This window comes from Pyxicephalus adspersus, chromosome 1 (genome assembly GCF_032062135.1).
Source record: "Pyxicephalus adspersus chromosome 1, UCB_Pads_2.0, whole genome shotgun sequence".
Lineage (NCBI taxonomy): Eukaryota > Metazoa > Chordata > Amphibia > Anura > Pyxicephalidae > Pyxicephalus > Pyxicephalus adspersus.
Window position 1 is genome coordinate 55,650,027 of NC_092858.1, and position 72,089 is coordinate 55,722,115.

At 37.3% G+C, this 72,089-nt stretch overlaps 6 protein-coding genes across 7 annotated transcripts in view; 1 reads left to right on the forward strand and 5 right to left on the reverse strand.

Moving 5' to 3' along the window:
- The window catches only part of KCTD12 (potassium channel tetramerization domain containing 12), a 4,219-nt gene extending 1,057 nt beyond the window's left edge, over positions 1-3,162 (reverse strand). Inside the window, exon 1 of the mRNA XM_072410765.1 lies at positions 1-3,162. This exon is cut by the window's left edge and continues 1,057 nt beyond it. Coding sequence (XP_072266866.1) covers positions 2,002-2,961 — 960 coding nt within the window. The 5' untranslated portion in view covers positions 2,962-3,162 and the 3' untranslated portion in view covers positions 1-2,001.
- A 9,050-nt stretch (positions 3,163-12,212) lies between these two features.
- Positions 12,213-22,805, reverse strand: ACOD1 (aconitate decarboxylase 1). Its single transcript, XM_072410781.1, has 5 exons — positions 22,626-22,805; positions 21,304-21,465; positions 20,114-20,203; positions 17,478-17,683; positions 12,213-16,201 (listed from the first exon to the last, which is right to left on the reverse strand). The coding sequence occupies exons 1-5, from the start codon at positions 22,788-22,790 to the stop codon at positions 15,241-15,243; spliced, it is 1,584 nt and encodes a 527-aa protein (XP_072266882.1). The 5' UTR covers positions 22,791-22,805; the 3' UTR covers positions 12,213-15,240.
- Positions 22,806-31,525: 8,720 nt separating this feature from the next.
- CLN5 (CLN5 intracellular trafficking protein) lies at positions 31,526-35,198 on the forward strand. Its single transcript, XM_072410797.1, has 4 exons — positions 31,526-31,700; positions 31,925-32,099; positions 32,732-32,957; positions 34,085-35,198. Exons 1-4 carry the CDS (start codon positions 31,615-31,617, stop codon positions 34,576-34,578), a joined length of 981 nt encoding a protein of 326 aa, XP_072266898.1. The 5' UTR covers positions 31,526-31,614; the 3' UTR covers positions 34,579-35,198.
- Positions 35,199-35,559: 361 nt separating this feature from the next.
- Positions 35,560-40,633, reverse strand: LHFPL5 (LHFPL tetraspan subfamily member 5). The gene is made up of 4 exons (XM_072410811.1): positions 40,209-40,633; positions 38,391-38,833; positions 37,790-38,026; positions 35,560-36,714 (listed from the first exon to the last, which is right to left on the reverse strand). The coding sequence occupies exons 2-4, from the start codon at positions 38,800-38,802 to the stop codon at positions 36,698-36,700; spliced, it is 666 nt and encodes a 221-aa protein (XP_072266912.1). The 5' UTR covers positions 38,803-38,833; positions 40,209-40,633; the 3' UTR covers positions 35,560-36,697.
- Positions 40,634-48,096: 7,463 nt separating this feature from the next.
- FBXL3 (F-box and leucine rich repeat protein 3) lies at positions 48,097-54,886 on the reverse strand. 2 transcript variants are annotated; one of them, XM_072410830.1, is made up of 6 exons: positions 54,620-54,886; positions 53,561-53,733; positions 52,641-53,007; positions 51,743-51,865; positions 50,628-50,799; positions 48,097-49,194 (listed from the first exon to the last, which is right to left on the reverse strand). In XM_072410830.1, the coding sequence occupies exons 3-6, from the start codon at positions 53,004-53,006 to the stop codon at positions 48,551-48,553; spliced, it is 1,305 nt and encodes a 434-aa protein (XP_072266931.1). In that variant the 5' UTR covers position 53,007; positions 53,561-53,733; positions 54,620-54,886; the 3' UTR covers positions 48,097-48,550. The 2 variants fall into 2 exon arrangements, with proteins under 2 accessions (XP_072266931.1, XP_072266922.1); XM_072410821.1 differs by lacking the exon at positions 53,561-53,733.
- Positions 54,887-68,498: 13,612 nt separating this feature from the next.
- MYCBP2 (MYC binding protein 2) overlaps positions 68,499-72,089 on the reverse strand; it is a 138,813-nt gene continuing 135,222 nt past the window's right edge. The window contains exons 79-81 of the mRNA XM_072400450.1: positions 71,087-71,194; positions 70,705-70,870; positions 68,499-69,476 (exon numbers count right to left, since the gene is read on the reverse strand). Of these exons, the coding sequence (XP_072256551.1) occupies positions 69,361-69,476; positions 70,705-70,870; positions 71,087-71,194 (390 nt within the window). The 3' untranslated portion in view covers positions 68,499-69,360. The remainder of the gene's footprint in view (positions 69,477-70,704; positions 70,871-71,086; positions 71,195-72,089) is intronic.

A 72,089-nucleotide genomic window follows, 5' to 3' on the forward strand; every position in this document is an offset into this window, starting at 1 on the left:
AAATGTGTTACATATACAAATGTCATCATTGAGATCATGTGACTGGTCTAACCATAGATAGTATGCATGAAAAAAAATGACAAATGTCTACTGCTCAGCAGTTCTTTCCATAAATAAAGGGATAAGCTTTGAATTGTTTACATCATGAATTTTATCTTATTGCAAGAAAGAAAAAAACACATAAATTATTCAATCAATGCAATGGCAATCTTTGGTAAAGCCATGGTTGTCTGATCTGATTAGGTGAGAAATGATATTTCATAGATTCATACTTGTCTGTGTGCTGTAGAATATTAATGACTGATTAGTGTATTATGTGCTTCTGCAGACACAGGAGAGCCTATCAAGGCAAGTTCAATGCATATCAAAAGCTGCTGCAGTAATAGAATTATAAATCATTTTTACTCCACTGGCTTTGTGTGTAGAGTACATGTGTGCATGTGTCCTGTGACACTAAGCAGTGTTTTCACCTAGATGCACCTGAATGCACAAACATTGATTAGGCTTGTGCATGTGCCTATTGACACTTTTGCCCCCTATGAAAAATTAATCTTATAATCCATTCAAAGAGAAATGCAGGTCACAGATGTTAACTGTAGATTACAACTCACTAAATAAAAGAGACGTAGCAGAAGTGCATACCCTCCCTTCTGTATAGTGGGAATGTATTTTACATAATTGTTTTTTATACCATATACTGCTGTCTATAATAACATTTAGATCTCATATACACAGAATGAACAAAAGCATTCCCAATGAATTGAAATGATAAATATGGCACACATTTCAAAAGGCAACTAACATATTGTATGCACATGTACATTGTTTACTTACAGAGGCCAAAAACTACTCTGTAAATAAGTCCTTTCATTTTTTTTTAATTAACTTCTGAAATTGATTAATTACAGAGCTTGTGTGTTGTTAAAATCTTTTCAGAATATTTCAAAACCATTGCCAGAAAATGTACACAGAAATAGAAACAGAAGCATTAAAACTCTATACCCTTTAAATATACAATTGCTAGCAAAGAAAGTTTCAGGAGATACTGGTATCCAGTATCTCCCAAAAAAATTAGTATAAATGATAATCATTGTGCACAGGGCAATATCTTGCAATTACTGATTTATTGATTTATTTATCGGTAGGTTATACTGCTATTGCTCATTGTTTTAGCCTAATAAATAAGCCTTAAGATGTTAGATTTAACAATTATGTCAAATCATTTCATACCATGTAGCACATTTTCAGTGTTTTCATATAACTGAAAACAATTAAAAAAATTCTATTGGTGTGTTAATTTCCATTCATTTTAATGGCAGTGATTTTATGCGTAAAAAGAAAACAAATAATGCTAGAGATCACAGAATGGCCACAAACAAGTCTAGGAGTTTTCAGCATGAAGAAGAAATTACACAGTAGATTGGATATCATTAACATTCTATGGGTCAAATGTTTTACTTACACTATTTGCTATGGAGTAAAGCCAATTTAAAAGGAGAAGGCCTTCAAACAAGCTTGTTCTTCCCAGCCTGCTGCTAAAAACTAGGAAGCAACTGTTAGACATTTTATCCTTCCTCGCATTGCTAAAACTGGGAGATCTTACATTGTCTTGATAGATTTTATAAGAAGAAGGAAAACATCCAAATCAAAAGGAAAAATAAAACCAAAAATGTTAAGTGTGTGTGTATGTGCATCTGCACCCCTTTCTGGTTTAAGATCACTGGTGCTGTATAACATTACAAAGCAATTTAATTGCTCCATAATATTTTGTAACACATAAGGGAGATCATACAGAATATTACCACTTTGTTGTTTATAAATACTCTGCTGTCCAGGAAATGAATTCTTTTTGACTTACAAAGAAAAAGTATGAATATGGTTATACCAATCTCACATGCATGTGTGCTTGAAAACAGCATGATGTTTTATAGAATACAGATCAGGAGGAATACTTTCTATGGCAGCTTGTGTTTCCTGTGCATCTCATACTGCTTAGAAGGTTCAGTCTCTGCAGAAGACATATTCGGTGTAGCTGGTCCACACTTTGTCCTCACTCTGATCATTGCTGGCAAAAGCACATGTCCCTGTGGAACTGCATGCCACCATATGGAACCCAGCTTCAGATAACTTATCAAAAGCCTGCTCCAGAAAGTTAAATTTAAGGTAGTACCTGGATGTGTACCTCTCAGGGGGTCTATCAGGATCCCGGCTTTCATTTAGGGTTTCCCCAAACACTTCTTTAGCCAGAGAGGTTTTGCCACAGACAGTGATACGTGCAACTCTTCTGAACTTGGCATCAGCCTGAGCCTCCCTTCCTATAGTGTAAGAACCTCTATAGCCAACTGTGATATATCCAGATCTTCTGCCTTCAAGTGACTGGGAAGGAGTGAGGCGAGGGACTGAGGCAGGGCTGCAGGAGGACGATGCATTGAAGCGATATGGATCTAATGTAGGTGAGGGTACCCCAGGTGCAGGAGAGGATGAAATTGGGATGTCCAAGTCAGCATCTTGACCTGCTGCTGGTGTAAGAAGCAAAGGTGGCTCCTCACCTCCTATGGAACTGTCCTTACTGATTCGCAGAGGGTTCAAGCGCTTCACTAATTCAGGCAACTGGAAGTGCTCAGCTTCTCTTTGTAGCCGACTTCTTTCTGGAAAGTAATCTGGCAGAACAAGCTGCAGGTCTCTCAGGTAATCCAAGACATAACGGAACAAGAAGCCATCGCGGTCAAGGAAGAAGCGACCTTTGCTGTCCCTAGCCAGCTCTCCTGGTTTTTGTTGGGAGAACATACGCCAGAGAACGGATTCGGGCACTGCCACCAGAGTTGTGTGCCGGGTCACGTAAACTTGTCCACCGACATTGAGTTCTATTATTTCGGGGAACAAAGCATCGGTGGGCAATGACACTGTACAGCTGCCTCCACCTCCATTGGGTAATCCACGTGCAGTATCTGGCAATGCCATGGCAGCTGATAAGCCTGTTATCTCACTCCTGTCCAAAATGGTCTCAATAGGCGATGAAATGCCAAGCAGAAGTCTACCAACTTGTGTACATCAGCTCTTCATTCGTTTGAGAGAAGTGTCTCTGCAGGTTTTTGCAGCAAAGAGCAGACTGGCTTGTTTTCTTGCTCTTCTTTCCCTGTGTCTGATTGAGGGAGCTGGCAGGATCTGTGTTTTTATGTAGAATTGCACACTGGAGGCGTGGGAGGGAGTAGGGAGGGAGTTACAGCAAGCACAGCACAGCTGATCACATACATAGCAAGGGGATGTGTACAATTCACTATTTGCCTTTTGTGCAGATGTTACCCTGATGTTTTCAGAGCAGGAGACGTGTACAATTCTATTCCCTTACCCTTCCCTAATTTTTGTTTCTCAAAGCCAAGAAAGTAAAAATAACTTGAAGTTTCAGGTATGCACATTGTGTCTTCTGACTCAGAATGTGAAGCTTCCCACTCTCAGCTGTTCCTGCAATGCTTAGATTACAGATATGTCAATGCACAATGTTATTTACTCAGCACAAATGCTGACATGTCACAAACTGCATCTATTCAATGCATTACCACTAAAATATAGGCCTACTCATGCATAAATAAATTGGACTGATCTGTACCCTAAATAATAGTAAATTTCAATTAGTATGTACACAGAGTGTTGCTGAATATATTTAATAATATATATTACAATGAAAAAGAGAAACAATTTAACAAAATACACAGAAACTGTAAACATAATAAAGGCTATTTACCATGCTGCAATATGTTATGCACATTTGTCTACATTACTGTGAAAGAAACGAAAAACACTTTTCATTCTATGTCAAATATAAATATAAATGACAGTAGCTTGGACTGCAAAGCATCACTTAACGGGGTCTTAAACTAAAAAAAAACAACAACAAAAGAACACCAGGACATGCAAAACCAAAAAAATCTAAATGTGACACCAGAGTTGAAGATGGCAGCAGATGCAGAAGTGAGAGGTTCCTGGACTGCTTATTATTACAGGGTGCTTATCCACCCCAACAAAGTCGGTTCTGATTAGGTGGACCTTTCAGTATTTTTAAAAGTCTATGTATGTTCATTCATAATATGTTATGATATACAGTATCATTTTTTAAACAGTGTATCTATTTTTCAAATGCCTTAGCCTAGACTGAGAAGATAGCATCAGTTTGCTGCAAATAGGAAAAAGCTTTTTCTCCCTATGCTTTTCCCCAATGATCAGATTTTGTACCTTTGTAGCCAAGCACATAGTGAAAGTCTGCAGCTGACCTGTGTATGACATTTGTGTACACAGCCAATGACTGCACAGACACAACAATTTACATCACTGATATGTGATATTTGTTAACCAACATCTCATTCCACAAAGTAAATGCGAGTACGTTTCTTTTCCTTCCTAGGTGCCTTGATTTCAGTTTTAAAATCTGCCAGGAAAAGTATTTTGATCTCCATTGTGGTAATACATACAAAAACATTACATGCCATGCATATAAGAATTAAACCCATTCTTTTAAAATAAAAAAATATTTTCCACGTCCTTGCCTGAAGTGTAATTAGTTGAACACATTTATTTTGGCTCTTTTTGTCTCTAGATCTGACTCTAAGATTCATTGCAGAAGTAGCATTATAAATTGTCCATAATACAACCCCAGCCTGGTGATTGGACAATATTGAACAGTGGCACTCGGATGAGACATACCTTTGCACATTGGCACATTAGTACCTAATGCTATATAAGCCACGTTTGATACTACAATTTCCACTGCTCACACTATGTTTACTATTAGCATATGTCCACTTTAGAAGAACTTTTGGATTCTTTTGTTGGCCCTCCACCTACAGAAGGCTGATTACAAGATAGATTACATTAAATATAAATGTTTAATGTATGTTATTACTGTACTAACATGAGACATAACTTTGCACATTGGCACATTAGTACCTAATGCTATATAAGCCATGTATGCTACTACAATTTCCACTGCTCACATTATGTTCACTATTAGCATATGTCCACTTTGGAAGAGCTTTTGGTTCCTGTTGTTGGCCCTCCACCTACAGAAGGCTGATTACAAGATAGATTACATAAAATATAAATGTTGTTTAATGTAGCTACTAGAAGGTTTGCCTTCTTGTGTTTTGCTGTTTGAATCATGAGTATGATTCTCCCTAGATCTCTGTCTGTGTGTAGCTTTGATGTTCTTGTTATATGTAGATTCATTTTTCACCGCAGGTGATAACCATGTGATAAGTTATTTAGCTTCCTACATTAGCCCTACCAAGCAGGCTTTATGTTATATGTAGAGACAGAATGATCAAGGGTAAAAATAATAATCAAACAGATGTAAAACTTTTTGAGCTAAAGACATATTTAAATGGATGTGACTTACTGTAAGTTATTCTCTATTGTGTAAAGGCCTCTTTAACAGACATAAGCTCCACTGGGGCAGGAACCCGAAAAGGAATGCATTGCACCACCATGTTAAAACAAGACCTTCATAAAAGACTAAAATTAGTAAAGAATTTGGAGCTCCAATGTACTGCATTTTTTGTCAAGCACAAAAAAAGCAAGTGGGGTATTTAATATATCAGTAAAGAAAATACTATGTCAGCTCAGACTGATAACAAAGTTTGAATTCACTGAACTTCATTTATCTATCTGTGCACTTAACCCAGTAAACAATCCCAACTTCTTTATTAAAGGAAAATGAGTATGCTACATGTCTGTAGACCTAAGATGAATTTAGAAGGTTCATTGGCCACAAGAAAAAACATCTGGCAACTAAAGAATTGAGAGTTATTGTTTGGATTAAAAGGAGAAGGTTGGGTCCAAAGACAATATATTGTATATGTGTGTTATTATTTATTTAGAAGGCATTAGAAAATGTTGATTCCCTATATTTAAATAAAGATAAAAACATATTGAGAATCTTTGTAGGAAAGACATGTTTTGACCATCTTTAACAAAAACCTTACTATTCTGTGCTTAGATACTACATACTTTGAGTGGGATAAAAAAATAAGATATTCAAAAGTTTCTGACATATGTAGAAGCTGAATGGTCATTTTTATTCTCTCCAGCTGTGATATGAATGTTAGTGCCTGTCAGGAAAAAAAGTATATTTTTTCCATACTTTTTATGAACTGTTTTAAAAGCAGTGTCTGTCACTTTTACTAACTAACTTTACTTATAACACATGGTGTGTATGAGATGTACAACAGCCTCCTTTTAAAGGGCACCTGGACAACTTATCAAACCCTGCCATTGGCTCAATGCTGCTTTTCTGAGCTACCTGTCATACATTTAAAAAAAACGTAGCTTAGACCTACATGTTAGCGGGTTATTAGTTTGTAAGCCTAGTGTGCAAAGTTGGTATCTTGCCACAGAACAGCATCTGAATTATTCAAAGCTGAACTCCAGCATTTCTTTTCCACACTTGTAGATAGTCCTCTACATCTGTTAACTATCTACACAGTGGAATCAAAAAGCAATTCAGTGAGCCATGGACAAACAGAGTTGACAGAATTTTAAGTTTATTAGTAATCCTTTACTTTAAAAAGTCAGAAATTTTCTTTTTCCACATGTGCCTTAATGTAAAAGTCTTTATGACCAAGGCCAATATATTCAGAGTAGGGGAAATGCTGATTGTTATGAATAGTGTTGTCTACTTTGGGTAGACTTTAACCCTTTACAAATTTTAACACTTTCAAACAATTAATTTATGATCCAGATAAAAAGGTTTTTTTTTAATTTTTTAATATTTATAACTGCTCTGAAAGTCCCACTAGGCTGCTTAAGACTGTACATGCTGCAATGAAAATTCTAAAGAATAAAATGGCTTCAAAAATGAAAGATGAAAACATTTAAAACAACAAAGAACAGGAAATCGTTTTCGATCCAGTGGGTTTGGTTTTAATTGACAGGATTTACAGGCTTACATATGGGATAAAAATGACAAAGGAATGCTGTGCTTTAAAGATCTCTTTACATTGCAGCAGAAGGGACTTGAAAAAGACATCTCCTTCACCATCAACACCCACCACACCATGGGTTACTCTCCTTCCTCTCCCTTGATTCCCTCATCTTTCCCCTCCATCAAATTCATATCCCACACAGATTGAAATACTCCCAAAAAAAGGGGGTCTTATTATACTGTCAAACCAAGCACATGGAGCCAAAGGTTGCAGGTAAACATTATCGGTTTCACTGGCTCCCTAAAGGCTAAATGCTTGGGTTTCAATTTCTGAAGTTGACCAAATGAAGCAGTTACCTAATTGATGGCATTGTAATGCCCTATCTAGTTTGTATTTTTCCTTAAGATAATATACTGGCCAGGACACTGCGACTTGGCAACAGGGAATGTAAACCTGCATTGGCTTAAGGGTCCGGCTTTTATGTCCAATAAGGCCATATCTTTTCAACAGCTTTCCAAGCAGCTGGTCTAGTGGCTCTGTGGGTAAAGGCACCGCATGAGCAAATGTTAAGCCGTAAGTTGGAATCCCACCTGTGTCTTGGGAGCAGGGTTTCGTCCACTAGCTTTTGGAAACTGGGAAGACAAGATGTTGGAGAAGGGAAGAAAATGACAATGTGGAGTAACTTACTTTTGTATGTTTTTTTGCCTCTCTATAAAAAATCTTTTTTTTTTAACACCTGAGGTTTGTTGAATTCTGTTTAAAATCCACAGAACCCAATTTTTACATTCATAACACCAGGGTTACTTCTGGAAACAAAATTAGAGATAATATAGTAAAGTCAGTAAGTATATGTTTTTTTGTTTTTTTTTTAAAGATTTCTTATTCCGTATTGGTGTGTGTATGTGTGTTTTTTACTTTAAGCTTTGTGGAAATTGATTAGGGGTCCTAATTTACCATAAACTTATTCTGGGTGGGGAAAGATATCCGGTCACACCAAAAAAAGATGTATTACAGATGCCACCATATCCTACCAGCAATATTACCTCCATCTCCTTTTTGAAATATACACAAGTGAGGAACGGCCCCATAATATTGGGACAAGAGTACTGTGCAAGGGAGGAAGACTTCCCTGCTGCCCACCTGCGAAGTACCTCCCTACCATCTTTGTACAAAGACATGTGGCCCTTTATAGTTCAGGAGGGAACTGGCTGCCCTTACTTTTACTTTTCTGGCCGCCCAGGCTGCATGACTTGAAAAGCGACTGGTCTGGTTACTATATTAAAGGGAACTCCAAACCATGTTTTTTTTTGTTATCATTTAAAAGTGACAGGTGATAGTATAAATTTACTGAAAAAAATGCTATTGACTATTTTCAGTGGACAGCAGTACAATGCAATCTTTACATTGTTCAGATTCCTGACGTTACATATTTTTTAGGACAAGCTAATTGTTCTTGCTATAAAAAAAATCCTATAGACATTTTGTCAGAAAAGTCATAGACAATGCTATGCATAGCTATAGAGATAATTAGCTGGCATCAGTGAAGGTAGATGCTTTTTTGCTCATAAAAGACCAAGGGCATCATCTAGTGGCCGAAAGTGAAGTTTTCTTCTTTTAAAAAGTAAAAGTTCTGTTAGTTTATTGTCTATTTGTTTTAAGTAAATAATCTCAACAACTCAGCAATTTACTGTTTTTTTAGTACTATGTATAAACATATCACTAATATTACAAAAACTGCACCATGAACACATATTTTATAGAGGTTATCTAAAATATCCAATCTTACTATTTTTCTACTAGCAAATTTTTTATAAAGTTTCTGGGATTTAGTTGTCTTTGCTCTTCTTGTCCTTTTTTTTACCTAAAGCTAATGTTGTTAAACTTCATGATTTTTACACAAGGGTAGTGGAATTTGGCTGCTAAGCATTAATACCATTGACTTCTACCATTATGTTCAAGGCACATTGCATCCATTGCAACAATAAAGAGTCAAGAGTGCTGTTCGCTGCCATGCTGCTAAGAACTGCTTTCTGCTGGCAGGTTGTAATGCATAATTGCCACAACACCAGAGCCAGTCAAATGGTGGATCAATTATTCAGCTGTCTATGCAACTCCAGTATATTTGTGTATGTTTAAATTTTAGCTATTGAGGTCTGTAAACAAAAATCTTATGTTAACACCTAGAATGGACATTTGAAAAAAGGAGAAGAAAGCTTTATCTTCTGGCTTGGTTAAATACTACTTCATATTAAAGAGTTCACGTTTACCCAACTAAAAAGACAAAAAAACAGCTTCTGCAGCTGTATTTGTACAATGACTATGCAGCAAAAAACGTTTTTAGTCTTAGGCATCTACTGTATAATATTGTGATAGACAACCTTTTGCAATAACTTGTACCGAAACATTTCATATGTTTTGTAAATCATTTGCTTACAAGTGACTGAGCTCAGGTTAGAGTTAACCTCTCTTTGTAGTTCTCTCCATTGGCTTCCATTTCACCTTAGAATCAAATTTAAGCTCCTGTGCTTTGCCTTCAAATCCCTACACATTTACTGTCCCACTTACATTTCTGACATGGTTAAAAAATACTCCCCCTGCCGCTCTCTCCGCTCCTCCAATGACCTACTACTGACTTCCTCACTCATAACCTCATCACACGCACGGTTACAAGACTTCTCTAGAGCTGCTCCAACTCTCTGGAATGGTACTAGATTGTAAGCTCTTCGGGGCAGGGTCCTCTCCTCCTGTATCACTGTCTGTATTAGTCTTGTCATTTGCAATCCCTATTTATTGTACAGCGCTGCGTAATATGTTGGCGCTATATAAATCCTGTTTATTAATAATAATAATAATAATAATAACCTAATTACACATCATTGCTGACTATACAAATTTTACTGGCATGCTATGCAATCTTCTATTTGGACTGAGACCCACAGGAGCATTGACAGCAGTGGCAGATGCTTTAGATTTGCCTCTGGCCCCAACACTAGAATGTACCTAGGCACATTTGGATATGATGGTCACATGACCACAACCTAAACAATATTTTTTTTTATTTTTTAGCATTAGGGGCAAACAGGTCAGTGGTATATGCAGTAGGAGTGCCTTTACGACACCTACATGTTTTTACCTTCAAGGTGCAATGGGTATTATGTCTAATTACAGCTTATTTCTCCATAAGGTATTGTAATATTAAGATGTTGAAAAGTCTCATTTAAAATCAAATAATGCTTTATTTTAATTCACTAAATGATTCCAAAGTGATCTATGCTATTTCCCAGGCTATTTTCCGATTGTGTTGGCAACAGAATAAATCTACGTTATTTTTTTTGTAAAATTAATGGAACATTGCAATAAAGGAAAAAGTCTCAGGGGATATTTGACGTTAGGGGTGTATATATATATATTTTTTTTTTTTTTTGCAAAGTGCATATTTTTTTTTATAAACTAGCCTTGGGGAGCAATAATTATAGAAAAAGTAACTAATCTCTACTATTTGTGTTCTCAGTTCTCTAGTGAATCTTGAGCAAACCAATTCATACGAGTTAGAGTTTGAATTGGGTTAGGTAGGCTGTTTGACTTGTGGCAGATGCTCTAGGAGAAAGAATGATCTGTACCATTGATTGCTATTTATGTCTGCCTTGCTGCCATCAGATATCAACTGAGAGAGAAACTTACCTGGGTGATCCAGTAGTGTGCACTAAAGCAAAAACTGGGAGTCATTTAAATAAGGCGTGTTGCTTATTTCTTTTAGGATATTCACATATAAATTCTCGAATTCCCATACAAATATTTCAACATGGTGACTCTTTTTTAAAAACCAACAGATAAAAAAGGCAAGGTTTATAATTTATTCTGCTTACAGAATAAATGTTTCAGCCTACACCTTTACCTGCAGCTTCACAGAAACACATTTATTACCACATTGACACTGCCAGAAACACATTTGCAGAGACACAACCAGAACCATACATACATTGCAAGAAGCACATTCACAGGGATATAGTGAATTTTGCACTAATACTACTAGAACTACATCTGCTGGTACAATCACTCCCACAGTAACACTGTCAAAAATATATTTGCAGATAAGTTACAGTGATGCCACCAGAAGCACATCTGAAGACACCATAAAACATATGCCTTTAGCTGAACAGTTATATATTTCTAAAAAAAAATAAAACAGCCCAAAACTGTTGTGTAAATCACTGGGGCAATGTCCATCATATTTCCAATAGTCAACTAAGCAGGTAAAGTGGCAGTAGCCAGCCCATTTTGTCATACACACAGTCGGCCTGATTTATTAAAACTCTCCAAAACTGGAGAAGAACCTGGTTGATCCCACAAATCTGGAATGGGTTTCCTAAAAATCATCGGCTATTAATTGGAAAATGTTTTTAATCCAGGGCCAGATGCATTCAAAGATTGCTAGATCACCCAGGTTCTTTCATGGAGGTCTATCTTCTCCAGCCTTGGAGAGCTTTAATAAACTGAGCCCAGTACTTCAAGGTTCAATGTCCATAATGTAGGATTCGTGTCATGGTTTATGTCCCACAAATGGAGTGGGAATGAGATCTTGTTAAGCTACTGGCAAACCACCCTGACGTATGTGAGACTCACAAGTTTCCTTGGTGATTTGACAATACTGGTAAAAAGAGATCTTAATTATTTGCATAGGCGGTAGTAAAAAAAGAAAATTGCTAGTGTTGGTGTTACTAAAGTACAAATTGCTGTCAGTAGTTTTAGGGCTCTATTAATAAAATAGGAAATCCGACCTTCCCTCAAACAATCTCTTGTGTGAATCAATGACTGCTATCGAAACACATGGACCTGGAAGATTCCCACCAGATTTGGTCACACTATCATTGTCAGGGATAGTACTGTTATTGAGTACCATCACTGGTTTCAACGGGAAAAACTACTCCCAAACATTTGTCAGTGGAAAAAAATAGACCAAAATCATTGTCTGAGAATGCAAGGAATTAGGCCTCAAATCATCAGGAGGTATCAGCAGGATAAAACAGGGCTTAATTATAGAGACCAACATGTGGGAACAAAATAAACATCTTTCAGTGGTTACCCTACACATTCCCACACTGCTCTACTTTTCTTCTTCATCTGACTGGAACTTTTTTGTCAGTGTCAGGTAGACAATCACTCTGCACAACAAATTGCCAAAATACCCGCACTAGCATTGAAACACTTGGCAGGTAATTTACCAATTGTAAATCTACCCACAAATTACTTTCAATCAATTATTACAATCACTACCTCACAACAAAATACAAACTCAAATTTTTTTTTGTTAAAATGAATCATTTTAATAATAATTTAGTAATGTGACATTGTATACATATGTGTGAATTTATTACAGAAAGCATTGTTGCAGGGTGTATATTTTATTTTGTTTTCCATTACTTTTGCAAATGTGTATTTAACTAGTATGCATATAGTGCATATACGTAGTATAAATACAGATAGATTATATATATACTGTGACCACTGTGCAATTTAAACACAAAGGGTGTGGACAAAATTATTACTAAATCACATATGAATTAGGTATTTTGCAATGTCCTGTGTCAGTTTTGAAAATCATCAACATGAATCCTTTCTTGTTAAATGCTTATCATTTTTATTCAGTCCACAGCATAGGAAAAAAGTTATTTTATTTCTTAAATACATAAAGACACCGATCTGGATATGTTCTATAACAATACGTGTAGTAAACAAACAAGAATTTGTTTTATATTTTAGTTTCCTCAAGTATTTACCAAAAGTATCCACTACTCTTGGCATTCTATCAAACACTTTTATGAAGTAGTCACCTGGAATAGTTTTCCAACAGGCTTGAAGAAGTTCCCAGAAGTCTTGAGCACCTATTGGCTGCTTTGCCTTCACTCTGCAGTCCAATTCATCCCAAACAACTTCAACTGGGTATAGGTTAGGTGATTGTGGAGGCCAGGTCATCTGACACAGCACTCCATCACTCTCCTTTTTTGGTCAAATGGCCCTTACATAGCATGGGGGTGTGTTTGGGGTCATTGTCTTTTAAAAAAAAAAACTAATGAAGGTTTCACTAAGCGCAAATGAGATGTGATGACATGTCAGTGCAGAAGGCTGTTGAAACCATGCTTTATGGTGGAAATCACACGTGAAGAAACCTTCATTTTTTGTGCTTCTCAGAAAAAAAATGTCAGATGAAGCCACAAATCTCAAATTTGGACTCATCAGACCAAAGTACAGATTTCCATTAGTCTAATGTCCTTTCCTTGTGTTTCTTGGCCCAAACAATTCTGTTTTTCTTCTTCTATCCCAGAAGTGGCTTCTTTGTAGCAACTTGACCAAGAAGACTTGGTCCACACAGTTTTCTCTAAACAGTTGAAATGTGTTGAGATACTTGAACTCTGTGAGGCAATAATGTAGGCTTTAATCTGAGATGCTGTTATTTACGTTTTTTGAGGGTGGTAACTAGTACTGAACTCATCCTCTGCAGCAGAAGTAACTCTTAGTCTTCCTTAATGCGGTGGTCCTCATGAGGGACAGTTTCATCAAAGCGTTTGATGGTTTTCGCAACAACACTTTAGGATACACTCAAAGTCTTGGTAAATTTTCTAGATTGACTGACTTTTTTTTCTCAGTGTAATGATGGACTGTAGTGTCTCTTTTCTTTAGTGGTTCTTGTCAAAATATGGTTTAAAACAGTAGTTGAAGTTGGCTATTCACTGTATAGTGCTCTGTATCAACTCTACCTCTGCACAACACAATTAATGGTCTCAAACACATTAGGAAGGCAAGAAATTCTAAAAATTAATTCTTGACAAGGCACATCTGTTAACAGAAATCCATTCCAGGTGACTAAATCATGACTCTGATTGAGAAAATGCCTGAAGTGTACAAAGCTGTCATCAAAGCAAAAGGTGGCTTCTCTGAAGAATGTAAAATAAATATCTACATATGTATATGTAAAATAATCTTTTTTGTTTAACATCTTTTTGTTTAAAACTGATTCTATATAGGTTCTTCCATAGTTCCAATGTCTTTAATATTAATCAAAATGTTGAATATAATAAAAAGAAAGGAAAAAACAAAAAGAAGGTATGTGCAAACTTTTTTGCAGATATATTTATGCAGATATATTTATATATGCTGAATACTGCATCACACTCCAGCTAAATGTTAACATTTAACATGGAATTGTTTAAATTTTACTTCTCATCCTGACATATCCGTCACAAACCATGCAGCCTTGTTGTGTAAAATCTTGTCTTTACTGGTTAATTATTTCTGTAGAGATTTAATCTTGGGCTTTATTATTTTGCAGGTTATGGAACCTCAAATCTGATTAAAGTGAAACTAAATTAGGCTGCAATCTTCTACACTGACTTCAAGGCAGATTTCCAGGTCTGGCGCAATCCTCTTCTGCCCTTGGTCAGCCACTGATGATGAAACTGTTGTAAACTGATATAAATGTTACTGCATATGGCTCCATATGAGGTGGATGCATCATACGGTGCTGGTGAAAAAAGGTCACCAGAAGCCAGGGAAAAAAATTTTTTTGCAAAGGAAAATTAGCATGTCACTTCTGTCAAGAACCTCCTCCAGTAACTGTTTTTGGGGGGGTTTAGTTCTGCCTAAGGTCCCTAAATAATGCAATAAGTTGCACACCCTAGAAAAACTACATTTATGTTGCATTTACCCAAGCTCATTCATGCATTGTTCTCCCTTACTACTGTTCTCCAGAAGACTAACAAAAAAAAAAGGTTTCAAAGTAAATTGTATTTAAGACACTAATACAATATATAATCACAAGTATACAATATAATTTCATTAACTTAGTGTTTCTAAACTCTTCCTCTGTTGAACAACAGTTCCTATTTTCGACATTTAGCGGTAGTTTTTCTAATTAGTAATACTCCATAGGGATAACCCCTGTTTTTTTTATATACCATTTATATTTCTTGTATTTTGGCACCAACCAAATAATTAAATAGAATCAAGAGCATATTTAGATTCAAGATTACCTAGAAACATAAGACTGACTACTCTGTTATACTAGCCTACATCACTTTTATCAACAACCATATTTTTTGATTGGACTCAACAAGGCAAACTCCTACATAGCTTTTAATATCTCACTCCCTTCCATTTCCATTTCCACTGCTGGATTCCCTAAATTGTCCAGAGGAATCCAGAAAAAATGTAAATTGTGTATTTGAATGCCATCCTGAAAAATGTAGTTCAAGTATAAATAGTATTGTTATCCAAGTCATTAAAACTGGAGGGCCATCTGCTTGATATATAGGCAAAAAAATGTCTGTGCTCATAATTTATTGTGTAATGATCTTTCTTGCTTATCAGTTGTCTGATTTCTTAGCCTAAGAAGGGAGCTTAGTGCTGAACAGTCAGATATGTTTTCCAGGTTGTTTACCACTTCTATAATTTGATCTATTCCATCTGCTGACAAGACCGTAGATGCATTAGAAATGAATTTCTTTAGGTGGTCTTCGTTGCTCAATGGCTTCCTCCAGTGACCGTAGAAAGTGTTACATCTTTCAGTAAAGTTGTCTCCATTTGTCATTGTTATGCTGATCTCACAATAAAGTTTATCAAAATTGGGTTTGTTATCTGGGGGGTGTACCACCTCAGTTTTACCAAGCAGTGACTTAATTTCTGGCCTGGAGATATTGTGATCACCAAAAGACTGAACACATACATTGCCATCTAGGAGGCCTGTGCATGCATTAAACTGAAAGGAATGACGAGCTTCATGCTCTGAAGATGGAAAGGGGCGGTTTACATATTTGACATCAGGAACTTTTAGCTGGATTTTCTGAATAGTATTGACTGGCAGAGAGTGACCATCTCTAACAATGTATTTTCGCACTGCACAAGCTGCATCTGCCATCCAGTGCATTCCAAGGTGAGCAGGGAAGCGTTTGACAGCAACGTCTTGTTTCTCTAGCAGCCAGCTGTATGACTCAAGGGATGGCAGAGCTTTTGGGTCATAGTCATGATAGAAAGCACCAAAACCAGACTCTAGATCAAGGATTTGCTCATTCCCTTCCAGGCCCAAGAATGCAAAACAAGCAGCTTCAAGGCCATGTCTGCCTGCATTACCAATGTGAAGGGGTTTAGTTTGTGTAGCTGCATTTGCCAAAGGGGCACCAGAATATGATGCAGCTATAGCTAAAGCATCTCTGCACTGCGTTTGGTCAAGGCCTAAAAATTTTGATGAAGCTGCTGCACTTCCCATTGTACCAACCACAGTGGGAGGGTGAAACCTGTAGACAAAAAAATTGAAATTTAGCACCCTTTGAGCAATCTACTTGTTGAAATAAGTCTAAAAGGTATTAAAAACATATGATAACTACACTGTAATAAACCACAAGGAAAACATTGAGGGGTTTATTTATAAATTATTCCCCTGTCAATTCAATTTAATATACAGCGCTGTGTAATATGTTGGCGCTGTTGTGACTGTTATGCTATTTTAGTATTGGCTGCTAGGTGGCCGAATGAGTCTTAGTTATAGTTGGCATTGAAGCAAGTAATGCATAGAGATTCGCCTAGCTGTGAGCGAACATACAGCTGAATTGACAGTTGAATAATTTATAACTTCACCCCTAAATATACATAAGTGCTGAAATAATTTTGCAGAAGTCTTTGCAGTACCAGTCCTGTGGATCACATTAAAGCACTAATGCCATTGTATTATTTGATTTATTTAAAATGATCAATTCAACTATTTACTAAATGTTCTGTCTAAAAAATAGTAACTAGAAATATCAAGAAAAATATTAATAATTAAAAAGCCTACATTTAGTAATTGTAGTTGGCAAGTAAGAAAGCCCCCCCCCCACACACACACACACACACACATGGCAGTGCTCTGACCGAGCTGCAAGGAGAGAGAACCACAAAATTTCCCCACATTTTATAGTGCTGGGTAATATATAAATATTGACATCACAGCTAAATTCCAGATAAAAAATACCAAATATTCCAAATATGTGTTTGTTTTTTATTTTATTATATTCATTCATTCAGGGTAATGGCTGAATACCTTCCTCATGTAAGCCCCCAGCACATCTCTGGGACTGGGATTGGGAGAGAGAGGAATATTAACACAAACCAAAAAGGATATTCTATATTTGTGTCCCATTCTTTAGGGGTCCATTTACACCATACCACAGTGTGCTGCAACACACACACAAATGTTCCTGAATTCATTTGCATTGAATTAGGCAGCTCATTTTAAATGTATGTTTTGTCAACACACCAAACATAAAAAAAAAGGGTCTGTAGCGTTTTTTTTTCAGTGTAGAGGAATGAAAAGTACAGCACATATGCATCCGTTGGTTGTATGTTAAGCAGATATTTTTTTAGCAAACTGTAAAAGTGTTGGAGTGCAACTAAATTTACATTGCAATACCTATCTACAGTGCATCACTGTACATTGAGGTTGGAGTGGTTTGGACAATTCCTAAAGCTTACAAGTAGATAACGTCTAAATTATCTGAGAACTGTATTAATTTTTAGTTTCACAAATTATCATACCTTTTTGGAATATTGCTGGCTTCGTTGGAAAAATGCATGAGTCGTCCTTGTACCTCAATACCAACATTAAATGCCAAGAGGAAGTCTAATCCAGATTTCTTGTGATGTGCTGGTAATGATTCAGAAAGGGCAATCAGAGAAGGAAGGACAGCTCCAGAGGGATGTGTGGCAGGATGCCAGGTATCATCAAAGTCCATCGAGTGAACCTATAATAAAAAGTGCATGTAACCATAAAGTAATATTTCATATATGTTTATTTGCATACCTCACTCAAAATATTAAAAATACTGTTTTGCATCATTTTTGACTGTATTAAAATGTTTACAGCTATTTGTGGATGCATGGGCAAATACATTTTGACCAGTGTTTAATGAAACTACAGTGTATCTATAAACTGCATTGCATTACATTGGATCAGGATGCTATCACCTAAATATGGTGATATATTTTATATTATTTACAAAAATAATTCCAGTCAAACTTTTCCATTTATTCAGTGTTTTTTAATATTGATAATATTTTCCTCATTCTACATTAATATTGAATACATCAAAACAATGGAATTGTGTTTTAAACAAAACATTTTTATACAAACAAGACTATGTTTTATTTTCTTTAAAGAAGCCACTTTTCGCTTTGATGACAGCTTTGCACATTTCAGGCATTTTCTCATAAAATTTAGTTATAATTTAGTCAACTGGAATGGTTTTCTATTAACATGGTTTTCTTGCCTTCTTAATGAACTAAGACATTAGTTGTGTTGTGCAGAGGTGGGATTGATACACAGCACTATACAGTATATAGCCGAAAATTTCACAAACTTTAAGTGTATCTTCAAGTGTAGTTGCTAAAACTATCAAAGGCTAATATGAAACTGGCTTTCATGAGGACCACCCCAGAGAGAAAGACTAACAATTACTTCTGCTGCAGAAGGCAGAGTTCACTACAGTTACCACCCTCAAAAACCACAAATTAACACCACCTCAGAGTAGGGCCCACATTATTGCTTCACAGTTCAAGCATCTCAACATCTTAACTGTTGCTACAAAAGACATTAGACTAGTGGAAATCTGTAGTCTGACGAGTCCAAATTTGAGATTTGTGGCTCCATCTGACATGTTTTTGTGGAGGTTTCTTAATGTGTCCTACCCACCATAATGCATGGCTACAACAATGAGACCTTCATTTGTTTTTTTTTTAACAGAACAATGACCCCAAACATAACTTCAGGCTATGTAAGGGCTATTTAACCAAGAAGGAGAGCGATGGAGTGTTGTGTCAGATGACCTGGTCTCCAAAATCACCTAACCTATACCCATTTGAAGTTTGTTTGAGTTGGACTGCAGAGTAAAGGCAAAGTAGCCAACAAGAAAACTATTCCAGATGACTACCTCCAGAAGCTGATTGAGAGAATGCATAAAATGTAAAGCATATTCTCATTTGTTTACCTCTTTTTTGTTTATATATATACATATATATATATATATATATATATATATATATATATATATATGTATATATAAAAATGTTTGAGCACATAAATGTCAAATCTAAATATGTGCTGGAAATGGCTTTTTTGCTATCTAAACCATCCTGCAACACATTCTCAGTGGCCTTTCCAAATTATGTCTAAGTTTCTATATTTTTCTTGGCCTGGAAATATTATTGTATATACAATGTAAAGCTATACCTAGGAAGAAACTGCAAAATAACCACAACTGATTCTGACAGGTTTGTTATGATATATGGTAGCAGATATCGATTTTAAAAAGATATAGTGAACTCCTTGTCTAGTTTATGTTTATACATGAACTTGATAATGGTACAGGTAAAAATAACATGGGATCCAGTGTTTGTGTGATTTTACTAGACCGTCCGCCCACCACCTAGGCCTGGCTTACTTTCCAAATTTTGGCTATACGTGGGTAGACAACCAAGCTATTAACATTAGGCATATTTAATTCATTTTTTTTATTTTTTTGCAGCTATAGTCCAAGGATAGAAAGAATCAGAATATAACCAAATTATGTTGTTAATGATTACCTAGATCATAGTTTCTCAACCAGGCCTCCACCAGAGGTTGCTAGGGGTTCCTTGACCAAGGATCAGTTTGTGTCTCCCAGGTCAGTTTAAGTGACACCAATTAACTTTTTTGGCTATCTGTAAGGGTGACATTCTTCCCACTGGCCAGCAATGTAGGAGGAACTATCCAAAATGATCACCACAGTAACGTGCTGTGAAAATAAGCGGTCCCCCCATGTTAAAAAGGTTGAGAACAGCTGACATAGTAACAGTCATCTCTGTCCCTTTTTACATGATGACTAGCTCACAGTAGGTAACATCCCACCCATGGAGTTTTTATATATATAATGCAGGAGATATGATATAAAATACATTTTAAATGTTTTAACCCTAAACATTTTTTCAAAAGTAAGTACATCAACCAATTTTTTCCAGCTGTCAGATCTACAGTACAATACAATCATTCCTCAAACAAAGTCTATAGCAAACGGTGCACAAAATCTATGCATCATTATGTATTATTAACACACTTTGACTGCTGGAAAAAGCTGAATAGCAATCTAACATCGATCACAGATAATTGTACACAAGGATCATTGAAAAAAGTTTCTTACCGCAACACCATTGACAAAAGAAGCATAGAGGGGAGGGAGTCGGAGATCTGGCTGGCCCCAAACTGTGCTGGAGATCTCTGTGCTATAAATCTGAAATCAGTCAATGCAAAAGGTGACGGAATGAGCAGAGAAAGGTAAAATGGGACCAAATATTTCTAGAAAAACTGTCATCTGAATCCAAAATGATAGATAAGCGTTAAAGCCCCATTTTATTATGATTGCTTGGAAAGCAAATTACATCTAACAATTGGGCACAATTGCTATTTAGAATCATAACTTCAATGGAGTAGGAATGTTAAGCGTTTCTCTTATGGAAAGTTTGGTATTTTTTTAAAAAGATTACCACAGCAAAAAATAATGAATAGTTTTATTACATAGCATTAATATTCTTGATTATTATCTTATGATTTTGACAGCTTTTATATGTATGAAGTAAATAATGTCCCACTTGCTTTCAAAACTGCAGTAATGTATTTGGGGTTATTAGGGATGTATGAATTTTTGAAGACTGTCTATTAAGATTCACATCAACATGAGTGGTATTCTTATCCTACATCCTATCTATTCAAATGTGCCAGTTCTAGATTTTCTGGGAGAAGTTAAATAATACTGTACATAATTACATAAACTATAGGAGTTTTTCGTTTCTTATTTATTATGGTCTAGTACATACACATCATCATCTCTAAGGCTCACAAAGTCAACAAAACGCATCCAGGCCCCATCTTTGTGAAAACTTTATAGCCATTATAAAAAGTCAAAGTCTAGAGCCACTGTCATTGAACTGCCTTGATTGACAGCAGAGAAGGATCCTGCCTAAACTTCATGTGATTAGGCAGATTTGGTCTTTCTGTAGGAAAGTGGCTTGATAAGCCTAAAGCTGTCTGTGCATGCCAGCATTGGAAGCTCCATCTGTAGCATGCAAGGGTGGCTATGGCAGTACGGCACTACATGTGAGTACTGCATGACAATGCAGCCCGCAAATTATCATGAGCAGTGAAGAGAAGATCTTTACAAAAAGAATGTCAAGCACTTACAAGAAAAAACACAGAAATTAGAGCAATCCTTTAGATGTTTAACTACTGTGGTAATACAGGTTTTGTAAGGAGCTTAATTAACGGAATTCCACATAGAATAGTGCAAATATGATAATTTAAGGGCTTATACCTCTGAACAGGTGAAGTTCTTACCTTGCTGTACTGCAACGCCTTATTGAAAACCTCTGTTGTAGTTCCAATTAATCCAACACCTAAAGTGTCTAAAATCATTCTCTTGCTTCTCTGAATGACTACTTCTGTGAGGTTATTTACAGTTAGACCATGGATCATGCCAGCAAAACTACCTGTTACTGTCTGAAAATGCAGAATAATCAACATATTACTAACATACACATTTCCATATGGTAGCAGAATAAACCAACCAATCATCAGTTAGCTAATAGAACCTGATCATAACCAAACTTTTTTTGTAAATGGACATTGACTGAAAATGTTCTTTTATCTACACATATGTAGGATTACTTAAGGTCTGGCTATCAAATTGCTCCTATGTGGCCAGTAACTTTTCCCCTGTTTTAAAATAATGATGCATATACCTTACAATGTTAAGTTATTAAATAAATGTGTCAAGTGTTTAACTTTATAATGGAAGCATACTAAATATTTAATGAATAAGTGCAATGAGGGTCTACTTAGCAATGTTTTCACCCATGATTCACAAATTTTTCACATAAGGTTCTAATATACATGTATGAAGCATGAATGAAAACATTGATAAATGTATATACAAACCAAAAAGTGGGGACGCATAGGATACCAAAATTTAGCAATACAGGTCAAAGGGCAAGATGTGTTTTATAAATTTGACAGCTTGAAATAAGGTTGTCGGCAAAGCACTGTTCATCACAGGCAATTTCCTTCTATTACTCCAATACTTTTATAAAATCTATTATCATTTCAAAAGTGATTTCGCACTGATGAAAAGATTGGATATAGTAATAGAACATGTGTATTTTTAGCAAAAAGGCAATGAAAAAATGTAGAAGAATACAAAATATTTAATAAATAAGTGCAATGAGGGTTTACTTAGCAATGTTTTTACCCATGATTCACAATTTTTTTTACATAAGGTTCTAATATACATGTGTGAAGCATGGGTGAAAACACTGATAAATGTATATTCAACCCAAAAAGTGGGGACGCAACAGATGCATGGGATACCAAAATTTAGCAATACAGGTCAAAGGGCAAGATGTGTTTTATAAGTTTGTCAGCTTGGAATAAGGTTGTCAGTAAAGCACTGTTCATCACAGGCAATTTCTTTCTATTACTCTAATACTTGTTTAAAATCTATTATCATTTCAAAAATAGTTTGGCACTGAAGAAAAGATTAGATATAGTATTAGAATGTGTGTATATTAGCAAAAAAGCAATGAAAAATGTAGATATGTTTAGTAATAATTCAGAAATCTATTATTTTCATACTAGACAGTAAAGCCAGTTCAGCAAATTACCTTGGTGGCGAACATCCTTCCTCTTACAAGTAGTCTGCAGTGTGGGTTCCTTGGTCCGATTCCTGTTCTCCTTTCTTCAAACACCATCTCTTTATAGTGTGTAGCAACTGTATAAATCCTCCCCTCACCTTTCATTCTTCCTCTTTTCATGGTTGGGTTTTCCATTTTACATAATTGTCAACATCCCTGTCAGCTTTTTAGTCATAATATCCACCACACAGTTTACACGTTCAGCATGTATGAATGTTTATTGATAAAAACATACAAATAGTGTAAAAAGTGCAGGGATCAGGCATGTAAAATACATAATGCAGGTATCAGAGGTATGTAAGGTACAGATCACGGAGGTCAAGTGGATGTAATGTCCATAGGTCAGCTTTATGTAAAATAATAAAAATAGGAGTTTGTTGTATGTAACACATTAGATTCAGCAATCGGGTGTTGTGAAGTACAAAAAGCAGAGGTCAGGTGTATGCAAAGTACAAAGTGAAAAAGTAATATATACAAGCCAGTGCAGGGCACCCCTTTCATTTCACCACCATCCCTCCATTCATTGCACAGCAGTACACCTTATTTACATAACCTGTTTATGCATATTTGCACTAACATTGTACACACATACTGAACTGTATATGTAGACACACACCCATAAATATACATACTTACACAGATACTGTATATAAACCTATACTGCACACACATACACACTTACAATGTACACATAAATAAATGTATGAGCAAAAGCATTGCATTACAATTCTCATTTGGGCAAGTAATTGAAAACACGTAACATCATATTTTATCTGTCACATATACAGTATATGCAATTTCTATCTATATACAGTTAGAATATATACTTTAATGTAAAAACTGCAAACTTACTAAAAAAAATTCATATAATCTCAATTTTTTCTTTTATTTTTATCAGATAATCCTGTTATAATAAATTACCCTACAATTTTAATTTTTAAAAAGTTTTTTACTTTGAAAAAGGGTTCTTAAGTCTAACTATATATCATCTTTAGGTGATATTAAACTGTGATGTATATTTATTATTACATTTATTTCCTGTGTATACTTATACATTTATATTTAGTTTTCGGGTATCATTAGATCTGACGATTTAACATAAATTGTTTTGCAATAGCACCATTTGGTCACTTGACCATTTTTCTAGGTCATTAGACAGCTATGAAATTTCCAGTTTCCTAAGCTGGTTACTGTACATTGCCACATCAGACTGTGCTCTGTCTAATGTTACACCGTCAATTTGTACAAGGGAAATTTCACAACTTTTTTTACTCATGTCCAGAAGGACCGTCATTAACTGAAATTAGCATATACTTTTGTAATGTAAGAATAAATAATTTATTACATATGCCATTGCTGTGCCTTTTAATAGCAACCAACTCCAAATATGTTGTCAGTGTTTAGTTTTCATAGGGGACAAAAATTGACCAAGACAAATACAAAAAAACACATTTTAAAGCAGGTTGACAGCAACATTCAAACAGCTACAGTAGATGTCCAACCCCTTAGCTATTCCATAGGACCATTTTCTGATAATTTTGTACCCTGACTTAGTTTTTGTTTTGTTTTATTGAAGACTTTTGTGGCCTACTTCCATTAGGCACTTGTCAGTATGTTTTGGATCATACATCATCCATAGTCTGCGTAAAGTATGATATGCAGACATTTTGCCTATGGACAGGGTTGGAATTTTACTTATCACCAGAACATGTATAGAAAGGGTTAAACCTATTGTCAAGTTTTATTACTGTCTGTGCAGGAAATATTCATCCCCTTCATTAGTGAGACTGGCAGCAGGGAAACTAGGTGTAGGGCCTGCAAGCTCCATTGGTGCTTAAGGGGCACACTGGAGTGAGGAGAGTTTGGGGTGGGGTTAGCTAGGGGGTCGGGTCAGAAGTGAATAGGGAGGAGAGTAGAGGGGTTAAAAAGGATGTTAGTCGGAAGTTAGTAGGAGTTTTTGCGGCAAGAATATTCCCCTCCCACCCACCCTGTTTGAAGGACGGGGGCAGATGGGGTTTAGAAAAGTAAGAGTCCTAATGGTAATTTTGGAAGGGCAACCCAGACATAGGGTGCCCCCTTAAGGGTGTTACGGTGTGGAGCACCTGAAGCGGTGTGGTATAAATGGAAGTTACAGTATACTTGGTTGGTACGGACTTTACCTTTCCTGAGCCTGCTGCTTGGTACTTTACGTTTAGAGCTGGTTGGTTGAAATAGTGCAATTGGGCACTGTTGTTTAACTGGGGGTTTTATATATTTTATATTTTTATAATTGGTTGAGGAAGGTTTTATATAATAGGTTAATTGATATGCTAATGTGTATATTAATGTGGTGTTTGTATGTAAAGTTTGTATGTGAATTTATGTTATTTATGTTATTTAAAATTGCTTATAGTTTTTGGTATTTACTATTGAAAATTGGTTTTATTTATTTGGTAAATAAACGGCTGCCATTTTAAATCCAGTACGGTGTCACTGTGTTTTTTGGGGTAAAAGGGTGCGGTAATGGCTGGTAAGTTTAGGAGAAGTAGATTGGTGTAAAAGGGGGGAGGTGCAGGAAAGGGGGAGAAGGTGCGAGCTTGCCTGGTCATGTCCTGGTGACCATTTCAATTTTTATGGGAAACCCAACATTTTGAGATGTTATTGGAACAATCAATAAAGAAAAAATCAAACGCTTCGTAATATGTTGGCGCTATATAAATACTGTTAAATTTATAATAATAGTTATTATTATTATTATTATTATTATTAATATTATTATTAATATTCTAATAAATGTATGATGTAAAAATATCACGCAGCACTCAGACTCGCAGAGAAAGCTCCATCACTGCATGCTGACAGTCTCTTTGACATGTAATTTGCTTACTGTGTTTAATACAAAACTTTAGGCAACGGGTTAATGGCTAGCACAGATATGGAAATTTGAAAACCATTATCCATGACATCCCCAGAAAATAGAACAATTTTAGTAGCGACACCTATTCACCACTTTTTAATCCTATTGGTATTTAAGGCAGGTGGTATTATCCCCACCCACAGATATTAAAAGAAGACAAAGAAATTAAAAGTGTAAGAGATTGAAGCATGTTGGTGCAAGTTAGGAAAAGGTAGGTTGTCAACAATATTTCAATTACACTGATCAATAAACTCTAAAAATAAGTGTATTCCAAGTAGAATGCCCCTTATTGTAAGCTGTGTTTGCCTACCGATGTTACCTAAAGCCCAGCAACACTGGAATTTCAAGTGTAAATGTGAACAAGGAAATCGGCCTAATCCTCGGTATTTGGAATGCTCACCCTTACCCTTTTGGTGCCATGAGAAAGTTAGGTTCTGAGGCAGCGCTGAACTAACTGTTTTGAGTTGAGCTCCAAATTTTAGCATGGGTGATTTTGCTGAGATTGAATCTATGCAGTGAATGGAAAATTGAGTAAAATACTTTGAAAGCATAAACCTAAAATACATATAATTTTTCGGTTAAAGCAGAAAAAACAATGTAAGTTCGTAGTCTGTAAAGTGAGGATGCAGTGCGTATGTGGTATATAATGGGGATAGGGTAAGGTAATGTGATTTTTTCCTCTATGCCCCTAGTAGCAGGGCATATCATAGGTGACAAAAGCACGCCTGGTTCGTAGAAACATTTCCTCAACTCTGAAGGGCAATTGGTTGCCATAAAAAGTTAAACTGGGTTGACAAAATATCTGATAACACGTCTGCAGTCTTAGACTTGTGCTCTTTTAACATGGGGACAGTTTCTGAGAAGCTCCTGTCACCTGACATTAAAAAAAAAAAGTCCTTGTGATATATTAACACTATATTCTGGATAAAGTTGTGGGTCCAAACTTTGCAAGTAAGATAAGCGTGCTAATCTAAAAGTGTTCAAAACAACCAGAGGGTTGAGAATACTGGTCATGTTTAAATCCACAGGAATAGACCTTAATGGTCCACACAGCAGTTCCACAAACTATCTATATAAAATGTTGAAGAAACCCAGACCCAAGCAGTTGGGGGTAATCTATGAATAAAAAGACCATTTGCAAACTAACACTTTGGGAATTCCACACAAATGGGACTGTAAGAGCAGTGGAATTTGTTATGTTACAGCATTTTGGATAACAGCTCGGTGTACACTGCTATGTACAGCTCTAGTACATATCATCCGGGAGCCACATCATCCCCACCCAAACAATGAATATGGCCAAACACTATGAACCCACAAGAAGATAGGATGAAGATGGCATGGATGTAGTAAAATCACAGCCCTTAAAACGCTTTAGGGATGGGGGTGCTTTGGCAGTTAAGTGTGCCGCAAATGTGTGTAAATTTGAAAATGGCAGAACCCAGGGCACTAGCAGCAGAGTTTAATTCTGCTTCATTGTATATAGGATGACATCAGATTTTAAATTAATTTCTTTTTTACTTGGAACAAAATATATATTAGCAAAATGTTTCTTTAAATATATGGATATATACATAATGTAATGTACAGTTGGAATGCTTCAAAATAGAACCACAGATTCTGCTAAGTATTTTTAGCCTTGGGACTGTCCCAAAGAAGAAGCTTGTGTATAATATGAAAGTATTATCACATGAATGTGTTTACTCAACATGCAGAACTTTGATGACAACAATTACAGGTATACAGTATCTGCAAAATCAATATAATAACGTTTTACTGGTTGTCAGAAGCAAAGCAGCACATGCATGATATATCACTTCATTATAAAAGGTCACATTTATTCACATTGAATTATCCCAACAACATAAAACAAACAGTAAATCACAACATTGCATCACAATGTCTTAAAAATATGTTGGGAAATTCTAAAAATCATTTCCTCATATTCATTTTCTCAACAGTTGACCACAGTCCTTCCTAGTGAAGTTTTTTAATGTCAAAGAGTCAAAGAATACAGCCATTACTGAGGGGCTGAAAAGCAAGAAATAGAAACTATTAAATGAAGTGTAAACTTATTTTGTAAAAATTATTATTATTAAAAAACAGTTTTTTTAAAGCACCAACAGCAGCGCTGTGCATTAAATAGGGGTTGCAAATGACAGACAAATTCAAACAATGGAATTAATCTAGGAGGTGGGGGAAGTAGTACACAATAGGAGCGGGATATAGATTGGTGGATGAGTAGTGAAGGTTTAGGAGAAAATAATGGGTAGGCAAGTTTGAAAAAATGGATTTTAGAAGCTCTTTTAAGTGTGCAATAGCAGCAAGCTGAATAGGACGAGGAAGACCATTCCAGAGAGTTGGGGCAGCTATAAAAAAAAGTCTTGGAGCCCTGAGTGTGCTGAGGTTATGAGTGTGGAAGTCATTAGTAGGTCATTGGAGGAGCGAAGTGAGCGGCTAGGGGAGTATTTTTGTATCAGGCCAGAAAGGTAAGTGGGACAAGAACTGTGGAGGGATTTGAAGGCAAAGTACAAAATCTTAATTTTGATTCTAAGGTGAAATGAAAGCCAATGAAGATAACTACAAAGGGAAGGATGGATCAGTCTGGCTGCAGCATTCATAATAGATTGTAGAGGAGAGAGTCGGGTTAGTCGAATACCAGAGAGGGGGATGTTATAGCAGTCCAGACGAGAGATGATAAGAGCGTGTACAAGGAGTTTGGTGGTCTCTGGGGACAGGTAGGGGCGGATTTCGGAGATGTTGCGCAGGTGAAAGTGGCATGTCCTGGAAATGTATTGAATGTAGGGGCTGAAGGAGAGGGCAGAGTCTAAGATGTGTAGCTCTTCCTCTAAAACCCAGGTTTTAGCTAATTGGTTTATTGGTTCAACTGCATAAGAATTTTTCTGCTTTGGCTTACTGAATTATTGAATTATATCTACTGAATATGTTTTTAGTATTGGATAGAGTGGTTAGGGGTTACAACCTTTTTTTTTTGTAGTCTGTGAATTAGGAAGAATCACTTTATCTATATTAGTGTTGCCAATTTTCCAAGTTGGCAAAACTGAGGCTAAATTCAGATCCACAATATTAAATCTAAAGAAAAGTTTAGGCAGTTGAATAGGCAAACCACAAGAAATCTCTAACTGTGGACAGCATGCTGCTGTCTAAAGCCACAATTAGACATCAGATAGACAGCAGATAATCGTCACTTGAAAGAATATGTTTTGATCATTTCCACTGACAGATGAATGAATGAGTGTTGTACACACAGCATTGTTCTGTTCATTTTTTTTCTAAACAATTGCGATTAGGCAGGTCTATTCTTCCTTCTCCTTTCACTGTTCAGTGTTTGGAGAATGTTTTTTCAGACAGTTTTGACTGCAACAGTTAATTTTTAGAAAACAGTAGCAGGCCTAAATTAACCAGCAAAACAGACCTAGATGATATATGAAAGCTTTACTAAGCCTTTCTTTTCTAGACTTTCTAATTTTTTGCAATTGTTATGTTGAAACCAATCATATTTTTAGAACAACTTTCATGTCTGTTAAAGCAGAACCAAACTTTAAAAACAACAAATTACAAGCAGGCACCTCCACAAGGGCAGTATGTTGCTCCAATAAAACAAGCTAACCTACCTGTTCGAATTCCTATGTTGAATGTACACTGAGCTGCACATGCATGTACTACCCCAGCATACCCGTGTGCCAGGAATAAAAAGAACTCCCAAATGCTTGTGCAGGAGTTACGACACTGCAACCTGGCCAATCAAGATAGTTGGACCAGGAAGAATCTAGTGTTGGATTTAGAGGGGATGAGTTTATTTCTACTTTGTGTGCTCACAAAACAAGCTTATAGAATAAGCTTAAACAAGAGACAATTTTTTCCATGCTCCTTTGCTGGGACCAGAAAGATTTGTAAGGCAAATATATGATTGGTTGAACCTATGAGAGAAAGAAAATTCTCTCTACAAAGACCAAAATGAGAAACGCTCACACAGCCACAGCCACTGCTGCTTAGCACTAGTTGTGCTTAATAGGCCTGTGGGCTCTATCTACTCTTGCAGATTCCCAGTAAAACCTGCCCAAGAGCAAACATTTTAAACAATCAGCAGGGAAACCTAGAGCTTCCCTGCAAACAAACTGTTGCTGTTTTACCTTAGTAACCATATCTGTGATACCACTGTACCACATATGACCCATCCAAAAATTTGCCAAGTACTAATTGTTTGTTTGTTTCTTTCTTTTTGTTCGTTTATTTTTCTTGATTTTTCTGAGCGTTAACATATTACTAAACATTCAGATTGCAGAACTAGGCAGATGAGAACTGAAAAGCATACTTCACATTTTCTCTTCAGAGAAGCCTTAGAAATGTTTCTTGGAAATACAGTTTAGAGATCACAGTTCTCTTTTCTGAGCATTCTGTACATCTCTAACAAGAAAGCTTATGTGCATGTTTCACTACCACAAGGAAAGTATATCTCTTCCAAAAAAATCTCAAACTTCTTGAGCAACATATTCCCTCAAGGGTCGTTCCTGAGTTTAGATACCCAATAGGGTAACTTCTGAGTTTAGCCTCTCCTTTTAAAGTTTAAGCTCCTTTTTGGATTTGCATGCTTCTGTCCACTTTTTGCTAAAAAAAGAAAAAAAAAAGATTTTCCAATTGCTCAAGAGTATTGAGAAACCTGTTGGTGCACGTTTCCCACAGTTTTGATGTAACTTCATGACAGAGACGAACAACAATAATCATTTTTTTTTTTCTTTTTCGATTTGTGTCAAAAACTTCATATATATAGATTGCCACAAATGGCAGAAGCCTACACACTGATGTATCTGATACATTTGGGGTTGACAGTATTAAACTCTTCTGGAAGTAATATACATGATACATCTATGATGTCCCCCTCTTCATTCAGTGGTACAATTAATGCAAAGCTAAGAGTTAGCTATGCATCAGTAGTGATTTTATTTTTACAGCAAATTACATCTGTGTGTGGTGCTTCATACGTATTTGTAAGCTTTTCTTTGGTGTTTTTGATTTATGTTCTTTATTTGACTTCGTAACCAGGACAAAAAGTGAAATCATGAGTTGACCCCAAAACAAAAAAATAGGGGAAATCTTCCAATGGGGTGCTTTTGTGGCAACACAAGAGGTCTATGAGGCTATTTTACTAATTTTACTGACTTGGATGCAGCAATGAGCAAGGCTCCTACATTATTATTATTACAAAGTATTTATATAACGCCTATATATCTCGCAGTGTTGTACAAAATCTGTAGTCATATTACTAACTCTCCTTCAAAGGGGCTCACAATGTAATGTCCCTATTTCATATGTCAATTAACCTAACTGCATGTTTTTGGAACATGGGAGGAAACCCACACAAACACGGCTGGAACATGCAAACTCCATGCAAATAGTATCCTGGGTGAGATTTCTACTTGGGAAATGCTGCAAATTGCTTTTCCTATCTCAGAAAGTAGTGTGTATTGTTGCATGCTTGTAAATAATGCTGATGTAGCTGGAAATGTGTTAAACCCTTAGAGCACTCTGCATTGGTTTTTCCATGAGTTCATAATATTTCTATAAATTATTCGTCATCTAAAAGTATAAAGTCCTCTGTGTATGCTGTATTTTACAACACTCACTATACTACACACAGCAGCCCTGTGACACAGCTGCAGAACATGGCTTATATACACGAGTCATTGTATACAATGACGTCACCCCTGGCGCCTCCCCCAGGATCTCTATCCCCACCCACACCACCTCTTGTTTGGCTGAAATCACTTCCCTCACTGATTCTCCGGCCGCCATCTTTATTACTGGCAAGAAGGAACGTTCTAAGAGATTATTAAAGAGATATTTTAATATTAAAATGAAAACCTATTCCACCTATGAATATACGAGATAAGTACAAAAACTATTTATAAAAACAGGTTTAAAACGGGGAGCACTTAATAGCTCGCAGTCACTTGACTAACTTCCTGTTGATGTGATGGGTGCATGTCATAAGGCTTGTGTCACAGGTGTAGGGTGTGCAGCATTCCTCGGGGAGCGAGCAGTATGACACGGGCGGTGCTCACCTTGGTGCTGATTGGCGTGTCAGTCTGCATTGTGGCTGGGAGCCAGGTGTGGCCGGTACCATACAGGTAGGTGAGGTCCATTCCATGCTAACCTCAGTCATATACTTCTGCCATTCACCTCTAATAGACAGCCAGAATAATACATTATATTACATTAATAATACAGTAATCATAGCACTCCATGCAGGTGAATGAAGCAAATCTATAAATATAAAAAGAGGTGCTTTCTGCCTACTGACACACTATGATTAATAAGAATCTCTCTCATTTTATTTTGTCCATATTTACAGACGATTTGACCACCGTCCTAAGCCGGATCCCTACTGCCAAGCCCAATTTACATTTTGTCCCACTGGATATGTGAATGGATCTATTCCCTTGATGAAGGATGAAGACATCATTGAGGTTTTTCGACTGCAAGCACCTGTTTGGGAGTTCAAATATGGAGATCTGCTTGGTCATTTTGTACGTGAATTCTGATTATTCATAATATATTTTTTTTATATTTTTAAATAACCATGAGACTGCACATAATCCAATGAATTTCCCAAGCTAGAAATGTACTAAAAATTCTGTACACAATTCAACCTTCCATTGCACTTTCCATAAACTGTAGAAGAAAATATTGTTACAGAACATGGCAATTATCATCTAAGAAATGAGCAGAGTATACATTTCCTGCAGCTGATCACAGCTTTCCAGCATTTTATTATCTGAATATATTGCCATGTGTACTAATCAGTAGCATTTGTCTGAGAGTGTAGTGATGCACAATGAAATATAAGTGAACATGACATAAGTATTGTAGTATGCAATATAAAAACTCTCATGTACTCTATAGCTTGGGCATGAGGTCTCAGTCTTGCTCTGTACTGTGTGCTGCATTCTAATGCCCGGTCATATAGTGCCACTGATTATGGCAGCACCCAAGAGCCTTTCATTTTGGCTGCAGAAGTTGGTACTGGGAAATAAGCTTTTAGAATGCAAATGAGTGACTGTAAATGTTAAATTTGCATTCATTAGAGACATTGCTATGTTAGATTCAATTTGAAAAACAACATGAGTTTATAATATACTTTTCTTTTTTTTTTTCTTAGAAAATTATGCATGATGCAATTGGATTCAAGAGCTCACTGACTGGAAAGAATTACACTGCAGAATGGTACGAGCTCTTTCAGCTCGGTAACTGTACATTTCCACACCTCCGGCTTGACGTTGAGGAACCGTTTTGGTGTAATCAGGGAGCGGCCTGCTTTTTTGAAGGAATAGACGATGAACACTGGAGGAGCTTTGGAACCTTAGTTCCAGTAGCAACAATATCAGGTATAGACAAAGATGTCAAGCAATGGTTTAATAGGCTGTAAAGTAAAAACTGCAGGACAGGAATGTGAATAATTTTATCTAAAGCGAGTTGACAAACATTTTCCTCAAGTGCTGGAACTTGGTTGTTTGCTTTGTGCAGCTCCAATTTCCTGAACGCGTCATAAATTACTTTACAAGGTTTCCCAAACTCCAGCCTTTAGCATTCCATTATTAGGAAGTTTCAAGTGTTTGGACTGCACTTGTACAAATGTTAACTATTTAATAATGTAATATTTTTTCTTGCATTGTTAGTGATTTGTGAGTTGTATGCATTTGTGAAATCTTCTGGTTTCCAGTGCTCATTACTCTTATTCTTGCACACTTCACAATGGTTACTGTGCATACTGGGTCCTGCACCCATTCAGGATCATCTCAGTTTTCAGTGGGATTACAATGCCATGGTGTCAGTGAGACTAATAAATGACCTGGTTTTGGTAGGAGTAATACATTCTCGTTTGATAGTGGGAGTATGAAATGCCCAGTTGTTATTGGGAGTATTAAATGTCCCAGCGACATGGAGAAAAATACATTTGAGTAGGAGTATTAAATGCCCCAAGTGTCGGTATAAAATGCCCCAAAGTCAGTGATGGTAAAAAATACCCTGCTTTTAAAGAGATGAATGGTAGCCCTGTGTCATTGTTGCTAACTGATTAATATACAGTATTTATAGAACACCAACATATTATGCGGCGCTTCACAAAGTCCATTATAATGTCTCTAACTGTCCCTCAAAGGGGCTCACAATCTAATGTTCCTACCATAGTCACATGTCTTTAATACAGTCTAAGGTCAATTTTTTGGGGGGTAAGCCAATTATCATAACTGCATGTTTTTAGAATGTGGGAGGAAGCCGGAGTACCTGGAGAAAACTCATGCAAACCTGCAAACTTCATGCAGTTAGTGTCCTGGCTGGGCAGGGCAACAAACAGTTCCACTTTAAATACCAGCTCCCTCCCATACCCAGTGCAAACATCTTTAAACAGCCCTGCAGACATAGTAGACAGCAACCTGCCATTGTATTCTGTGTCCTATTTTGCAGACGAAGGTCTAATTTATCTTACTCATTTTACTTCTGTTTAATAAAATAGGTTCCATGTTTAATCAGCTGGCAAAATGGATAAAAGAAGATAACAATACTGGCATTTACTATGAGACATGGACTGTGAAAGAATCAATGGCACCCAACTCAACTTTGTGGTTTGATTCCTATGACTGCAGCAAATTTGTGCTACGTACCTACCAGAAGTTATCAGAACTTGGTGCCACCTTCAAGAAGAGAGTTCAGACTAACTATACTCGCTTGTTCTTGTATAGCGGAGAGCCTGTGTACCTGGGGAATGCAAGCTCTATTTTTGGCCAACATGGGAACAAGTCACTAGCAACAGAAATCCACAAGTTTTATTTCCCTTATAGGCCTCATCAGTCATTTAAAGAACTTATTTTAAGCATCATGGACATATATGGGAAATCTGTTTTACTTAAGACTTTTTATTTGTTTTATAATTTTGAATATTGGTATTTACCGTTGAAACCCCCTTACATTACGATTACATATGAAGAAATTCCTTTGCCATCCAGATAGGTGCTGTGTCCTATTTCTGCGATGTAATAAATTGTAACACATTCCATGTGTCCTTGCCATTGACTGGCTCACAATTCAGGTCAGTAACTGCAATCACCCCAAATGTGCCTTGGATTCTCATAGGGGTGTATTTATAATTTATTACCCTGTCAATTCAACCAGAAGTCCTCCTAATTTTCCTATTGTGAATACTGTACACTTTTAACAATTGGCCACTAGGTGGCAGAACGAGTCATTGTTTTATTATGGACGGAAACCAGAACTGTAGCTGTCAGCAAATGTTAACTGTGATTCATTTATAAATAAACCCCATAGAAAGTTTCTGCATTTTATTTATTAAATTCAAAATGCTTTACGGAAGCTTTAACCTAAGCTTTAAAGATGTGCCAAATCATATTTTAAAGTTATACAATCTATGTATTTGTCATATATATTACATGTTTTACTAGAACAGCCATAAAGAGTCTGCATTTTTTTTTCTGTATGGCCTGTGCCACACTCCTAGACACATCATAGTTAGCAGATAGGTGTAAAATGGAGGGGTTATCTGCTTGTGTAATATATTTAAAGATCACTGGAAAACCATTTCTCTTTTGAAAATAAATTGTAGTTTTCAAGAATTATTTGAATAAATTTTGTTTAGTTTGACATTTTATATGGATACTAATATCTTTGAAAAACATAAACTTGCGATTCACGTTGAAGATTAGATTGTCACAAGATGGTGCTGATGTTTTCTATATAATGATCTGCCTTCTCCACATAAATTTCACTGTGTTTACACTGGATATTGATATATTTCATGAAGACGTGAATAAGGGGACATTTTTACTAAACTTTAGAATAAAAAATGCAAAATCAAAAAATGAACCAGTTTTTAAGACTTTTCTTTGTATCATTCACACTAATCTGTTGCGTTTATCACTTCACACACAACACATAGGGAGGCATCCATTGTAAATGGTACCCTAGATGCTAAATAGCAATGCACTGATGCATACCAACCTGTCTGTTTTTATTGACATTTATTTAACTAATTGGGGAAATGAGTGGGGTACTTATCTGCCTAGGTGGGGTGGATGTCTTGCTGTCTCTTATTAAAAGGGGCTTCCATAATCCACAATAAACTCCCTCCCACAACAAACCCCTGTTCTTTTTAGGAACAAGATTTGAGTAAGAGTTCCTTCCGGTCACACTGGGAAATAAGGGAATTGTGCACAAGGTATGAAGCTTTAGTCTGGCACTGTCCTGGTGCCGGTAATGAAGTTGGCATTGCCTAAGTGATCCCTTGCCATGCAGGAATAGTTCTGGCCCAACATCACTGGACAGGCATATTGCCACTGACACCAATGCTGAGGGTTTTTATTGTTACTTTTACCAAAGCTCAGGGTTTTTATTGTTACCATTAACACCAGTGCTGGGGGTTTTATTGCTACCACTAACACCTGTACAATTATTGATGCCACTGAAACTAATGCTGAGGGTTTTTACTGTTGCTAATGACAGTAATTCTACCACTGATGCCCCCTGCAGACAAGGCTTCTTGGAAGGGACCTATCCCTGTTAAATAGATGTCTTTTCCTGTATTAGCTTACGTATAGCTATTGCCTGATATTTTTAAACTGGAAATTGTAAAACACATATTGATTTAGATATGGCACCCACTGGATGTATGGATACAAATGTGCCGCCCCCCCCCCCCCGGATCGTTATAGTTGCATACTACTGTAAGTGGCTAAGAGCTTCATTATTCTGCCAGTACTGGAAATAGCAACACAATACGTGTAAGTGCATCTGGTATGAAGAAGTTTTTCAGTGTGTTCATGAGTTAACAGTCAATAAGAAGATATTGCACCTTATTTTTAGATTTTCTTCTAGTTTCCCAGTAAATATATAATTGAAATTTGGTTTTGTAAAAATGAAACTGGGTTCCACGTTTAACTAGCCAACGTTAATTCTCCATTTATCCTTGTGGAGACTTGACAAATGAAACAGTACACACATTTCAGTTTATATTTTTCGATGTAAATGAGTGTGTGTAATCTTCAGACTAGCATAAATGTCCAGTACATTTATTACACGCAGATTGACATGTTCTTGCAGTTGACTGTAAATCTTTTCAGCCACTCTCATCTTCTGTAAAACACAAAAAAAATCAGGATATAAATGAAAAAAAACATACCTAAATTAAACACACAGACCCGTTTTCCTGCTGTTAAAAACCAAACCATACTGGCTACCTACATTGAAAGCAAATCTCGAGTACCAAAAATTACCAAAAAGTTTGGGACTTTTGCAAGTACTCAGTCTGGTACAGTTGTGTACTGCTCTGTAAAGGTTGGGTTACCTGTTTAAAGATCATCTGTACATGTAAAAACAGCAATATAGAAGTGCAATAATATTGTTGATTTTAAATGATCACAAAGATTTTTATTTCTGAAAAAAAAAGCACTAACCTTCCCTACCCTTATGTTTAGTGAAGTATATACAGTATAACCTTTGAAGGGTGAAGGCCTTAGAGCTGTCATCTGTTCCTGCCTTTACTACCTAGGGAGTCATGGATTAGGAATGAATTTGCAGTACATGGCTACATGTTTATTTCAATTTAGGGGCTCACTAGGTAGTGGACACAAGTACAGTGACAACTATAAAATTTGCATCTTTAGGGCACTTTCATGCTTTCACATATTCTGTGTGCTACAATGCAGAAAGACACTGGTCTAAAAGAGCATACAAATACTAGTTATCACTATAATCTATAAAGCTTTTAACATAAATGCATTCTGCTGCATTTTTTTTTGTGGTTTGATAAAAAAAACGTTACGTTGAAGTCAATGGCAATGTATGGAAAATGCACTAATGGCACAATATAGATTTAAATTGATGCGTTATTCACGTCACATGATGGGAAATTATGAAAATAAAAAATAAAAATGCAAGCAAAACACACCTAAAACTGTATCACAATACATTGAAAAATTTTACTGTTGTCAAAAATAAAAAAAATTACCAAATATGAGATATATTTAAATACATATCATACAGATATGCACCTGGAGTCCTTTTGCATTGTTCCTTTGTATTGTGTTGCTGTGGTACTTGTTATTATTTAATATTTTATTATTTGTGTTGTATTATTATATTAGAGTTAGTATTGTTTTTTGATAACTATTATTTCATAACACCAGATAAAAAGTTGAATTGTTCTAACCTTTGCTCTGGATCTTGAAATCCTCTGGCAGCAAACTGTCCTGTCTGTTCCCAAGAACAAATGCCAGGAAGGAGAGAATGAGGGCATCCATGATGGCAATGATAGCTAAGATATATGCCCAGCGTATTGTGCATGCTCCTATCGTGTATTTATCAGTCTTGTCTCCGCACATGCGTTTGACTTCTGGAGAGTCCCATCCATCAGGGTAAATAAGGCAGCCAATCATCAGCCCAGCTGCTGCAAGGACAGCACAGAAATTCCTTCAGTATGCACAATGGCTGGACAACCAAGGACTGGAATTATAGTGTGGATTTATAAGACAGGCTGACAACAAAAAATTGCATTAAAGCATTGATAGGACTAATGAAAATAAGGCCTAATATACATGAGCAGATCTGCTTCCAAATTTGCACTCAACTAATCCCTTAATCGATAACGCATTAATCAGAAGTCCCAAAACACGGCACACATGTGATTTGAATGTGGACTGGATGTACCAATGCTTCCAATCTATGCACAACCCAGGTATACATTAAATCTGTCCATATCTACTAGCCTTACACCAATTTATCAAGCTAACCTAAACTGTGTCCTCACTTACCTGAAGCCAGCTGCATCCATGCACACACCTTGTACACTGTTGCTGAATTGCAGAAGAAGAAAAGACTGAAGGCCAGCATGGAGCCCACCACCAGAAACATTGACACACCAACAAAAAACATGGCTGTTTTGAAGGCTCCTGAAGGTATAGTTTCAAAGTCCAAGGCGCTTCCTTTGCAGATAAGCTCTGAGGTTAATGCATTGCCTATACAGTAGCTAAACAGTCCAAAATAACCAGCCTGAGGTGTATTTAGGCTGTCTCCAATCCAGTATGGCTGGATGAAGACTTCTACCATAATGATGGAGAAACAAATAGTAAACACTGCCCACAAGACACCAATGGCACGAGCATTGCGAACATAGTTGGTATGGTAGATTCTTGCTGCTTCTTTTGCGGGTAACAACTGGGGCATGTTGAATTCAGCTGGTTTATTCTTTGCAAATCTAAAACATTTTAGAGAGACAATGAGACAATGTCAGTTTGTGATGGCAACAATGTGAACTTTGGTCATCTCGGCTACAATTACATGTAATAAATAGTTACAAATGTTCATTTTATGTATTTAAGTTTATTTTGTGTATAATGTTTTAAATACATACGGTACCCAGTCTTTGCTTTACAAATAAACATTTATTATATGACAAAAGATTTCCAAAGCACTATGCTTTTTCTATTGAGATTAAATAGGAAGAGCTTGCTTTGTAGGTCAATTTGTATGTTACTATTATGTTGACTCAATGGAGGTGGTTTACTTTTAGTGCGGTTTAGTAGTTTAGGTTATTCACTTAGCAAAGCAAATAATTACTCTACAGGGGATAATTCATGTAGTTTATTGAATGCGATTTAAGTTAACTTTTAAAAGAATACCCAAATCATATGCGAGGAAATGTAAAAAAAAAAAAAACATGGTTGTTGCATGTGCATTATTGGATGGTTGAAAGCAGCAGATCTTCTCCCCATTCACTAATTGAATGTGGTGATAGCTCACCTTGATGAGTGAAAAACCTAAACTACTTTATTAAATCAACACTGTTTTATTTGAAAAAGCTGCAGATGTTTTGTTCACTTTGTTCTGAAATTCAGATTCTGGTATGTCCAGGTAGATCCCAACTCCCGACGCAAACTGCATGCGCAGGTGAGAGGAGCAGGTGGTTTAGTGAGAAGGAGGTCATTTTCAAAAACTACTCCACTGCATCTCTAACCTTTTAACCTACCTGTAAATACCAATATTGTAAGTCCTTTTGATCATTGATTTACCATTCCTAACTAGTTAACATGAAACTTGTTAACTGTTATGGACTTTATGATCTGTGAATAATCTGATTGCTACTAACTAATAAATTGTTGTACATTTCCTTATTGACAAAAAATAATCCTTTTTGTATGCTCATCCAGAATACTAGGAGTGAAGTAATAACCTAATTTTCACTCAGTAACCCAGGGGTTGGCACTAATCTGAGCGATAGTAGGAGTTACCTGTTCCTTTGTACTATTATCACTAACATATTTACTATACACAGGCCATAGTACATATAGCTGTAGACAAATATAAATATATATATATATATATATATATATATATGTTAAAATACATGCCTAGACCTTAACTGTATAATTAGTTGCAGTTCATTATTCCATGCAATAGCCAAAATCTACATAGTAGACATTCCTATAGTATCAAAAGGTATATAAAGTCAAAATTTTATATAGAATATATTTACCAACGTGTCTATCCTGTCTTTAGAAATATTTTTACTTAGTGGTTTAATAACTGATTTACTCTCCTAAATTTTAAAATAAAGTACTATCAAAACTGACCTTAGATTGTAGAGCTGATCCAATTAAATGCTTTTGGTAAATTGATGTTTCATACTAAGATAACTGATGATCCAGAGTCCGACTGCTCTTGGGAACAGGGTAAAAAAATGTGAGTCTGTAACAATGAAACTTAATAAGATAACGATGTAATGGTAAACCCTCTATATTATTCATGGTGAGCTGGTGTACTGTGTCAGCTGTGTGTTCCTTCCTTTGGCTTGAAAAGAGTTCACATCATCCCCCAACCACACCAATGCATTATGGGAATAAAGGTAATCTCCTTACCAATGATTTCTCTATATTTAAGTTTGCTCTAGTCTTCAGGATTAGGAGAGATTTCCTAGCCATGTTTATAAAAACCTATAATTGTATTATATTCCTCTTTGTTTTCTTTCAAGGTTTGTTTACCATTGCTGTCATATTGGTCAATGCTAAAAATATTATAGAAATGTGTCCAAACAATAAATGATTAGGCAAAAGTAGCAAAACTCTTTTACATCCACATAATGCTTCCAATAACTAGTGAAATAATTATAGGTTGCTTTGAGCCTGACTTGACCAACAATGTAGTAATGGAGTTGACATACAATTACCTTGTTACACGGTACCTTGTTACCGTGCTACAAGTACTTGGATTAGTCTTCAGGAAGATTCCTTTGTCCATGAGGAGGTTAATGGATCCTAGGCTCAGGATGGTAGTCCAGAGTTAAAAGGTAAACTTATAACAAAAAACAAAGAAATATGGAAACTACCACTACTGACCTTTTGAAAACTACTAGTTGTGTGTCCGTTATTATTACTTTCTGATATACTGACCCAAAATCAGTATGCATGTAAAAAAAAAAAAAAAAAAAAAAAAAAACAAACATTTTTCTTTCTCGATTTGTTTAAGGACTCAGGATGAAGGAATTAAAGCCAGGTACCTAGCATTTTCATGAGAGGACAGTAATAGCAGTTTCTATTTATTTGTCACATTTAAAGCCATTAATGAGCCTGCTTATGTAAGGAATTTGCAAATGATTGAATTGTCCCGGTAAACTGCTATCAGTCCCATGGTTTCATACATATGTCATCATCATGTCATCTCATCATATATCATGAATAAATGTTCAGAGCTTGGCAACGCTCTGCACTGACAGCAGATAGAACACTAACACTTTCCTGAATGCTCCATATCAGACAAATAAAGCGTGTTAGCTAGTTTTTGTATTTTTACATTTTCATATGAAATGACTACAGGTTAGCAATAAAAAATCAGCCTCTTGCCAAACATTTTATTTGTGTCCCTGTGACAGCTAATGGTTGTTCTGTTTATTTATGGACATTCACAGCAGTGGTCTTATTTGTGATATCACTAGTCTTTTCTATTGTTGGTGCATGCCACTGTTCTGCATGATCAGTCATAAAGATCTGTTCATATGCCAAGGCCTTACATATAATCATTCCAAAGAACCTGTCAAGATGGATTGCCACACAGACTAATCGGGCATGTTCACCTTTTGCCAATGATATTATGTTTGGCATCATAAACAACATTTATCCAGTGTGTACAAGACATAAGCGTTAGCAGCATCCCATAATAAAATACTGCCTGCAAAACTGAAAGTAGCATTTTCTGTAGACTCTATACTATTTGGTATTTGCTCTGTTCATGCCATAAAATGGGTCCTTTAATGATTGGGACTGGGATTAGTAAAGTGCTAGTCTTCTTAAAGGCTATTTCAGACTTGACTGCGCTCTCAATTTGCGGTCCTAACTGCTCCCATTCAAATAAATGGCAGGTTGTGGCACAGTTCAAGTCATACAGTTGCTGTTTGAAGATTTGCATGATTGCCACAGCTGCATAAAAATCTGGTTACCTGGAGTGGGGTTTTCTTTTCCAGGGTGCACAGCAAACTCCAGCCAACAACGTCTCACACCACATGTGAGAACGGCCCCTATCCTGGGCAAGCCTCACACCTAGTCATACAAAAGATTCAATAATTACACAGCTCATTAGTGACATATAATTTGATGATTTACCTGCCCAGGTATAAACAATATATCCAATTAATTTTAAGAAATGTAGAACATCTCCAGAGTTAACTGCATGTTTTTATTTATAAAAATACATGTCAAATAATTTGATGCAAAAAAGCATTTAGACATAAAACAAAGCATTTCATTTTTACAATAGTAGTAAATGCCACCAATTAGGAAGTGCAAAAGGGTTTAATTACAATTGACTTTGTTTTGTATATATCCCTATTTGATGTACCTATCAGCAGTGTATTCAGGAAACACCCACACCTTGCAGCGAGTTGTGTGCCCTTTTTTTGTGGAATGTCTTTTGTGTTAGCTCACAGTAACATGACAGATTCACCTTGCAATATTAAAAAATGAAAGGTAGTCTATCCCATAGATGCTAGTTTAAAGCAGGATCCTAACCTACATAATGCTCCAAGCAAAAGTTTTTAAAATCAGTACCAATGAATCAACAGAACAAATTAATTATGTTATACCATACCCAGGGACAGACAAACTTACAAGACATGTCATGTTTGCATGTTTTTTTTTTTTAGTGGAAGGAACATCAACAACCCCAAATCTTACAGGCAGTTTGAGTTCTTCAAATCTAAGAGACATTTCACAAGTTTGCTTCAACCCTTAAAATTTCACAACTATCCCAATGGCTAGCTTAAAAAAAAAATCAATGACATTCTGTTACATTTGAAAGAATAAATTGCTTTGTCAAATGTACTGGCTAATTTTTTCTCATATATATTTGTGTACATGTTTATGTACTATAAAGATATGGGGCTTCCACTTCTGACCTTTAGGTAAAAGAGGATCGGCAATGCCAGCTGCTAGATTATTCCAACAATTTCTTTAGCACATATATATAATAAAATGATTCTTTCAGTGGTAGTGCAATTACAGCAATGTTATTTCATTGATTTCATATATATATATATATACACATATTTATATAATTTCAGGTTACGTATAGAGGACTGTAATTCGCCACCATGGCATTTTTAAAACTTTTTGTGTGTTAAGGTGAAAATTAGGCAACATTTTCTGACTTTATTCAAAAACTAAAACAGATGTAGTAGATGTTTGTATGTTAAATAGTAGTCTGCAAATGACTAAAGTAAAAATGTCTAATGTTATATATTGCAATACAGCTACAGAGCAGGTTTATAAGGTTGTTGTTGCAGAGACTACAGATGAACCAGGTACAGGTACCCGAAGTGCTCCTGCTGAACTGGGGGGCAAATAACATGAACAAACAAGTTTTTACAAGTTTGAAACACTTTAATAGTAATATCAGTCAACACAGTTAACACAAATTTGTTGTTATAACGAAAAACTACCTATTTTTTTCAGAAACTTGAATGATTTATAAAGAAAAGATTATAGGAAAGCTTACAATGTTAATATGTATCTCATATCTTGTACCAGTGATAATTTTCTCTCTTCTCATTTCCTACTAATTGAACAGTCAGTATACCAATAAACAACTTTTAGTTATACTACCAATATTTGTTTTACAGAATACTTGAACAATATGAAGCACACAACCTTTTTAGTGGACATAAAAATGAAAAGTGTCAGAATCGTTCTACCCAAAACATGACAGCAGAACTTTCATGTACCAGTAACAGACAATCATATCCTATACCTAGTGTAGTTTTACTTGTATTACCTCCAGAAATATTTCTTAGAATACATCATAGCCAAAGTAGTAGTAATATTATTGCAGAAGCACAATACCTATAAATATTATTAAAGCCGCAAACTTGGGAAGGCATAGGACTGTTTGGATCAGTGTTTCTTGACCAGGGTTCTGTGGAACTCTAGGGTTCATCCAGAGGTTGCCAGGGGTTCCTTAAGCAATGAGATCAGCAATTTACCTCTCAGGTAAATTTAGCTGATCTTTCAGCTTGCCACTGACCATCATTTAAATTTACTGTGAGCTGTGGCTTTAGGAACTTATAAAAGGGTTCCCTACAGACATGAAAATTATTTCAAGGGTTCCTCTATGTTATAAAATGTTGAGAAAGGTTGGTTTAGACTGCCAGGCAGGAGCTTTTAGTTGTACTGTATTACATATACCAGTAAAAGTCTGATTGCAAATACCAAATCCAATTACCATGCGATGCACAGGAGTACACTGAATGCTGATAGCCATGCCTTCTTTAATATTTTTTTCATCTCACTGTATTGCAAGCAGGCACAGCCTACATTAGTGTGACAACGCTGCTCAAAATTCAGGAGCAGTGCAGCATTGTTGCCACTTCATTAGAAGAAGATGTGTTTTGGTAGATCTCACTGGCATGATGTGCAGGGAGGCTATCAGAAAACTATAGGCGTAAATACAAACATACAGTGTTGCAACACAAGAATAAAGAGTAGACATACCATTATATCCTAAATTTTAGAAGTACAGAGGAAAAAAAAACAGATTGTTTGAAATCAACCAGCCAAACTCATATATTTTCAGCTTACATACATTTTGATGGCAACAGGTCTCAATGTTTTCCACACATCATAATCCTAACAGATTGAGTTTTATGAAATAATAAATAAATCTTTACGATTTAAGCTAGACTGAGGATATATATTTATTGGATCATTCTTGAAGATTTCCTTAACATTCTAAACTTTTTTTAGAACCTAAGCACTTTTGGTTCCTGATTTTCTTCTCACTTTATGATGTGTACATAGACGATGTGCCATGTAGAGATGTCAGCAACTTCTGTTAACTATTAACTGTGCCAGTACATTTCTCAAATCTAACCAAGAAGCTCATATAACTTATAAAACCATGCTCCTACTTGTAAGTGTGAAGATGAAGCGAACTGTAATCATACAAAAGTTAATATTAACACAGGTAATACATGTACAGTAACAATCAGGAAAAAATACAAACATAACGAAGCATCCTACAAAAACAGATCATGAACACAGAGAGATATAGATATGAATGATGAGCAAGAAAGCTATCACACTCATAAGGCACTAAAATCAAATCTTCTAAACCTTACTGCTTAGAAGTGATAACTTGAAATACAAATGTATAATCTATTTAAGTAATATACCCGCTTCATTTTGTTCACAAAACAATAACCACAAGAATACTTGCAAGGCTACTATTTTTTTTTAATTAAGTATAAAACCAGTGTTAGCATTAAGTATATCGTTCTAATGCAGTCCATACCAATGTAGGCCAGTTGGCTAAGTTGTTGCCAGTTGTCTCTTCTATCTCAGACAGCCTATTTAGGCTTGTATATTAGCACATGTTCACCCAACACACTTTCTTTATGTGTGGTGCCATTTTTTGTGACTTTCACTCCAATGAACTGTGCACTAGGGTGCAATGCAATTCATTAAAACCCGCATATCAACTTTGTGCATTTTTTAAACTCTTGTGGTGAACTGGCCACCTATTTATGATAAAATTAATAACACACTGCAACAGATCACTAAATGGTTAATAACCTACCTTCTGCTTAGATTCCCAGCTTCAGTTCTGCCTACCTCTGGGTGTCTCCTGGTGCATTTTCCATATAGATTAAAAATCTGTCAAGGGAACTTTACTGCCAGTCTTGGTGAACTTTACTGCCAGTCATCACTGCCAGTAATGGCTGACATTACTGATCATATTCAATACTTGTAGGTATACTGGTCTAGGAAAATACAGTTTCCTTATCTGCATTGTTGTATGAGATGTTCAGTATACCAGTCAGGCAACTGGCATTTTTAAAATGAAAAGTCATCAATTGGAAGTTTATTTTATGACATTTCTTCTAAAGAGAATCTTCAGTCGAGGCAAAAACTGAGTTTACAGATTAGAAGTTATGTCTGCTGTTTTAACATAGACTTCACAAACACCATAGTCAGTGTCTAGTCACTGAAGTTTAATTTGCATCATTACTGCTGACGTAACGATACTAGCAGCAATGACAAGCACAGAACCAATGCTGAAAGCAAGCATTTAGGCTACAGAGATCCCGATGATAATTTGCAGCATTCCTTGATACATTTTTCCAAGCTTCAAGTGTTTTCCCTAATCCCTTCCCCTGTCCGCAGCACTGCTTGTATACAGCTAAGATATGCCTGCCTATAGAGTCCCCCTCCTGTGCTTTTGTATTTCTTTTTTACACATTGTTCTGTTCCAAGGGGTAAAATTATACATCATTACATTACTTCCCCAGATCCTGGGAATCAGTAGGTTCTTTAACTCTCAAATATTTAAATAGGCATTGAAGGACTTATAAATGGCTGCATATGACACCTAATTAAAGGCGTCACATTTGGTAGCAGACTCATCTATTAATAAAGCAGACAAACTATGATTAGCAAACAGAAGTAAACAACACGTATGAGTACCATAATGTACACATTTGCTATGCATACTTGCAGATTATGGCAAAAGCATCTCAAGAATCTGAAAAGTCTCATTCAAATTGAATTGCTTTACATGGATTTTTTACTTAATTAACAGAGCTTGTTCTTATGAACTGCCACTGTTTGTTTAAAGTTGAAATTTACTCTGCACTAGTCACTTGCACCATGAAAGACAGAAGCAGTGACTGGTCTTATTACAGGAAACTCCTGCAACAAGGTAAAGTTTGATGGTTGTTTTTCTGAGATAAATTGACAAAGCACATTAGGATTCCAGGAAAAATCCACATGCCTCTTGCAGACAATATCTGCTTATCCCAGAATTCAGCAGCCACATTTACAAATACATGCACACCTGTATGTTCTAAATCGTACACATTCATGTACTCTTGCAGCTAACAATCATTTTGGGAGAAAATACAGGTATCATTTGTGAACACACACTGGTCTAGTTATAGTACATTTGAATGTAATGCAGAAAATACTTTCAAAATGATCATGTGGTCATGTGATAGCACATGCTTTGTTGCAGTAATCTGTAAAATCGATTCTATAAATCTGGTATTCCAAAGACAAGTCATTAAAAATATTAAAGCACAATAAAATGTGTGGTTAAACTCCAAGTACTACCAAATATTTCTAAAACTTGCCTGTAGTGTCTGCTCCAAACATTTAAAATACTATTATTATAATTTTGCGTGCTCTTTTAGTAATCATTGGCTTATATGCAGACAAATTCATCCATATAATAATACTTCAATTCTCATTTGAATGCCACACATTCTAATACACCAGATAGGACCAGCCAATTCTAGTATTATGACAAAATGAACAGGCACAACAACACAAGACAGTTGCTGTAGCATTAAATTCCATCTTGCTTAAAATGATCACATACAAGTGATTTCTGGCATAATGAAGCAGATCACTTTTGCTTAATGAAGGATTTGCTAGTGAACAAACTTTTGGATTTACTTTGACAGTACCCGAATAAAACAGATTATGCTGTATGATGTGTAAACATATATTTGAACTCATACACACACACACCGATCTCATCTTTATCACACAGACACTGTATCATATCACGACTATCATCTGCCAGTCTTTGCCTGTGTATGGTCCTATTTAGTTTACGATTCATTAGTCAACAACTATTAAACTTAAGGCGAAAAAATCAATATGCTCCCTGTTTTTTGTAATTGGTCAACATAATAAAAAGATTCACATTTAATACTTATAAAATGTACTACCATTGTTGATTAACATTACATTAGATCAAGTGCAAGCTGGGTGCAAAAAGCCAAAGAGAACTGTATCTGTTTTCTCTTGATAACAGAACTATACTTTAACACTAAACAGAGAATTTGAGCATTCCTAACCTTTCAGAAATCCCAACACATTTATACCTACTATATCTTATGTAAGCATACAATACTCTCAAACACAAGAGTGATTTATAGTCAGCCAGGGATTACTATGAAAATGAGAACTGTGAGACGGGTGAGAAGAGCCTGTTTATTAAGTACATACAAATGACAGACGCATCATGTAAGTGCAAAACATGCACCTTGCCTTTGGCAAAATTCACCTCCAGAAGAGATCTCTACAAATTAAGTGTATACATTTTCTGGCTTTTTATGTTTTGCACTAAGCTTACTTTTTTTTCAAAACGGAATCATTGTGAAAGAAACTGAGAAAAGTACATTTCTTTGGCTCAGCATTCACACAAGTCTAAGTCAATCTACAGAAAAACAAAAGCTGTGCAATGGATGGATAGATATTCCAAATTATTAGTGTGAATCAAATAAATTATTTCCTGCACACGTTTTAAATAAAGCCAAAATGAAGAACAAAAACCAGTAGAAGAGTTTATTAGCTTGCCATGCAATATATTGAAGATTTAAGGTGCTCTATAGACCCACTCGAAACAAAGCATGTTTTTTTTTATCCTACCAAGTGGGCATCATGTCTGGAAACCAGACCCTGCCAAGATGTTTGGACACTTCCCAATGAATTTGCTCCAGAGTATACTTCTGGTCAGGGATTAATACTTCCTCCATAATGGAAAGTTGGGACAAACGGCCACCACACATCTTTACAAACTCTACAAAAGCAGAGCAAGAGACTTCACACTCCCCAAGTCCAATGGCTGTCAGGTTCTTGCATCGTTCTGCAATGCGGATCAGTTCTTCATCAAGTGGACGAAGTCCATTGGCGCAAACAACAAGCTCCACTAATCGAGGACATGTCATTCCAACACGGCCAAGCACTTCCTTGCTTACCGATCTTCCAAAGTACAAGTGCGTAACCGGTGTTTCGTAACGGAAAAAGGGATCGAACTCTTCCTCATACAGGAAAAAGTACATGACTAAGTTCACCTTTGGGGAGTGCTTTATTAAAGCATCCCAGCTGCTTTTCTGAATGGTATGAAAGTGTGTTTGTCCTGGGTTTTCACTGACAACATCAATACGCAGATGCTCTAGTCGGACATGTTTTTCTGAAGATAGTGCCAGGAGGAGCTCATCGCTCAGCAAATAGTAGTTCAATGCCAACTCCCGCAGTCCATGGCATTGGTCAGCTACACACAGGATCCCTGTAATCAGATAGAGAATATTTTAATCAATTTTTAAAGTAAATACAAGACAGTGTAGTAGAAGTATGAAACAAATTAACACAAAAATCTGTTTTTTTTCAGTTTAATTACTTGCTGAGGATATTCCAATTTTCCAATAAGCATGATGGAAAATAGTTATGAGCATGTGGTTTTGTGGAGGTTATTAGAACCCCCAAATAATCCCATGCATTGACATTCATTCACCCTTCCTAGCCTACTAGCCTACCTAGAGGTAGAATCCTGGATACACTCTATAGCTGTTTAAGTGCCAGAGAAGATTACAAAACATGGAAAATGAGAAAGATTGAGGTGAGCAGGGGAGAAATATACTCCTATTTATACAGAGATTACCTTTTTGGATATTTAAGTGAGACATTATCTTTACAATTTAAATGTAGTATCTGTCAACAATCCTATTTAGAGGCAAACATGTCCCCCCCCCCCTTTCTTGGGATATGTACTTTTATCTTCTTTCATGATTGGAAAATTAAAGTGAAAATAATTGTTGATAATATTCTGAAATCCATTAATAAATTAGCCATAGTTTGGTCTAGGCTTTTTAGAATGAAAGCTTAGTAACTGGAGAATACTGCATGTTAGTTTTTAGAAAAAATTGTGTAACACAAAATGGCATGCATATGCAAACACAGTCGTCACAATAAGGAAAAAACGCAGACATTACAGAGTAAGGAGATGCAAGAACTGTAGAACAAATAATTAAATGTAGAAGTTTTCCCCCTCCCTGCTTCCAATTCTGGCCATCTCAAGGCTTACAATGCTGGCATGTTTCCACTGTCTTCCCAATGAACTTTCTGGTCCATTTATTCCCACAGTGTACATTCTTATTTCCACCAGCATAAAACAGGTACAAAGTTTTTATACACTCAGGGCAAAGAACTCCTGACACGGTCCTGGAAATACATATATTAAGCGGAGAAAAATTTTGTCCACTGTGATTATTTCATTTGCTTGACTTCCTACCAGTTTTATCAAAATAAAAGCATGTGATGTTTCATAATGATCATCAGGAATGTGTTAATGTATAATTAAACTCCACAGTTCCTATTTATTATTACAAAACAAATTTTCTCTACATGGCTACTCCTACTTAATGCATCTTAGATACTAGATGATGCATGTATCCTTGAATTTAGTTATTAGGCTCAGTACGACTTCATGTTTAATGATGTTGCTTTCATACAGTGTGGGTGAAATCATGGATGGTAACAATTATTCTGCTGGTCCTTGCTCTACATGTTGACTGTGGTTGGCTCAACTGGCTAGCACTCTTTCCTTTGCATGGGTTTCCTTCTACATCCCATGTGGCAGAACACAAACATTTTAGTGTGGCAAAGAACATAGTTACCGAAATGCGAAGTTCCTTAAACTAAATGACATAAATAGCTACATACCTGCAGGAGAAACATGTGGGCAGCTGCTCATTTTCAGAAGCTTCAGTGTGTCGCTATTATTTGCCACTAGCACTTTCAGGGATGGGTCGTCAACTGGAGTGTCATCAATTTTAAGTGATGAAAGTGATTTTGAATTGACAAACACAACAGTAAGTGCAGATATGAAGTGTGACTATAAAGGAGAAAGGAAGGACTGTGTTATTACTGTGAAAGAACAATACCATATAAGTGCCATGCATGAGGTCCTGCTGATAAAAGCTCACATTCCCCCCACACATGGAAAATATAGACTGCAGCAAACATTGTATAATAATATTACAAACACTAGATGCACTTTTAAATCCTTTTTATGTCTTATGCAATCACTATAACAGATGCTAGGGGGTGCAAATATCACAAAGAAAATTATTACTTGGTTAAAAAAAACCAATACAATTAAAATATATGACAAAGGTTTGGCCCAAAATTTAAAGAATAACAACTGTATTTGTTTTCTTAGGCTTTCTACAATTCTAGGCTACTCTTCTGATGTCCACTACATACACATCCTCCGATTCATGACAGGGTTGGGGGTGTGAGGACTTTTATCTTTAAGAAGATGGCTTAGAACAAAAATAATATGCCATGTCAGTTCAGTGGCCATAAGGTGATACATTTATGGCAAGATCAGCACACAATTTTTTGTACTTGAAGAAAAAATGTTTAGCCTGAAAAATAAAACAAATGCAGTCTGCACATCTGGTAAGCTTCAACATATTACCAACATATTACATATTAGCTACTAAACCGCATAGTAATGCTTTGGTGTGTTATGGTACTGTTCATTCTGATGACTGCAAGGCACTTGCAGTTGATATCATGTGTACTACATTGTACTAAAAATGTAAATAAGAAGAAGTATATGCATTTTTTTTGTGTCCTGCCATGAGGTGGACAGTCCGCTCTATGGCCACACTATCAAGCTGAACAAATGTGAGCCCAGCTTAAGTTTGTTCTTGGGTTTGGATATACTTTGAGCTTTTGCAATAGAGGATGTAGTGAATGCATCTATGGAACATTTAGCAGAAACAAAAAAATGAAACCCATCACAACATTAAATAAACAGCAGCATTTACCTTTGGTAGATCCATGAAACTTGGTCTTGCAGTTGAAATAAGTCCGAGAGTTTTCAGAGAGCAATTTACCAGTTGTGAGAGAATATCACATGCAGCCTCTGCTGATTCCTTGCTGCTATCCACCTTAAAAAAAAAAAAAAAAAAAAGTTATGACAGTAAATGACAAAGATCAAAATCAACTTAAAATTCAGCTTTAAATTCAATGCTTGACTTTGGGTTAAACCTCAGAGATTTTCCTGCCAGTTTTCATTTTTACCAGCGCATGACTTCAGAAAAAGTCCATCATGTACAGCCAGAGCCAGCTTCATCTCATTGTGGTATATGAGAACTGCCTTCATCCTGTCACACCTATATCTTTAGGGAAACTAAATTCTGGCATGACAAGATCCCAGGCACAAAAGTCCTTGTGTGGAACCATCATTGGTCTGCTTTCCTGAGTGAGTACAATGACCATCAGTGCAATTTTCCAATGTTTGCCAATCTGTACAATGTTTACCAATCTATACTTTGAAAGCATAACCCTGTATCAGGTCAATAAAACAATGTATCAAATCTCCCTTTACAGTGTAATAACTGTCAAACGAAACTGGATACATAGTAGTGACCTAATAAATGCTATGGGCCTGATTTATTAAAGTTCCCCAAGGCTGGAGAGGCTACACTTACATCAGAAACCTGGAATGGTTTTCCCAAGTCATTTGCTATGTGTTACTTGTTACAAGCAGACACCACCTGTCCATTGTTTTAAGAGCCAAAACAGATTTGATATCTATATTTTGAACATTCATAAATTAAAGAAATATATACCTTATCGGTCAAACTAAAAAAACAACAATAAAATATAAAATGCAATCAACTAATACTTTTATCTTCAAATGACAACATTTTAGCAACCAACCTTAAAGCTGACATACTGCAGGTGCTTTGAATGTCTTTTTATGATTTGTTTAATCAGGTCAGGATGTGTTGCCTTCAGATAAGAAGTAGCTGGTTGATTGAGTTCAAATTCAAAGCATCGCCACAGGTCAGGCATGTGAAAAACATGGTTCCAGTTCCTGCACACTTGTGAAGCATGTGCACGATCCAAAAGAGGCAAATACTTAAAAATCTGGAGTATTATATCGGGGAGTAGATTTCCCCAGTCATGTGACTTTGACAGGTCTGTAGATTCATCTCCTGAATTTTTGGCCTTCTTTGACAATTCTCCCAGTTCTCCTACTGATAAACCAGTGCTGGTGTCACTGGCCATTCTTCCTCTTTTCATCCTACAAATAAAAGATTCTTTTTAGACAAAAGATTAGGCAAAAGATTTCTTCTGCAAGTCATGCAAACTACCCCCCTTCAAGCCTCTGTCCTGCACAGGAGCGAGCAGGGAAGCCCTGTTTGTATCTAGGAGGCGCCTGTATGTTAGATGTCCTTAACTCGGAGACTACCTGTATGTATGTATGTATGTATATATATATTGTTGTATATATATTGTAGTTGTAATATATAGTTACTACTAAACAGACTTTATAAAAGCATTTGGGAAATCTGGATATATAATTACATGAGCAATTGCTTGCATTTAATAATGGGTGCAGCAAGAACACAAGATAAAAACTGCCCATGGGTGTGTCGATGGATACAGATGACTACATTTGGGAATATTAAACATGGAATCTTAAGGAAACACGTGTATAGGAATAGTGTATACACCTTTTCTGCTACCCGGAAATGGAATAAAGCTGTGATCCCCCCCTTGGTCTTACGGCCCGTCTCACGGCTTGGGGTGTTGGAACCTTGCTCAGGTTTTTATGACCACACTGAGAGAGTCACCTTTCTGATCTCCTCTGTCTACAGGACAGAAAGTGATGAGAATTCCAGGATTATAGAGCTGTCGGGAATTGAGAAGAAAGCTCCCCGTGGGGTCACCTGTTACACTGATCACTAAGAAAGGATTCACCCTGTGTGCAGCTTGGACACATTTCATTCACTTTCTGCTGTGTATCCTAGAAAGAAAATAATGGAAATCTCTGGGAAACAAACAAAATAAGTGCATTGTGAGCAGAATCAATGTAAGATACTGCTGAGCTCATTCACAATTCACTGACCTCCTTCTGACCTGCTACAAGCTGGTTTCTATTCTCTTGTACAGAAAAACTTATCTGAAGCACACAAAACAGCGCTTACTCTATTCTACAGAACATAATGACTTTACATATAGAGTAACAGTGCAATTATACAAATCCAACCAATATATGCCCACCACCTCACACAAATAGGGAGTAAATGCTGCAGAGCACCCTTGCACTCTGTATAGAACCAGCAATCTCTGCAGAGGTCCAACAACCCCCTACTGTGTCAGAATCAGATCTCTCCCATCAGCATGAACTTTGCTGGTGGCTATAGCTATAGCTCTGACTCCTATGGTGGGGGGTGTAGACCTCTGCAGAGAGAATACTGCTTCCACACAGCCATCAATGTGCCCCCACACTGCAGGGGTCAGGGCTTCCACTTGGGCCGCTGATTTAACAAGACAAAGCACTGTAACTTATCAGACACTTTATACAAATCAATCTAAGGTGTATTTGAACAATCTGAGATTATTTGGGCTCCAACACATATTCACGCTTAGGCTGCTGGGAGCTGCTCAGACCTAATCCCTACAAAAACAAAAGCCAAGCACATGCGCTGATAACACCATAGCGACGTCCCTGAGCAGTAGGGGTGGGTGCGGGGCTTTGTTTACATACACAGGCGGGTGGGGGGTGCAGGGCCGCTTACAGCCCATACACGGCACATGGGGAAGGGGGTCGTCACGTGACCACGCCCTATAAAGCCGCTCCCGGCAGATTAGCGTCACGTGACGTCCGCAGTATAGAGCGTATACCGTACCTGGATGGTGGGTTCGTTGATGGTCTTTAGGTGGTCACTGAATGCCTCCTTCTCCTGGTCGCATTAGCCCGGGACCGCAGTGTTGTAGCTCAGTTCACCGTCACAGCGAAGCCCTCCCCCAGCACTCATTAGACAATCAGGCCCTGGCCGCTCAACACGGCCACTAGGCAACGGCAGAGGTGGGGAATGTCAGCTTCGTAATATTATCAATGTTGTCTGGTAAGATGGCGGTGTTGGTGCGCGCTCCCCTCACGAGATGGCTGCGAGTATGGAATGATGAGGCTCGTGCCTGGATTATGGACGGGAGCGCGCACAGAGGGGGAGTGCCCGACTGTAGTGTCAGGGAAGAAGGGTATGCTGTGCCCGGCTGTGCCCGGCTGTGGTATGGGGGGGGTATGCTGTGCCCGGCTGTGGTATGGGGGGGGGTATGCTGTGCCCGGGTATTATATGGAGTTTGTACATACAAGCATGTGGTAGAGCTGCACTTGTCTACTAAACCGTGCAATGTGATACCACCGCACTGCTGTCTACTTTCCATGTTCACAGTAATGTTGGGCTGGGTTTACACGGTTTCCCTCAGGCACATTTATGAGCGCTATCTATACCATTGCTTGCAACGCTTAAAAAATAAAAACGTGGTGTTAACACTGAAAAAAAGGCGGGAAAACACTTCCATTGAGTTCAATGGGTGCGCCTAAGGCTTTTAAAGCCCATGTTTGAAATCCCCATGCATTCCAATGGGTTAAATCTACACCAGGATGTTTCCTTCAGGCAGCCTTTAAAAAATTGAAACACGGGAAAACACTTGGAAACACTCCCATTGAACTTAATGGAGGCTTTTACAATCATTTTTAAGCTTTTTGTGAAAGCTTCCATTGAACTCAATAGGGGCTTTCATAAGCGTTTTTAGCAGGACTTTTGAATCTGGAAGCCCCCTTTAAAAAGGAGATCTGTGCTGCCGCACCCTGGGGAATAAGTACAGGGGTACATAAAACCTCTTACTCTTAAACTTTGTGTAAAAAATAGGATGGGGCTTTAATGTTAAATGATTTTATGAAATCTGTGTGTGTTGTGTAACTAACCGTTTTATTTTTTATACGGGTTATCCCAATGATAGGACGATTCCCACGACTGCTTCATTCATAACATGAGCACAGCCATGGGACTCCTCCTGACACTGAGAGATCCCCGGGCACTAGGGGTTTAATGAGGACAAGGCTCTCCATTCATCTGTAGTGTTCTGTGATTGGCTGAGAAATAGGAAACCCTGATGACACATACTACAGCTCCTCTAGGGCTGGGGGAGCAATCAGGGGAGCCGAGCTGTCAGCATAGTAAATCTCCGCTGATTGCTCTGCTCCCTGATTGGCTGAGGAAAGGGAAATCCTGATGATGCTTGAGCTGGTTTTATGTACCCTGTACTCAATTCCCTGAAAGGGTTAAAAGTAAACCTTTTATAAACGACTGTGAAATCACGGTAAAATGCGTCATAGGCGTTTATAAAACGTTTTTTAGCGTTTTAAAGTCAAGCTTTAAAACGCTTCTAAAAGTGCAAAAAATGTATAAAAACGTGGTATATACATAATTTATGTGTTTTTAAAACCATCCCTGTAGACCCAGCCTAAACACACATTTAATAAAATACTATAACATTAAAACCTTGTCTTATTTTTTACATATATTTTTTTCCCTTTCAGGAAATGAGTAAGGGGTTTTATGTACCCCTGTACTCATTCCCCAGGGTGGGGCGGCGTAGATCTTGGAGTCCCCTTATTAAAGGGGGCTTTCAGATTCCAAAATCCTGCTAAAAACACTTGTAAAAGCCCCCATTTTTTTCATTAAAGTTTTCTTAAAAAGCTTAAAAACACTTGTAAAAGCTGCTATTGAATTCAATTGGGTTTATTAAGTGTTAATAAACGCGGGAAAACGCCCCTATTGAAATCAATAGGGGCATTTTCCCTGCGGTTTAATTTTTAAAACGTTGCAAGGAATGTTATCTATAATGCTCAAAAGCATGCCTCAAGGAAACGGGTGTATATTCGTCTATTGGAATGCATTGAAATTTCAAAGATGGGTGTTTAACCTCCCTGGCTGTCTGAATAATGAGGATGTAAAAGCAGTACATTTAAAAATCCTCATTATTTTAAATTTCCTGCTCCATGGTCCTGCCCAAAAGACTTGCAAGCAGTTTCCCGGCTGGCATCTGCTTCCTCTGGCCTCTCGTCCCCAACATTCACACGCCTGGGACGCAGATGCCGGGCATCGCTGGAGAACGCAGCTAGAATGTGGGAACTAGGTAGGGCTTGGTAAACTCCCTGGCAATTCCACCCGTGTCTGGCTTAGGGTTACCGCTTTTGGTATGGAAAATCCACCCCGTGACACACTTTGGCATACTGCCAGGAAAGGTTAACCAAGAAAACTTGCTGAAAGCGTTTACTCCGAACCAGGTTCGGGGTAGCTAAATATAGAAACAAGCGTTACAGTGCAATCTGATTGTCATACAACATTGTATGACAGTCAGATTACAACTGAAAAAAAAACACTCACCTTGTCCCCGCAGCTCTCCGGGAGACATCCGTCCTCTTCTGTCTTCTCCCAGCATGTGTAGAAACAATATTCGGTGTTTCCTGGTGACGTTGGTGCGGGCGGGATGCGGGGCGGGAAATTCAAATAATTTTGTTTTGGATTCAATACAAAAAAGCTGTATGAGTCTAATACAAAGAAGTCTTTATATAATATTTAAGCTTCTGTAAAGTTACACTACATTATACACTTTTTTTTTTTAAAGTTTATTAATAAATTTTGGACATATTTTGGTTAGTTATGCCTAAGAATTATAGCCTACAATGTAAAAATAAATTTCCATGCAAAAAATGTAACACTTTTTGCATGATAATGCGGAGATAATTAGAATGCTCGGTGTTTGCGTACACGTCTTCAGCGATTTCTGATGGCTACACTAGGGAGGTGTTTTAGAAAAATATAGAACTATACAATACACAGAATTATTGCATTTTCAGTATTTTTGGTTTGTGTATGTATTTATGTATATTATTGCTCAAGCTGATTTTTGTGTTTATTTAATTTTACTATTAAAGTTAATGTTTTTTTTTACATGATTGTGTGTTTCAAAATTTATTATATTCAGGATATCTACTAGATCCTTGTTTGGACATATTTTGGTGAGTTACAGGTCTACAATATAAAAAAAAAAAAAAAAAAAGTTTCATGAAAAACACTGTACTGCTTTTGGTACGGAATCCAGACATCAGTGAAACGCCCAATAGGTTAAAGCTTTAGGGTAAACACTGGGGAAATCGTCTGTGTAGATCCAGCCTTCGATAATGGTGTTTGTGGATTTTTCTGCTTCATCTTCGTTAATGACAGAGCAGCCCATTGTAGATGGAAGTGTGTGTATACCCATCACCCCTACAGGTCCTTGCTGCAGTCTTCTGAAATTCTATTTTATTATTATGTATTTATATATCACCCCCATATTACACAGTTCATAGTAATAAAGGGCAGATTGAGAGCTGGCTTGGCTTCTACATGGCTACCAGCAGCTGGCATTGTGCCAATGTTGGGCAATCACACCTCACTGCTGGCTCCTAAGGAACCAGCATCTGCAGATTTGTTAGCAGGTGGCGGTGATTCTATAAGGCTGCCAGGGGTCCTCTCTGAGACATTGGAAGTAATTGCACTATCTGAACATTGCCAAATTGTCCCTCAAAGGTCTAAGGCCTAATTTCAGGGGAAGCCAATCAACAACCTGTATGTTTTTGATAGATAAAATATTACATTATTCTCTAATAAGCTGTTGTTGTTACATGACGTGTATCATCCAAGCACCCAACCTCAGTGCCAGTTTGGATTAGTCCTAAATTAGATAAGCAGAGCTGCTGTTATTGTCCAGCCAATCCAGCAAAAGGACAGCTGGGGACACAAAGGACAGTGATAGGTGCTCTTTCCATTTAAGCCAATCTGGACACTGGTCAATGGCAGCTGTGATTATCCAGTAGCATTTCTATACCCACCAATGAATATTGGTAAAATTCTGATCTGAGCCCGGATAAGGAGAAATCCAGCTCAAAATCGACTTGAACACCTCTTGTAATAAATGTGATAAAGATGGTAAAATACCTGTATGCCTTGTACAAAATACTTGTTTGTGCACAAAACTAAAGTCATCTTGTTCATTTTTGTGGATATTTTATTTATAAACTAGATAATTTTAGCTTTATTGTATTCATATTATATAGTAATATATATATTATTTTTGTTTAAATCTATTGTTAATCAAAAGTGTCTGCTATTATCTTTGTTACCATTATAGAATTTCTAAGCTTCCGAACTGTTGGGCTAGCAGAGAATGGAGCTCATTTAATGAAGAAAAATTAAGGAATTTAACCATAGTGCCCATTTTGATGTTAGCTTGTATCCTCATCATAAAAGAGGCCATCCTAATACTTGCAGTGTTTAACCCAGACATTTTCTATAGGCTGGGTGGGAAGAAGCTGCAGGCGGTTGCCGGCCACTGTGTTGTGACCCAACTCATCAGTAAACAACCGGGTAGTTACTGAAATGTGCTGGTTGGTGTGCCCAGCTAAAAGAGGCCAGGGAGAACATTGACTTGGCTGGATTCACTTCAGCAGCCTTTGAGCATACTCCTCAAAAAAGAGTTATCCCTCCCAAGGCCATCTGCAAGGTGGATGGTTTATGGGCGAGTACAGGGTAATTTTTCTCCCGTGATCTGAATTTAATCCTGCTATGTTTGCAGGTGTGGAAAGATCAAAAAACAATCACATATAATATATTATTGTTTTAGATTTACATGATGTATCATGTATTGTCTTATAATGTCATGGGTCTTCAATGTCTTAGATTCCTAATGGACAGCAAAATGTCCACCTTCCAAAGGCATGTGATGCATTACTGTGTCTTGCTCCTATCAGTGCTGGACTCCTGTGAGGCATGATTTCAAAGCTAGCTAGGGTTAGATGGATGGCTACATAGTAATACTCAGAGTATTTTAAGTGTGAGTAGATGCTTAGGATCCAGCCAAGTATGCTAATTCTCTGGGGAAGACTTTTTATGAGGCTAAGAATTGCAGACAATTTTACCAAGCACAGAAAAAGGTCTATCACTTTTTTTTCCTAATTCAGCTGATCAGTTTTACATTTTTATCCAACTAATCTTCAGTTTTACTTCTTCACTTCTTAAATGTGTTTATACGTCAATGAGTGAGCATCAACACTTTGTCCAGTTGGTGGAGAGTTGATTAAGAAAGGAGTAACCTCCAAAAAGAAAGGTAGTAACTTACTTTTTTTTTTTTTTTTTTTTGTTTTATATTGCTGTCATCAGAAAAGACTAGGGCTACGTACACACGTGCAAAAATTTTCGTTGGTAAATGAACAAATAACGACAATGATTATTCACGATTATTCGTTCGTTTCCAGCGACATTCCTCATTCTCCGGCATTGTTGGCCAGTCGTGCACTTTTTTTGTTAACGATTATCAGACGATCGGTTGTTAATCAGTCGTTTGCAACAATAATTATTGCACGTGTGTACCTAGCCTAGGATCTAAAGCTTTGCACAGAAGCAATTTTTTTGCCCAAACCATCATTTGTTGACCATTCTAGGTTTAAATATAGTGATAGTACAGTAGTCACACACCAAGCACTGCCAAATGGTTAGTGGAGAGACCTCTCTGCTCACCGGTACAGCTGGAATTGGAAGGCATTGTGATAGGGTGCAAGTAAGGTATTTATATGGGAGTTAAAAAAGCACACTTACAGGTAGTTTGTCACCTTGCCCTGGATTTGTAAGGTTACAATGCCATTTTTAAGGTCAAATATTTTTTGAATATTATTGAGAACCTTGACAATCTTGAAGTTATCTGACTATCCCTATTGAGCATATCAACCCCTCCATCTTCACTAGTGACTTGTGTAACCAAGGCAGAAATTGATGGAGGAGTCTAGTCTAATGCCTAAATATTAGACTATACAGCAGCACAGCATTGTTCATAGTGGTAAATAAAATAATGCAAATCTTGCTATAACTTATCTGCTTGTCTTCCTTTTGAATATAAGGTATGATGGATAAGGATAACCAGCATTTCCAAAGCTATCCAGAAGCCCAGAATGTAAGTTTTTACCCACATTTCTTCTTTCCTCTCAGAGATCAGTATGCTACAAAAGAGCACATTCCCACCACTCATTAGAAAAGCCTGCTTGTTTTTGTGTAAACCAAGCAAAGCATCATATATTGTAGGTAATACTATTCATATACAAAGGGCTACCAGGTATGCATTCTTTCATTTGAGAACTTTGGACTTTTAGGCAAAAATAGGTATGGAATTAAAGAGGAACTAAACTCAAAATTCTCCAAAACACAAAAAATCCACTTACCTTCAATCCAACAGGGCAGTCCGATCCATCTGGAGGTCTTTTCTGTCGGGTCCCGAGTTGTCACCACATCCGTCTTCGGGCTGGCGCTCCGGGCGCCGCCATTCTCATGTCTTCTTCCCGGTTCTTGTTCCTACGTCACCTGACCCAGGCGCGTGATCAGGTGACGTAGGTTAGAATAAAAACTTGCCGATCTCACTGTGCATGTGTGAGATCTGCAATTTTTTCCCCAATTCACGAAAAGGCTTTTTCTGCTGGTGATGCTCGGGCATGCGCAGTAGGAGCACGCAAGAGCCTCCCTGGATGTGTGGCGTAGGTATCCCTGGACGCTTTGTGCTTCCATTCATTCTCGATCGCCTAGGCAATAGAAAATTAGGGGGAAGTGCTGCACACTTATTTAAAAAAATGATGTACTTAGTAAAAAAAACAAACAGAATTTTTACATTACATTAAAGGGTTGGATCATTCGAAGGGTTTTTATTTAAAGTGAAAATTCTGAGTTTAGGTACACTTTAAAGCTGTGTACACACGTCAAACGTCGATAATCGGCATCGGCCAGATATCAGGCAAGAATCTGGCGTGTGTACAGCCCAGGTCGTTCATCATCCGTGGATCCGTCCTGGCGGATCCACGGACAATGAACGATGAGCGATCCTAATGCAAGGGAAGGGGGAGAGCGCGCAGCAGGGTGCTGCTCCGTCGTTTTCCCCCTCCCCTCTCCATAGAGCAGAACGGTGCTGTATGTACAGCACTCGTTCATGCATCGTGTAGTCCTTTGTCATTGGAAAGGATCGTGAAAGATCATTTCCAATGACAAGAATTGCACGTGTGTACGCAGCTTAAGACTAAGGGAAAGTTGAACACAGCAGAGTTTTGTTTTAAAATAAACCTGGGAGCCAGTTCCAAAATATATTGAAGCTCCACCCTGTCTTTCTTTTGCAAGCTGTACCAGATAAAACTGAAAATATGTTACTGTCTGATTTCATAAGCCTCTTTCTGATGTGTCAGTATATTTTCTACAGCCACAAACACACTATCCATTTTATGATAATAATTAAAGAGCTACTACAGCCTATAAACATAGCAGTTGCATACATGCTCATTAAGGCTGGGCCCTTTTTTAATATTTGCAAGCAGTCAGACCAGTTTTACTTTGTTGGCATGAAGTACACAGATGATTTGAAGCTGATAATAAGGCTGGGTACGCACGTCCAATGGTCCTCGTCCGATAATCGGCTCAGGGCCAGTATCGGATGAGAATCTGGCGTGTGTACAGCGCCGATCGTCCATACAACAGTCCTGGCAGATCCATGGACGATGCATGACGAACGATCCTAATGGAAGTGAAGAGGGAGAGAGCGCAGCGGGGTGCCGCTCTGTCGTTCTCCCCCTCCTTTTTCCATAGAGCAAAACCGTGCTGTACAGCACTCGTTCATGCATCGTGCAGTCCTTAGTCGTTGGAAAGGATCTTGAACGATTCTTTCCAATGACAATTATTGCACGTGTGTATGTAGCTTTAGTGCTAGATCATTAAACAAGACTTTGCAGGTTGCAGAATGTCACAAAGTGTTTCTAGCTGACAGATGTTAAAATTACCTCTAAGATTTAAATATATTTATGTGTGAGCTTCAACCTTAAAAGTACCCTCAAGCCTCCCTCTGTGTTTGCTGGCACTTGTGCAGTGTAACACCTCTTCTTAAGATGTGTGACTTCATTACAGGGAGATCAAAAGATCCATCCTTGGGAGCAGGATGAAAAATTCAAAGTCTGTGACCAGTGACTAATCGGAGGCAGACAGTGTGTCAGGGCAGAGAATTCAGTGGGCAATTCTCTCTACTGCACTGACAGCTTGGTATTCACTTACGTCCAATGCCATACATATGCCTCTGCAGGCATGCTATACGTGAGTGGTGCCCAACCTTTTGGTGCTCGCAGACCACTAAAAGCACAGACTCCACTGTGTGTCACTCAAAGGGAAGTAACTTCCTCCCGAGTGATGTCATGATGCCAGAACCCACCCACTCCCCTATCGCAGGTCTGAGCCTGCAATGGGAGAGTGGGCAGGTTGTGTCCAGAGACAACCAGCCCACTGCCCTAAGCCTGCGATGCGTACGGGATACATGGTCCATGGTTCTGGCTGGTGGATTTAGGTGTGAAGACCCAGAAGACAAACTTCAGACTATGCCTTCCCAGACTCTGTGTGCCCTACTTGTATATGATGACTGTGCTTGATAATGTGGCACTGAGGGTTACCAAATCCTAATAATCTTGCCATGCAGTCAACTTTAAATTGTATTTAGTTCAAGCTATGTATTGGGGACCTACCTGAAGTATCTAATAATTATGTACACTTTTATCAAGCAGACCTTTGTACATCATTATTATTGGTGGATATAAGAGAGATTGTAGCCTGTGTGGTTAGCTGTAGACTAATAAGTCATTTTGGATGAGAGGGAGTCACACAAAAAATTTGGCCTTCAGGGGGGTGGGGCAGTGAAAGTGTAAATCCAGTATAGCATATGAATTGTATTGTAAAGTAAAATAAGAGTATTATTGTGGGAATAATGGCTGATAAGGAATAGGGGGTTCAAGGAGGACAAAGAAGGGCAATTTTATTAACCATAAAAACTGATTTGGTCCATTATGATCCCATCTGTGAATGCATTGCAGAATAAAAGCAGGGTGTTCCTTTAGAATACACTAAATAAATTAGAATCAATAGGATTCATAAACATAAGCTAGTATCATTAAAGGTGTGTTAAGGGTGTAGGCTACGACTGGCGCTTGCAAGAAAACATTTAACTTCTTTGCTGCTTAATATTTTCAGTGTTTACTACATATGAAATTACTTCATTGCTAGAGGGGCAAAGTGTTGCACAATGTCTAACTCAGATTCACTTGCCAATTATCCTTTGGAAAACTTCCTAAAGCCAAAGGACGGTCACATATTTCAGAGTTTGGTGACAAGCACACAAACATGATGTCTTTGTACAACACACTAAAGCATATTGTCATTGTTAATTATTAAAAAATGAGCACATATTCCAATAAAAATGTTGTGACATTTCCTAAAAGGTACCATGGTGGAAATGAATGACTGTTGTCCGTGCTGCGTTGTGCAGCAATAGGACCTAAATACAACAGTGAATAGACATGTAGCAGTGATCTAATTTAATGTTTCCTTATCTGGTAAAGCCTGTATGAAGGAGACCTGTACAGGAGGACCAGTACATTTTTGCATCCTGGTACAAGTACAAGCCTTTTCCAGTATAAATACAGTTGGAAGACTGAATTTCTTCAGCTCAAGAGGATTGTTGCCCCCTTAAATAGGATCTCGGTATGAATGATGACTTTCCACTAAATTCACCACCTCTAGTGACTCTAGGAAAAGCTGGATTGCAGAGTTCACATATTTTTTTTTTTATCATGGTCCTTCCCCTTTAAGAAAATTGGCATCTCCATCTATGGACAGCAATACAGTAAATTTGCAATCAGTTTTACTATGGTGCCACCATTTATTGAGGCTGTGAAGGAACTCATACAATGGGAAAAGGTGGAACCATCACCACCGCATAAGATGCCCAAAATTTTCCCAAACCTTAAGGTCCTATTTTTACACCAATGGAGAATGTAATTGAAAAGCAGTGGTAGAAACCTGTGGCCAATGGCCAGAACAAGTTCAAAATGCTGTACTCCTCAAGCCAGGTTCATGTAGAACTATGGGACTCCCCTTCTGTAGTGGATGCAGCCCTTCACAGGCTACTAAAGAATGTCATTGAACATTTAGTTGCCTTTAAGGACCTGATGGAACATTAGCTATACGGAGACCTGAAGAAAGTATACACCACACCTAGAATGGCCTGTTGTTTAACTGTAGCCCCACCTTGGTTTCCAAAGCATTGTTGATCTGGACTGAGAAACTAAAAAAACACTTGAACCAAACATGGAACTCACAGCCATTATGTCGGCTTTAGATGATGTGAGATTCTTGATTGATTTTTTTTTGGCCCAGTCATTGGTGGACCTTGTTAGACTTTAGGCTTGTCAGATCAGTTAGGCTGATCAGCCCTGCAATCAGATATATGTTTTGTGGTTGAGGCATTGGACTGCAGATTCAGCCTCTAAGCAAGTTTTGTGTTTTTTTGGTAAACTCTCAACAGGTCAGTTGAGGAAAATCTGGTTTCATCCTTTAACCTTATCAGAGACCACAACCAACATTTTGTAGTAGCAAGCCTTTTTATGAGCTTTTTTGTGACTCAAGAGGTTTCTGCTCCAGAGATTCCTATAACTCACAGTGGCAAGGAACCCAAAGTTAATTCCTGGAAAACTAAATGTCCAAAGCCATGCAAGCAAAGAAGGTGACAGATAACTCCTCCTGAAGTTTTGTTCACTTAGGTATCTGCAGTAAAAAGAAATGTTAAAACTTTTTTCTGATATTTGGGCAGAAAACCTATTGGATACCTGGGGGGAAATATAAACCATAAAGAATAGCTATGTGTTTGAAGAAACAAAAGGCACTGCAGTCATATGTGTTATAATTGTTGCAAGCTCAAATTGTTGTGCAGTTCCAGAATGGAAGAAGGAGCAGAGATTTTATTCCAGATTATTCTTGGTGACAAAAGCCCTCTCAGGTTTTCAGACCAATTTTTGACCTCAAGGATCTAAAACAGTTAATCCAAGCAAGAAGTTTTCAAATGTAATCTTTGAAGACAATTATGTCAGTTTTACAGCCAGGTAACTGGGTGGTTTCTATAAATGTGACGGATATCTGCATATTCAGATTGCCAAGCAACTTTATAATTACCTCAGTTTTTTAATATATGGATTTAATCAGTTTGTTTATCTTCCTTTTGGTCTGCCCACAGCTTTTAATCCTTGTAAGCAAGTCTGAGGATGCAAGAAATATGTGTATACCATTATCTGGGTGATATCCTATTCTAGCCAAATGAGATTAAGAGCTAAATTACCATAGTTTGCATGTTCTTCTAGATTCGGCCAGGTACAGTTAAATTGTGGAATCACCAGTCAGCTGTGTTCAGGGCAGTTCATGAAGCATCTCAGGGTTGTTTTCAACACACCATTTCAGAGTTTTCCTTTCCACACACAGGTCATTCAGATAATAACTTGGGCTCTAAGGCTGCGTACACATGTGCAATAATTGCTGTTGGAAACAAACAATCCACGACAGATCGTTCGATAATTAACAAAAAAAGTGCACAACGCCGATGAACGAGGAATGTGTATATGGTTGTTCAGTGATCGTGGATTGTTCTGTAATACACTTTCTCCTGTACATGTCACTTCCTGCATTGTTCGAACGATCGTTCACAAAAGATCGTATCTAGGGTGTACATTATTGGTGGATTATATTTTAACAATTGTATCGTTACAGCTTGTACAGAATTGTGCACAATACGATCGTACAAAATATTGGGGAATAATCGTTGATCGTTCGTTTTCAAGCGATAATTATTGCACGTGTGTACCTAGCCTAAGGTTATCCAAGACAGTTTCCTTATCTGAAGAGGTCTGTATGGTCTTCTTGGGCCTGGTGGCTTGGGAAGCCCTGAAAGCTTTTTCTTATCTATTCCCCAGTCATTGAGTAAAGACCCTGCTGGTCAAGACCAGTCTCATATGTTGCTCAGCCGGGGGGCACAAATAGCTTACATCTCCTGAGGGTCTCCACACTGAATTTTGTATAAAGGGCAGTTTCAGGACCTTGTGCCCCAAGTATGTTATCCAGAATATGTTCTGGTGAATTTATTAAACATCCGTTATCTTCATTCAGTTTTTCAACTGTGGGAAATGCCCCAGCCATTGATCTTTAGGTCACTCTGAAGGTTGCACAAGTTTTTATCCATTCTCATTTGTCCATAGGCCTCATCACAGAATGCAATGTCAGTGAGATGTGTACCTTTTAGTCCGTGGTTTCAGATTCTCCATGGTTTTCCTACTAAAAATCAGGACAGAAGAAGCACAGGGCCATTGTGATACTTCCTGCTAACTACTCTGTTTTTTCCCTGGAAGGATGATCTGCTGATTCAGAGTCATTGGAAGTCTCCTAACAACAGAGTGTATGATATATATATATATCAGACGAGTGTTTGACGTGGTCCATCTAATCTCCATCTGTTTAAAGAGAGCTCACGGACAACCTTTTTGTCTATTCTAAATGTTCAGGATGAAGGGCTGCAGTCTCTCAGAGACACTGCATCATGAATATAATTCAATATGCTTATATTCCTGGGCATCAATCATGAAGATTTCCACAGATGTTATCTGCAGACATCTGGAAATCCTCGAGTATCTCTATCTAGCACTACAGGCTGGATATAACCTCTAGTGTTTCTTCTCAGTTTAGGGCTTCAGTTCTTGGAGCAGCAAATTCTAGAAAAGAACATTTCCTTCTTGCATTGAGCAGTTTTAAGGCCCCTCTTTTTTGGGTGGTATCCCTTGATGATTCCCCATTAATATTTGCTTGTCACTTCTCAGTTATGCCATCAGGAGGGTAGCCCAGAATACAGAAAACTGTTTTCATAACTCTTCTGGGCTCCTGCTTCTGACAGCATTTCCCCCCTTCCTTTGTTTTGACTGTTGCAAGCTAGTCACAAGGGGGCCCTTGGACATGGGGTGGGTCAGATTTACCTGGGTGTAGGATGTCAGGAGTAGCTTGGAAAGGAAATTATGGGTAGGTATGAAAACTAATTTCTGTAAAATTTATTAGGTCTTTGTATAAAAACATATACCCATTGACAAAACTTGCCACCCATACCGGTTACTGGAACCAGCCTCTTCTTAGTATGCTTTAACTTAAAGCGTACCTAAACTTAGAATTTTCATTTTACATAAAAGGGTAGACAACCCTTTTATTTAAATTACCCCCTTTAAAAAAAAAAAAAAAAAAGGGTGCAGCACCGCCCCCTTAATTTTTGATCGTCTATGTGATCAAGAATGTATGGGAGCGCAGAGCTCCCATACCTATGTCACACACCCTGGGAGGCTCTTGCTCCAAGCATCTCAGGCATGCACAGAAGGAGCTCTTACATCAATAGGGAAAAATTTGCAGATCTCACGCAAGCACAGTGAGATCAGCAAGGTTTTTCTTAATCTTCTGGGCTGACGTAGGAAGAAGAAAAGAGAAGATGGCAGCGTCTGGCGCTCTCTCTGCGCCGGGCCGAAGACTGATACCGGGAAGACGCAGGACTCAATGGAAGAAACCTCCCAATGGACAGACTGATCTGCGGGATTGAAGGGAAGTGTGATTTTTGTTTTGGGTTTACTTCCGCTTTAAGAGATATCTATAATGTATTACATCAGTCAAACCTCATTTTAGTCACTTGAAAAACATAAGTAGTTGCCCTGAACTTCCTGTGGGAATTGTCCAATATATTACATGCCGTATTATACAGTTTTAAGGTAGCCACAATTAAAGACATTAAAAAAAAATAATTTCAGAAACACATGACAGATAATGATTTAACTCTTTATTTTTCTCTTTAAAAGCCATTCCTCTTAAATAAGATCCTAAACATTCACCAGACTGTCACTGTATAAAAATGTACAGTGGCTTTATTGACATGTACATTCCATAAAGTTTACAGCTGCAAAGATATGAGGCACACTCAGTATTGCACTTCATTAAAAGTTCAGGCTCAAACATAACCCAGAAGTTTAAATGAAACTGCCTTTGTAATGTAGTAAATTTTATACGGGACGAACATTGATATTTTATATACAGCATTTGTTACAACTTTTATACCTTGTTATGTGTATGTACCCGGCAAATGGCATAAACCACGTGTCTCTTCCCTGCTGGGCACACTGCAGAACTCTCCAGCAACCACAGCATTAAATTAACAGTCTAGTAGAAAGGGAAATATTCTCCTGTCTTTCACCGAGATGCAAGTACATTTGTACAGAGCTACTTGAAAGTCAGCGTTCATTGCTGTGGCTTATCATCCGGCCATACATATACTGTATACATGAATTTATATATAACCTTGATATGGGGAGCCTCCCTCTACTGTGTGCATTCAAGCATGTGCTGTGCACATCTGGTGCTATATGTAATGACCACATGCAGGCATCGCACAGTTATCAGTTTGACGAGAACATGTAAGGTTTGGTTTGAAGAGCACAGGTTGCGAATACACAGCTGAATGTAAGGCCTCCTTCCTGAATAACCTTGTTCGCAGACTCTTTAAGTGGTCCCATCCTGACCGAAGGCTGTCGTCCAGAACCTGCCTGGCGTGACAGACTGCTGAAGTCTGTCTTGAAATTCACAAAAAGGAAAGAAAATTTAACAAAAGTGGAAAGGAAACATCGGCTTATTTAAAAAGTGTGAGCATTTCTGCACACGCCACAGCCCAATGCAAACTCTTCTCCTGTGGGTGGGTGAACCACGTGAAGAGGACACTCTGTTCCTTCAAGTTGTTTGCCTTTGGGACCTAAAAGAAGAAAATGGGAGAGACATGTAAGCCATCAAATTTTTTCATATATTTAAAAAAAAAAAGTAGAAAATCTACAAGATTGGTATGATACATTTGTATTTTTGCCACTTTTGTAGTAAAAAACTAAATGGGCAGCTGCAGGTCAGACACTAAAAGTAGCATTTCACCCAGGGGTGTGAGAAAGAACAGAAAGAAAAACAGCACATCACCACCAGTCCAAACAGCTTAGGAATATAGTTTTAAACAAGTGTAATTGGTTCAATAAAGATACATGTTTTAACATACTGTGAGAATTCAGATTAAGGTACAGAGAAATTGCACTACAAAGTGATATTTTAGAAAAGTCATTAAATGTGTTTTCAATTTTCTTTTTCTCTCATTTGTATTGCGATCACACCAATGTGAGACTAACAACGTATTCAAGGTTAAACTTATATTGGGAAATACATAACTAACAGTGCTGTCATTTTTCCACTAGGTGGTGCTGTGATCGTTTTTAAATACAAGCATCTGACAACGCTATTCCTTGCTCACAATTGATCAGAATGAAAACAATAGTGCAAAAGGAAATATAAATGTAATTTGTACATGTAAATTTCCAAAGACTTAAGACTTTGTTCCCATGTACACTTGTCCATCTTTAGTTTGTTTCTCAATTCAGACAGAACTACAAGTGCTGACACTGAACCAGAACAAATATATGAATTGTTTATAAATATATCTGTTTCAGTTTCATACTAAAATATATATAAATTAAAAAAAAAATTCATGTATTTCAGTGAAAAAACAATTATGCCATTAAGGACGAAGCATATGCTTATTTCCCTTCACATGCAGCTAGGGAGTGAATCTAAAACCAAATCTACTAATCTATACTATTCACAAGGACTTAAAGGATATGGATTGTTAGTCTTCTTTATGATATTATTAGAGTCAGACTGGTTTTTGGAAGTTGGGTACCTTACAAAGAACTAGAATATAATGCATTATAGGAGGGGGCAATACTTGTTAGGATTAGACTAGCTACATCTTTTACATAGTCCTGTCATTATTAGTAGCAGACAAAAGTCTTAGTTTCAAGCTAGTAAAGAGCTGGTTTTCTTGGACCCCAAAGCCACAAAGATCCTCCATTTTTCTTTATGAAAAATGTGTTTTCAGCCATTGAGAGGGAAGGAAAAGCATGATCAGTTTTTGATATCAATCCCATATTAGCTGAGACACTGACCTGCAGGACAATGTGGAAGTTCTTCTTTAAGTATGCTGGTCATCCTCTGGAAGTCATCATGGCAGGCATTACAAAAATGGGTTGTTCCAAAGCAGAAAAATACAGCCACAGAGCAGCAGTAACGACATTTGTACTCTAGGAAATCTGTACCATGTTTCGGGCACATCTGTCAAAGGGAAAATGAGACCATAATGTCAGGATTTAACTTTTTTTTTTTTTTTTTTGCAGGTATATTCTTATTATATATAAAAGTGCATTTATTGAGACGTTAGTGTCTTCATGTCTGTATGTACTCCAGAGAAGTTAAACATTAAGAGGATAGGATAACCCTAATATTGTAGGAGTCAGCTTAAAGAATAAAAGGCTGCCGATTTCTTCATACCTGAGCCCTGGACACATCTGAACACGCTCCACATATCAGCTCTCGTGGATCATAGTCATCTCCCTGTCCAGCCTCTGCATCACAACGGGCTTCACCACCAAAATATGCCTAAACATGGAAAAGTCATTTTATTACACAAACACGCAAAATAAAATGGGTTAGAGACGAATTGCTGGGATCTGCCATGACACCAATAATAAATACAATATTATTTCTACTGAAATGCATTAAATTGGTGTCTCATCCCACACAGATGGAAAATCTCTCTGTGGGAGATAATTGGAATATAAGAGTGCAGATTTTTCAGTGAATGACTACAAATAAGGTGAATTTGTGTTCATATGGATTACCCAATGAAGAGTGAGAGTTTGTGTAGTCACAGTCATTAAGGACCTGAGATATGCCTGTTCTTTGCTCTTTTCGTCTCTGCCTGCCATTGTAAATAGCCTGCCTGCCTAACAGTTCAATGTTAATGCAGATATATGGTAACCTGAGTAGATAAAGTGAAGCAGTGCATGGCGGGGCTGGTGGACAGGTGCATGGTAGTTTTCACATGTAATCAGGAAAGAAGAGTACACAAAACATTGGTACGATTAGGATTTTTATAAGTGTTTACTGAATATTTCTAACTTAAGCTTTTGTACTGGGAAACCTCTTTTCTTTATGATTTTTGAATTTATTCTCCTATATTTTTAGTATTAAGAGCTTTTACTTTTTCTTGCCTAACAACTGCTGAAATCATAGATCAGCCACAAAGCGTGTTTTATCCTCCCCACCCATAACCCCGAGTATGACTTGGTGTGTAGCTAAAACAATGAAAAAACAATGATAAATAATAGGTTATCTGGTCTGCCGGAGTCCTCCTTCGTATTCCTCATCCTCTGGTATCCTCTGCATCTGATGAGTCACCTGGGAGTTCCCAGTGACGTCAGTACGTGCAGCTGTGGGGGTGCGGTGGGAATTTCAAATTATTTTGTAATGCATTCAATACAAAATAACTGTA

Bases quoted from the DNA above. Each gene is read 5' to 3' on its own strand.
- CLN5 (XM_072410797.1), top strand. From the start codon at position 31,615: ATGACACGGGCGGTGCTCACCTTGGTGCTGATTGGCGTGTCAGTCTGC. The intron at 31,701-31,924 runs GTAGGTGAGGTC...CCATATTTACAG, and splicing joins GTGTGGCCGGTACCATACAG to ACGATTTGACCACCGTCCTA. The intron at 32,958-34,084 runs GTATAGACAAAG...TTAATAAAATAG, and splicing joins TCCAGTAGCAACAATATCAG to GTTCCATGTTTAATCAGCTG.
- FBXL3 (XM_072410821.1), bottom strand. From the start codon at position 53,006: ATGAAAAGAGGAAGAATGGCCAGTGACACCAGCACTGGTTTATCAGTA. The intron at 51,866-52,640 runs GTTGGTTGCTAA...TTTTTTTTTAAG, and splicing joins TGCAGTATGTCAGCTTTAAG to GTGGATAGCAGCAAGGAATC. The intron at 49,195-50,627 runs GTATGTAGCTAT...ATCTGATTACAG, and splicing joins CCCACATGTTTCTCCTGCAG to GGATCCTGTGTGTAGCTGAC.
- ACOD1 (XM_072410781.1), bottom strand. From the start codon at position 22,790: ATGGAAAACCCAACCATGAAAAGAGGAAGAATGAAAGGTGAGGGGAGG. The intron at 21,466-22,625 runs GTAATTTGCTGA...CTGCATTTTCAG, and splicing joins GAAGGATGTTCGCCACCAAG to ACAGTAACAGGTAGTTTTGC. The intron at 17,684-20,113 runs GTAAGAAACTTT...TTTTTATTATAG, and splicing joins CTTTTGTCAATGGTGTTGCG to GTTCACTCGATGGACTTTGA.
- LHFPL5 (XM_072410811.1), bottom strand. From the start codon at position 38,802: ATGCCCCAGTTGTTACCCGCAAAAGAAGCAGCAAGAATCTACCATACC. The intron at 38,027-38,390 runs GTAAGTGAGGAC...CTGTCCTTGCAG, and splicing joins ATGGATGCAGCTGGCTTCAG to CAGCTGGGCTGATGATTGGC.